The sequence below is a fragment of the Rattus rattus genome, chromosome 1 (genome assembly GCF_011064425.1).
Source record: "Rattus rattus isolate New Zealand chromosome 1, Rrattus_CSIRO_v1, whole genome shotgun sequence".
NCBI lineage: Eukaryota > Metazoa > Chordata > Mammalia > Rodentia > Muridae > Rattus > Rattus rattus.
Genome location: NC_046154.1, coordinates 65,060,525 through 65,132,613, shown reverse-complemented (window position 1 = coordinate 65,132,613; position 72,089 = coordinate 65,060,525). Strand labels below are relative to the sequence as shown.

At 43.9% G+C, this 72,089-nt stretch overlaps 1 protein-coding gene and 2 pseudogenes across 2 annotated transcripts; 2 read left to right on the top strand and 1 right to left on the bottom strand.

The window, feature by feature from the left end:
• The first annotated feature begins 12,032 nt into the window (after nucleotides 1–12,032).
• On the top strand, nucleotides 12,033–65,217 carry Mtap (methylthioadenosine phosphorylase). The gene is made up of 8 exons (XM_032902124.1): nucleotides 12,033–12,204; nucleotides 23,205–23,291; nucleotides 26,793–26,851; nucleotides 39,023–39,190; nucleotides 54,158–54,260; nucleotides 55,035–55,274; nucleotides 58,895–59,017; nucleotides 61,355–65,217. The coding sequence occupies exons 1-8, from the start codon at nucleotides 12,172–12,174 to the stop codon at nucleotides 61,391–61,393; spliced, it is 852 nt and encodes a 283-aa protein (XP_032758015.1). The 5' UTR covers nucleotides 12,033–12,171; the 3' UTR covers nucleotides 61,394–65,217.
• Nucleotides 49,871–53,851, top strand: LOC116900361 (annotated as a pseudogene). Its single transcript, XR_004387929.1, has one exon. The product of XR_004387929.1 is annotated as a 60S ribosomal protein L23a-like (transcript).
• Nucleotides 63,910–64,033, bottom strand: LOC116890558 (annotated as a pseudogene).
• Nucleotides 65,218–72,089: the final 6,872 nt, after the last annotated feature.

Here is a 72,089-nt window from a genome sequence, read left to right as displayed (position 1 = left end):
TTTGCCAGAATTTTATTGAGTATTTTTGCGTCGATATTCATAAGGGAAATTGGTCTGAAGTTCTCTTTCTTCATTGGGTCTTTGTGTGGTTTAGGTATAAGAGTAATTGTGGCTTGCAGGCCGACAGGAACCAGATGTTGATCTCTCCTGAGAGACACACGCAGAATACAGCAAATACATAGGCGAATGCCAGCAGCAAACCACTGAACTGAGAATGGGACTCCTGTTGAACGAATCAGAGAAAGGACTGAAAGAGCTTGAAGGGGCTTGAGACCCCATATGAACAACAATGCCAAGCAACCAGAGCTTCCAGGGACTAAGGCACTACCCAAGACTTTATACATGGACTGACCCTGGGCTCCAACCTCATAGGTAGCAATGGATAGCCTAGTAAGAGTACCAGTGGCAGGGGAAGCCCTTGGTCCTGCCAAGACTGAACCCCCAGTGAATGTGATTGTTGGGGGGAGGGCAGTAATGGGGGGAGGATGGGGAGGGGAACACCCATAGAGAAGGGGATGGGAAGGGGTTAGGGGGATGTTGGCCCGGAAACCAGGAAAGGGAATAACAATCGAAATGTAAATAAGAAATACCCAATTTAATAAAGATGAGGAAAAAAAAGAATGAAAATGTTGCTAATAAATTATGCTATGTCAAACAAGAAAAAAAAAAAGAAAAAAAAGAACCTTTGCAAACGAGTGTCACTTTAGGTTCATGGTCCCTAGTTTAAAGTTACACAACCATGCTGGGCATCTACCACTCCCTCCCTCCCTGCCCCCCTTAACTAATTATGTATACCCTATCTCCTACTTGGCTTAGAAAATGTGGCCACCAGAACTGGTCTCCCTGAGGTTCTCCACAACTGCTCTTGATATTCTAAATGGAGTTTGTAGTCTTATCTCCTTTCTTGTAGCCTCCAGTCTCTGTCTTTAGTATAAGACAATGATCTCTGAAAGTGCTTCTGACCCCTTTTCCCTGTGGTTCTCTGGGTTCTCATCCCATCAGCCATACTTTCCTGTTGATGTCCTACAACCTTTCCTCCATAGTTTATTCCTTCCTGCATACAGTACTGAAACTTTCAGATCGTTGAATGGAGAAAATCCCATCCCACCGCCTCTGTCTTCTAGTCATGACCCAGTACCTTCTTTCTTTTTAGTACAACCATGAAGAAAGGATTCTGGGTGTATGCAGGGGTCTTGGAGAGACGGCTGCACAGTTAAAGGTATTGACTGCTTTTCTAAAGGACCCAGGTTTGGTTCCAAGCACCCACATAGTGGCTAACAATGCTCTGTAACTCCAGCCCCACGAGTGGAAAACACTCATGTGCATAAAAATAAAAAGAATACAGATGTTTGGGTGTAGTAGCCTTCCTATATACCAAAGACAAAAAGATTGAGAAGGAAAGCGGGAAAGCAATGCCTGTCACGGCAGCATCGAATGAATAAACAGCTTGGAATAAGCCAAACCTTGGAAGTTAAAGACCTCTAAAATGTAAAATTAAAACACCAAAGAAATATATTGAAGAAAACACCACAAGAAGGAGAGACCTCCCATTTCCATCCATGGATTGGCAGGATTGATATTATGAAAATCAGAGAGCCAAGCAGGCTTGAACAATAAAATGACACTACAGAGGCACAGTAGTAAAATCAGCATTACAGTGGCACAAAGCCAGCCATGTTGATCAGTGGGCTAGAACTGAGGGCCCAGGTACAGGTACACGCATCTACAGCCACCTGATTTTATTTTTATCTTCATAAAAATACTAAAAGCATATATAAGAGAGAAGATGGCATCTTTAACAAATGGTGTTAAGAAAACTATCTACATATAGAAAAACGAAACTTGATCATTCTTTCTTAGCCTTATACAGACCAATTCCACATAGATTAAAGATTGCAAAGTCAGACTGGAAACTTCTAGAAGGACAAGTAGAAGGTTCAGGTCACAATATAGACTCAGGAAAGGACTTTCTGAATGAAAATCCAGTTGACCCAGATATAAGACCAACAATCAACAAGTTGAATTTTATGACATTAAAAAGCTTCTTCTATACTACAAAGGAAACTTTTAAGGCAGCCTACATAAAGCGGGTGGAGGTGGAAGGGAGGATCTTTGCCAACTATGCATGGTATGCACCAGCCAGTGTCTACTAGGAACTCCAAACAACCCAATTAAACTCTATGGAGTGTACACACGCGCACACACACACACACACACACACACACACACACACACAAAACTAAAGAATATTTTTAAAGATGTTCTCACCCTTAACCATCATGGACACACAAATTAAAACTACTCTGAGATTTTATCTTACCCCAGTCAGAATGACTAAAATTACAAAAATACTAAAAAGGATATGGGAAATGGGGAATGTCGTGCACTTTGGCAGACAGGATGGAAATGAGTGTAGTCATTCCTCAGAAAACTAGAAATAAGATTCAAATATACCGTTGGACATCTGGCCAAAAGACTGTTTCCTACTACAGAGACTCATGCTCATCCATGTCTGTAGCTGCTTTATTCACAGTAGCTAGGACGTGGAAACAGCCTAGATAGATGCCTAGCACCTGATGAATGGGAAATAATGACATGGTGCACTTATATACATTCATATACAAATGGATTTATCTATTAAAATCTACTTATAGGCAATGGCTTTTTATTTGGCTATAACGAGAAAATGAAATTTTGAAGTAAATGGGTGGAGGGGGAAAACATGATTCTAAGTGAGATAACACAGCTTTCAAAAGGACAGATACCCCATGTCCTCACTCAAAGGTGAGTCTGACCGTGGAGCCTTTAGATTTGTTGTTTGATTTGAAGCGCACGTAGAATCTAGGGAACCAGAACAAGACCATGGGCAGAAAGGGGAAAGAAAGATCTTAATGGAGTGGAAGAAAAATACTAGGGAAGGAGGTTTTAGTGGAGAGAGGGTAGGGCAAAGGATGGAGTGGAGAAAGGATAATACTTAGGATGCTTGGAAAGCCATGCGGAAGCCTAAAGTAATATATATGTATTCATATAAAGAGTTTAATTACAGTTACACTAATTGGGGGTTATATTCATCCAAGAACCATAGGTTGCCAAATGAAAAGTCAACACCAGGTTTATTTATTTATACCTCCCCTTGAGTTGTTCGTCAGAGGTATACCAAAGATCCTTAAAACAGTGCAAACTATTGTCACTGTTCTCGATTGCCCACCAGAACTTGATAGCAGGACTCTATTGCTGAGAACTCTGCACACATTGGTCACAGGACACAGAAAAGTCAAGTTGCTGTTGACCAGGAAGTTTCTTCCATGCCAACTGGCTTTCATGTTAACCACGTTCTACATAAGCTGTTGGAAGGTAAGGGGTTGTCCTCAATAGACTTACCCAGGTGCGAACCCTGTGAAATGCAATAATGACTGGTGACAGACTATGCCCACGAGTGCAAAATTAGCAAATTGTTATGGTAACTAAAAAAAACCCTTTCTGGTTGAATTTAAAGCCTAGATGAGGAAATATATATATGGTATTACAAGTCTGGCCAAGAACCTATGTTCAGGAAGCTCATAAGCCCCAGGGGAGAACTAATTATTAACATTCTTCTAAACGGTCATAGTATCAAAATGCCTTCTTAATTGTGTCTCTCTACTCATGGAGTTTCTTTGTGCAGGTGAATGAAACAAAAAGAACGAAAGACAAAGGAAGACTTGCCTGCTCCTACGTGTGGTGGAGGAGACAGTTCTCTATAGATAAAAAGGAGAGCACAGCTAGAGGCAGACAAATCCTGAGTGAGCATGGCCAGACCAAGCTGGGATATAGAGAGAGAGAGAGAGAGAGAGAGAGAGAGAGAGAGAAGCAGCAGACCAAGGGGCAAGAGACAATAGGGCCAAGAGAGGACCATATGGCCCAAATAGCTGGATTATATAGGGAAGAACAGCTGGTGGAGAGCTGCCCAGCCTCTGGGCTAGAGAGGTCAGGGTAGGGCATGGTGTATGCCAGCTAGGAGGACCCTGTAATAGGTAGGAACTGAAGCATGCTGGGAGAGCCTTGCAGGCACTGTCAGATAGGCACCTAAGTTAGCCATTTCCCCTGGATTTGAGACCTATCACAGTGGATGCTGGTTAACATAGAAATTCCCAAGTAGTTAAATTGGATGAGAGTCAGTGGAGTGTTCAACCATAACTGGACATCGATATCAAGTCCTTTCCCAGAGGCCCAGAGACCATTACAGAAAAGGGTAAGAAAGAATTAAAGAGCCAGAGGTCAGGAAAGACCAGAACAAACAGTGTTTTCTGGACATGACAGGATGACTGCAATCATGATCACTATTTGGTTATATAGGTCGGAGATTTGAGGCCAGGACTCTGCACGCGAGGACTACATGAGTGGCCCCACCCATGTCACACAAGGATGTCTGGGATCTTCCCAGATTCTTATCAGCTAGAGAGCTCTACTTCACATGCCTCACAGTGACTTTGTCATTTATCTCAACTTCAAGACAAACACTCCTCCTTCTCTCTTCCTGACCTGAATACGTATGCTTCACTACCATCGCCCCCTTCGATCTCCTTATTGTTTCCATATGGCCAAACTCTAAAGTCATGTTAATGGCTTTGGTGTTTTGGTTATCCTATATTTCTTGTTGATTTTCTGGATCTGAACATTGTTTTTAAAATCCTAAGGATGAAGGTTCCTGCCTACAGAGAACAGAGCTTGACCAAGATGCAAGGGTCTAGTAATTTCCTGAATTCTCCAATGCAGGGGGCACTCTCAGGGCCTCCCCTCTGTGCTCCCCACCCCTCTCCCATGCAGCCAGGTCTCCCAGTGCCCTCAGGATCCACACTGCACACCAGGATTATCCATATCTCTCAGGTTTGCCATGCAACCCATGGCCCTCAGTCTTTCCAGGATCCCCACCACCTTCCAACAGTGACACATGCACAACGTGTATAGCAAGAAGCAGCACCCGCTCAAAGAACATTTGAGAAAGTCTAGGCCCCCATAGGATTTCTACTAGCACTTGGGAAATGAAGGCAGGATGACCAAGATCACCATCATCTATACAAACAACAAAGCCAAATGTTAATTTTAAAATGGCGAGATGCTATAGAAAGATCAGTCACGAGGAATGAGAAATATTCTAATGGCACCCACATCGTTAGAATTGTTATTTTGTCCCAGATAGCTGGAAGCTTCAGGTAACTGAGATGCTTCAGCTGGAAAATCTTGCAGGTTTAACAACTCCAGAGGTGGAGGCTATAACCCATCAAACACCTACCCCTGGGTCAGAGGCTGAGGTTTACAATATGGAGGCAAAGCTGACGGAGTTGACTAAAGAGACACATCTCACACGTCTTATGAATAGTAATTATTCATATGATGACTTTGAACTCCTGATCTTCCTGTCTCTCTGTCTCCTAAGTGCTAGAATCTCAGGTCACCTTTATACTGGACCTTTTTTACAGCACCTGTGTAAAACATACACCTGAGGGTATGTTTTATATCACTGTGTGTGTGTGTGTGTGTGTGTGTGTGTGTGTGTGTACATCACTGTTTTCAATGAATTAGGGTCTTACTAAAAAAATTTTGTGGGAAAGCTAATAATTAACAATAATTATAAATAGTTAACAATGCTTTCCAGGTATTCTATAGTCCTGGATTGGTTTGAGAACACCAAAAATAGTATCTAACTTAGTCATGTGCCAGCCCAGGGTGTCCAGGCACAGCTGTGCACCAGACAAGGCAAGTGGTTCAGACAGGAACTTCGTTGGCATGAATGCTGGAGAAATAGCCTTCTCTAGAGATGGTTTTTAGTGAAGCGGCTCCTTAATATTGGGAGTAACAAAAACTATATAAACCTTGAGGACACAGTAGGGAGTTTGGGGGTGAGTGTACATCATTGGGTGGGAATGCTTCCTTTACGTGAAGAGGAATTCCAGGTTCTGATAGGGAGACAGGAAGTTTTACCTGTAGTCTGGTCACCAGGCTACATGACTACTTCAAGGATGGCAGAGGTGGGATCCTAAGGCTTGCCTGTGCTGGGACATGCAGACCCAGAGCAAGGAGGAAGACAGTCCTGTTCTTGTCAGCCTCAGGACAAGACTTTTCAGGGTTTGGACATGACTTCACTCTTGCTCCTGACTGGCCCCCCAAGTTGCACAGCTTTCTGACCCCACAGACATGTTTAAGGAAGTAAAGTGTCATCGCTTCTCCCCTACAGGGGACTGTAGAACACTGAAGACTGTTGTTTCGGACCTGAGTTTACAGCTGCTTGTGTCAAAGCTGAAGTACCTTGTTGGCTAGCAGCTGGAAGCTGGGGGAACATGTATAAAATACTAAAACAAAATTATGTAAGTCAGGGCTCAGGGGTAGTCTCAGTAGGTAGGAGCACGTGATATGCAAGCATTAGGACCCAACTTTGAATTCCCGACACATACTACATATGGTTATATGTGTTTTTATGTCACTTATAGGGCATGGCTATATGTCTTAGCATTACTGGGTGAACACAGGCAGACCCTGGGAGGTCACTGGCCAGCCAGTCTAGCCTAGCCAAAATGGCAACCTTCCAACTCAAGGAAAGACCCTGGATCAGGCAATAAGACAGAAAGTGCTAGAGGATGGCACCTACCACCCTCTTCTGGCCTTTGTATATATGTGCACAGGAACACTGGCATACTCACACGCATGCTCTACACATATACTACACATAAAAAGGGTAAGTCTCTGCATATCTGTATAGTTCTATAAATCAGAACTGTTGGCTGTATTCAGTTGCACATGTCATTAATCCTAGCCCTGGAGAGGCAGAGGCAAGTGGATCTCTGTGAGTTACAGGCCAGACTGCCCTACATAGTGACTTTCAAGACAGACAGAGCTACATAAATAGAGAGACTAACTCAAGCGACAAACAAAAGGCATTGTTATGGTGTGGCTTGGGTACTTGCTTAGAATTATAAAATATTTTATTATTTATAAAAATAAGTCTATAGGTTAACAGAGGGGAAATGCAACAAGAACAAAATAGTGGTAGAACAGTTATTAATTATGCTCCTAGGTTTATTCTTGGAAGTCCTTGTCTCATAGTATTTTCCATAATAGCCCAAAAGGAAAACCACTTACTATTTAATTTTCTGTCTCTCTTTTATTACAGACTTACTAAGAAAAAAATAATAAATCAAAAACTTAGACCTAGGGCAAAGCTGTTAGCACCAGCCTTTTCACATTACCATGCTGAAGCAGGAGCCAACCTTCCCAAGGCCTAGCACATCCACATGCTCTGAGTAGCAGGAGTACTCATCTGTTTTCTACATATCTTCAAGTACTGAATTCATTTTCTAACCTTAAGTCACTCTAGAAATCACAATTAAAAAGTATTTTGTCACGGGTGAAACTTGAACGTTAGAGACCATAAACGCACAACTACGCGGTCATTCCCTCAGTTATTGCCAGCACCTTTGAGTCTCACAGGCCACTAGATTTCTGCCTCTTAACAGGCGAGGTTTGCCAACTCCTTGCTCAAGGGATAAAACTTCCTTTATTGTCTCTTATTGGTAAATTGTTCAACAATTGAGGTTATAGATTATTATTGTCACAGGAGCTGGTTAAAGGAGCTGGCTGTGAAAACCCAGTGACCTGAGTGCAATCCATAGAACCCAATAAAAGTAGGAAAGAAATGACTTCACGGAATTGTTTTCTAACACACACACACACACACACACACACACACACACACACACACACACCAAATAATAAATAGAATAAAATTTGATATCCCGTTCTTTCTCCAGTCACAGATGTGCACTGCATCTGTCCATAGGAAAGGGTTCCATAGGATACAGATTTACTGCCTTGTCCAAAAATATATACCCAATTTTGTATTTCACTGTTTTAGCATTCTCCTTCTGCTCATTCTTTCAGCTTATTATATTGTGCTATTTCTCTTACCACTCAGTTAAACATATGTCTGACAAGGTTCGACTGGATTTGTTAGAATATTGTGGTTTGGTTCCTTTTCTCTTTTTGAGACAGAGTCCTGTGAGGAAACCCTGGTCTGGAATTCACTATGTAACCAGGCTGGCCTCAGACTCAGAGATCTGCCTGCCTCTGCTGCCTCCCAAATGATGGGACTCAGGGCACGCATCACCATGCTTTGCTCAGGATATTATGTTTCTAAACTTTCTAAACACCCATTTTGACATGTCCTTCTAAAGTAAATTATTGGATCTAACAAGATAGCTCAGTGGATAGAGGGCTTTGTATGCAGAACAAATGAATTAGATTCCAGTTCCCATGTGCAGCAGGAAAAAACAAAACTGCTCCTATGAACTGTTTTCTGACCTCCACATACACAGCTAGAACTTGCAAGCACCCATAATCACAAATACATGTACACACACACACACACACACACACACACACACACACACACACACACACCCCTTTTAAAAAATAAAATAGTTTTAGAAAATAGAAAAATCAATCATCAAAAATCCTATAGCTGCCATTGTAATATCAGATCACACTGTTGTCTCTTTTCTACAATGTACACTGAGGGCACTCCTGAGTCCTCTTAGAATGACTTTTGTTGAACCACAGATCCCCATACACAGGGAACAGAGTAGGAACTGACAACTTGTAAGGGAGGGCCTCATTTCTTAGGAGAGTACAGAGCATTGCTTCGATGTTGTCTAGAAGTACACACTTCTTCCCTGAACTGTAATGTAAGCTATGTCCCCAGGAAGCCCTGAGCAGGAAGCATCCCCTGTTTAATAGGAAATGCTTGAGTGTGGCCCACACGCAACAGAAGAAAAGCTCCAAAGGGCCCTGTAGTCCACTCCAAGCTCCTCTGCCCAGGGCTCTTCTGTGTTTATAAAAACCCAACTTGTCTATGTGCCCAGCTTCCACAGCAAGGCAAGAAGAGAAAGGTCTAAATACAAAGCTTGGAGAAGATCCATCTTAGCCCTCTTCTCAGGTATGCCCAGCCCTTAGAGACTTGCCAGGGTGGGGCGATACAGGGGGAGGCTTCCATTCTTTCAGAGGAGAAAGGGAGGGGGAGAAGGATTGCGGAAGGGAGAGAATGGCAGGGGAAGGGACTTTGAGTGGGATGTAAAGTGCATGAAAAAAAGAAAAAGATCCCTCGTATCTCACTGCATTCTGCATGCTCTGCAGTGGGTCCACACTGAGCGGCAGGCTTCCAAAGGCCCAACAGATCCGTCAGCTGAGAGAGCTGTCACCCATCAAGGCTCATGACCTTTTTCTATTTTTGTAGTAGAGTGTGTGTGTGTGTGTGTGTGTGTGTCTGTGTGTCTGTGTGTCTGTGTGTGTGTACATCATACCTTTGAGCATTCATGAGAGTGCAAAGAACAATCCATAGGAATTGATTCTCATCTCTGGTAGCTTGGTCCCATTCTTCTTCCCAAGCCCCATGCTCCCACAAATAAGATTTGGACTCAAAGTATATTTACAAATACCTTGGCCATATAGCTAGGCTCTTCTCTGACTGGAACCATCGCTTAAAATAACCCAAATTTTTAAAAATTTATTTTTTGTATGTGAGTACACTGTAACTGTCTTCAGACACACCATCCGATCCCATTACAGATGGTTGTGAGCCACCATGTGGTTGCTGGGGATTGAACTCAGGACCTCAGGAAGAGCAGTGTTCTTAACCGCTGAGCCATCTCTCCAGCCCTAACCCAATCATTTTAACCTACATCCTGCCACGTGGCTGCTTACCTGTGCTCAGGCACCATGTGTCTGTCTCCTGGGCGAATCTCCCTTGCCTGTTTCTAACCCAGAATTCTCTCTGCCTCTGGCGTGTCCCATTTTCTAGTCTACCATTTCCTATAGGCCATAGGATTTTTAATTGACAGGTGACACATCCATACCAAACCCAAGATGATCCCTCTGTAGTCTCCTACCGTGTGGGCTCAGACATCAAATTCAGGCTACCAGGCTTGGCAGCAAGCTTCTTTACCCACTGAGCCACCTCGCCACCACACCCTAGCCTAATATCTCGTACTCCTTTTGACCTTATGTTTAGTTTTTAAGTTTCTGAGACAGTACGTTGCTCAGGCTGGCATCAAACTTACAATCCTCCTGCCTCTGCCTTCTGAAGGCTAAATGCCCTGCACCACCACACCCAGATTCCCACCGTATTTTATAACCTGAAATGATTGCAACTGAAGAGACATTTTTATCTTGGGAAAACTTAGACGCAGAGTGAATAATGGTGAGAAATGGGTCTACACAGCTTCAGGCAGCACCCACACCCACAGAAGATGGAGATCAGTGGAGTTGCACTGCTCTTGCCTTACTACTGACACAAACACCAGCTCTCACCTCAAAGACAGTTTGAGGGTTTGTTTTGGATCCAAGTGTGAGTGGCCAGAGCACGGAACACAAATTTAGTTTAACCCAAATATCATGTTCCAGGATGGAAACAATTTCACTAAGTTTACATAGGAAGGGAATGGAGAAAATCACACAGGAAGACACTTTGGATGCATAGGTGAGTTACAGAGTGGGGAAGTATGGAAGTAGGCGGCAGATGCTGGCTGATACTCTTGGCTTTGGGATTGATTGGTGAGAGCTAGCTTTGTACACTCCAAAAAGATTGACCCCATAGGCACAAGGACGTTAGGGCACAGAAAGGTAGGTATCAAGACAAGGCAAGATAACTTGGCTCTGGGCCTGCAACTTTCCAACTCTCCATAGTCACTGAAACCCTGACCAGTCAATCGGCCTTATGGATCATTATGTAGATACTTTTTCTTTGGGAACTTTCAGTTAACACTGTTGAAAAAAAAAAATAGCAGAATTTCCTTCCTTGATTTCTTCCCAACCACAGAATAATGTATAGCTTTTCTATATTTCAGAGACCACCCTTAAGATAGCTGTCACCCAGGGTTAGAGAGATGGCTCAGGGGTTAAGAGCACTTGTAGAGGTAAATTCGGTTTCTAGTACCTACCCATATCAGGAAGTTCACAGTTGCCTGTTGCTCCGGCTGCAGGCTGAATTCTGGACACACACACACACACACACACACACACACACACACACACACACACCTGCAATCATTTATGTGCACATACAGATAAATAATGAAATTAAGAAAAAAAATAAGATAGCTGCTGGTCAGCATTTTGTTTGGGACAGCTTGTACCATCAAAGGCTACAATGATCATCCAAGTAGAGAAGAGATAGTGTGAGTAGAAAAGGGATAGGGCCTCTCAGAGCGAGTATCCAGGGGAAACATCACTGGGGTCAGAGTGGGTCCTGCTGGTATCGCATCATGGAGACACAGGTCCTGAATCTGAATCCTGCCGTACTGTATGCTGCCCCGGCATAGAAAGTTGTTATAATTTTTGCTTGTTTTATTGGAGTGAGGATTGAAGCTAGGACCTCCTTGGATGCCAGATAAACACTCTAGTGTTGACCTAAATAGCAAGCCCTCTTTTTATTTTTGAGATAGACTCTCAATATTGCTCAAGATGGTCGTGAACTCACTCTGTAGCCAAGTAAAGACTTTGACCTTGCCATACTGCTGCTCAGGATTCATGAGTGATTGGGATTACAAATCTGCACCACTAGCCATTGTGTAAAGGATTTTAAAAATGCCCCTTGCCTGGTAGCACGGGGCTGGGTGTTGGGGAGGATCCTGCCTCCTTAATAGCTTCCCGCCAAACTGCTACTAAATAAACCAGTTTGTAAATCAGAGCTCTGGGGGCGGGAATCTCAAGCTAGCACTCTTCAGTATCCCTCCGCCCTCCCCAAAGCCCTGGAATGCGGCAGAGCCTGATTTCACAGCCCTGGCCACCGAGGCAGGAAATTCACTGCAGAGCTGGCAGTATTGCGCGACCTCACGAAGTTCTTGTGAAACAGTTAAAAGACAAAGTGCCAAACAACTTCTACTTTGACCACTGACGCGCCCTCAGACCGCACAGACCAGCAGAAGCCGGGAGAAGCCGAAAAGTCTGCAAAAGGGGCGGGAGGCGGGAACCTGATTTGAGGAGGAGGGTGCCAGGAGGGCAGCCAATCCCGCGCTCCCTGGGAGGAAGAGGAGGAGCCAGAGCCCACGGGCCCCCTGCACCGCTCACTCTCGCGCGGTGCCAGCCCCGCAGTCTCCCCTTGGTCCAGCGCTGCGGCCCGCCGTGGACTTCCCCGGTGCAGACATGGCCTCGGGCTCCGCCTGCACGGCAGTGAAGGTGAGACACCCTACAAGCTGCGATTGGGCTAATTCTGCTTGGCTCCCTCTCGTCCCTCCGCAGGGGCCGCGCCTCCGGGCTGTGTCCCCAGCCTGAGAGCCCCCCCACCCAAGGTTCAGCCGGGAGGTACAGGGGCGCGGCACCCATCGCCAGTGCACCCCGATGTCCCCAGCCTTTGAACTCATCTGCATTCCGGGCCCGGGCGGTGGTAACCGGGGCTCTGATGGGGAGTGGGGTGATGAAGGGGGACACTGCGCCCCGCTGCCACCCTCTTTCAGTACCACTCCCCCCTGGAGATGCTCCAGGCGGGAGCTGATGTGTGTCCCAGCTCGTGCAACTGCTATGCCGGTTCCTCTAGCCTTACGGGACTTGAGCTTCCGCTCTTGACTCGGCCCACGTGGGAGAGCTAGCACTTGCTCTTTTGCACGCTTCGCTTTTGCTTTTTTTCCCCCACCAAACTTAGATTTCCTTTTGCTTTGTTTTACCTCCGCAGCGCAGAGCTGTGGGAGTTCAGAGACTTTTTCCAATACTGAAAACGGAGTGCGGACCGCTCCCAGCCTGGAGGCCTCAGTCTTTAAACTGCTTTGCAACCTTGAAAGTTAGAGCTATTTTCTTAGGCCTCAGGTCCCCAGAGATCTAGACACTAGGGACTCTTGTGTGCTGGGAACAGCTGGCCAGAGGAGAGCATGAGTTCAGAGAGTTGGAGTGAGCCTCCCTCCCATGGGTCTTTTAAACACATCCTGATTGATGGGTAGAGAGTGGAATAACAGAGCACAGGAAAAACTAGTGGCTAAGTCCTTTCTAGCCTGTTTATTATTAGCCAAGAACGCAGTTAATTTGATTCACTTTGGGAATTTCTAACCCGCGTGATGCAGGAAGTACAGTTCTCTTCAGGCATCCTTTTTGATTCCCTGCAGTGCTGTTTGATTCCCTTGCGAGAGGCCCATCTCTGCATTTAGCCTGCAGCCTGCCTGGGCTTTGTATCCTGGGGCCTTGCAGGGCTTCAGGAACCAACCAGGATGAGAGCAGGGGGTGAGGTGGCTGCACTAAGACATACTGGCCAACTTTTTTTTCCCCCCGATTTCGAGAAGGAATATTTACATTTATACAAAGCCACGGGTCTGTGGGGATTTTACCATATTGTAGGCTGGAAGGGCTAGAAATATGGTGTCTGTATTGAGTATAATTCAGTTCTTAGGGGTGGAGATAATTCCAAATGTCCATGGGTCACATGCACCTTTCTCTTAACAGCATATTTTACATGGGGCCAGATGTAAATATTTGTTCTTAACTGAAAAGGGTGTACCTTGGCATGTAAAATCCAAGAAATTTCACTGAGGTAGAGCCTATGGTTTGAAGATAGACCTATTAGTCATCTTTGTCCCACAATGTGAGTAAAACCAAAATGGCTAATATTTCAGACTTAATCAGCCCAGTCAGGATGATGTTATACGTGCGAAGACCAGCATAGCTCAACAGAAAGAATTTGCTTTAATTCACATTCTGGCCAGCACACAGTTTCCCTGTAAAATGGACTGGCCCACTTAGGAGCAGAAAGAGCTATGTAAATATTGAATGATATGTATTTTTTTTTATCTTGGCATGCTTTTGAAGTAAAACTTAAGAGATATAAATGGTGCTAGGAATGCCTGCCGAGTTCTCTCCTTGAGATTACAACAGCTGACAGCATTGCTAATAAGAATTCATGATGTCAGCACCATATTCCATAAACTGCTAAGGCAGCATCCCAAATAGAAATTATGAAGGGTCAGTATCCAGAGCAAAATAACCTATAAAAAGGATATCTTAGGGCTAGAGTGAAGCAGCTTAGTCTCTGGAGTGCTTGCTGCCCAAGCGTGAGAACATGACTTTGAACCCTCAACACCCATGCCAGGGAGCTGCGTCAGAGTCAACAGTCCTGTCAGTAAAGAGGCAGATACAGGTAGACTCTTGGGGCTGAGTACTAGCCAGCCTAACTAAATTGGTGAGCTCTTGATTCAGTGAGAATGCTTTTCCCATTGAAAGACAGGTTAAGTTTAACTGAGGAAGACACCCCTGGCCTTTGCGCACACATATGTGTGCGCACACAAACTACATTTTATCTGTGCATCAGGTAATAGAGGTAGATTGTTCATTTGAGGTCATAAGACCATGTAGATTCTTTCTTACAGATGTGAAGCTGAAGCCCTCCCTGACAGATGTCAAGTGTCCCATATAGGTCCTAGATAATAACAGACTTAAAGCGTAGCATTCCCAGCAAATAGATATTTCTTCGACCTGAAACAGTTTCTGTTACTTTACTGTGTGAGTGAAGAGGTCATCCTACCTTAGGAAATAGAGAGCTAGAATTATGGAAAACCACTGGGCATTCTCCAAGAATGGGTGTAGGAGGTACATTTGTGTCTGGCAGGTGGCATGTGGCCTGACTCACTGCACCATTCCCATCTGTTACTGAGAAGCAACCGTTTTATTATATACCTCAATGAGAATATTTCCACACTGGACCTGAGAGGCCTGGTCTCCTATTCCAGTGCTACCAGCTTCCATCAGCAGTGAGCCATAGGGTCCCCTGCTGGAAGACCAGTGTTGATCACACCTACTTTGAGATGTTGTTAGATTTAACTACAGTAACAATTTGCACACCCAGCTCAGTTCTTGCTCTGTTAATGCTAACTTTGGTACCTTCCTTTGTAAATGGAAATATTGCCAGGGCATCGAGTTTAAATTCAATACCTTTGGTTTAAGAGATATGATAGACCATTCAGATGAAAAGCATCCAGTTTTGCACGGGCAGTATGATGTTCATTATCTCAACGTAATCTCTCTGTCTCCTGGCAGAATCCTACCCAAAAATACTTATTGGGAACCTACCTTATTGGGAGTACACAGTTGAGTGAAACAATGTGGCTGTTTTCTTTAAGTTTGTCTTGTATTAGGGCTGGAAGACTGACTAGTTTGCAGGAGCTCATCGGCATCATGGGAGAGGACAGACAGAAAAGCCCTTTAGGCAGTGATTTTTAAGCTCTGTTACCAGTCTGGTTGTTTGAAGAGATGGGGTAGTCGGAGGTGATGAAGTCATGGTTGTAGAGTATCCTTGATGGCAGTAGCACCTTTGTAAAAGGCATCAGGCCCTGAGAGCCCTATGCTTCTGTCCTATAAGAGACCCTCTGTGAACCAAAGAGCTCTCCCAGACACTAAATCGGCCATAATCTTGAGTTTCTCAAGGGCCAGCAGATTGTGAGAAATATGTTAGTAAGTCTGATTTTATTATAGCCACTTAGGCACATGGATGACAAGCTAATAGTTGAAGTAATGACAAAGAACCTGAGATTACAGTGGACAGCGAGGACCGAGGAAAGTCTGGGGAAGAATTGAGCATAAAGGCCTTGAAATGGAAACGTCTGTGCTCGTGATCATGAGAACTAGTTGGGTGTAGGCCTTCAGGATGTAAGCCACAATAAAAAATTTGCTAGTACCCGGAGGCAGAGTTTTGAGCCAAACTTAAACTATGTAGAACACATAGTGAGTTCTAGGTCAACTGTGGCTGTACAGTAAGACCCTATCTAAAAAAAAAAAAAAAAAAATGCATTTGATTCTAAACACTTTGGAAGCCATGTAAGGATTCTGAACAGGGAGGTAGTGTCTGATTTTTATTTTTAAGTGATTTCTTGGCTGTTCTGTACAGAATTGCCTGTACTGGGCAAAGCACAACATCTGGCCAGAAGCCATGGCACTTGTGCCAGTCTGGGCCGGTAGCCAGAGAAGTAGTGAGGAGAGATAGGATGTGGGAACAGAGCAAGAGGGAAAGGGTGCTTCCTCTGTCTGGCTTCCAACCCTAAAGGTACTGAGGAGCCCTTTCCAAAATTGAGGTAGGAGGGGTCTCTCTACTACAGTAGAGGAAGAGCTGCAGAGCGTCCAGGGTCAAAGGGTAGAAGATAAATGGAGACATAACGTTCCTGCCCATGAAGCCCATGGATGGAGGCAGCAGGAGGCAGAGGCCATGAGTTAATAGGAGGGCATTGTCCAGGGACTTCAGAGAAATGTTGTCCAGGTTTAACCAGGGGCTAGCAGCGTGCTTGATCATACAGAAGGCAGAGCAACTCTTTGCCCTCTAGAGAGGGAGGGGGATTTGAAGAGCTGCTTCAGTGATCTAAGTTATACCCCTGGCCAGTGTCTCCTCTGGGAGATAAGAAAATTATGTTACTCATGCTTAGATGGACAGGGTCCCTCTGGAGGTCAGTAGTAGACTTCAAACAGTGGCAGTAAGGGAGACAGCAAGCCCGAGTGTCCCAGTTTGGAAGATGGCTTTTAAAACTCTTCTGGACCATCTTGAAAATGACTGCAACTGTTCTGTGGGATCAGCCTGAGCTTTGCAGTACACAAAATATATCCTTAGGCTCTCCCCAACAACGTGCCAACAGTACCTCCTCCCTCCTGTGACAAACAGATGTATTACATACTCTCAGACACCCCAGAAATATGAAAGTTATTTCCTATTTGGTTAAAGACCCCTGGGCCATTGCCTGAGGGACTGCCTGGTAAGGAGAGATAGGAACCCCCATTTGTATATCTGCCTGCAGAGAAAGGCAGGGAAATAGGGACCTGAGTTGCCTTGGGGAACTTAATTACCCTGTGTGTTTTGCTAGGGGTGGCAGGGTATGGAACAGAAACCGATATCATGTAGGAGTCCATTTGATTTTCATGCTGCTTCTAAATGCATGAATTAAAAGTCTGACCCACATAGAAAAAAAAAAATGAGGAAACAAGCAGCTAACATGAATATCCCTATGTGAGGATCCTGAGATCCTTACCTGGATCTTGGGTAGGAAGAAGTCATTGGTTTGACTCTGTCTCTTCTAGAGACCTTCGCTTACTTGTCTCCCAGCCCTCAACACTTGCCCTTCTCCCTCTTCCTGTTCTCAGAACCCTCAGGATTCCATGGAGGGCTCACGCAGATAGTCCAGGATAGCCCCCTATCTCATCCTAATTTACTTACATGGAATAATATTTATAGGTTTGGGGGTTGGAATTTAAACAGCTTTTTTGAGGAGCCTCTTGAATATCCCCTGAAAACCCACATGCTAAAGGTCATGGCCTGTTACGCTGTGGGGAGATGGACCCTATAGGAGGTCAGCTTTGTTCTGGAAGTTTCTTCGTGGTCATGTGAGGCGTGCCATTAGCATTGGCTTTGGGACAACAGGCCCGTTTTGTTTCCTTGCCGCTGTGATTTGGGCAGCTTCCCTTGCCTCTCCTGTCCTTCGCACCTCAGTATTCTGCCTCGCCATAGGGCCCAAGTGACCACGGACTAAAACTTAGAGGCAAACCTTTGCTCCTTATGGTTGGTTTTTCCCACATACTTTGTCTCCCCGTGACAGAAAGCCGGGTGAATGGCAAAGGAAGGGTCATTATGCAGCCTGACATATTCAGCTAGCCCACCTTTTAGAAGTTTGTGTTTTAAGCAGAGCAACACACTGGAACCAACCACCAAGCTTCAGATAAAATGTAGGCCTTGCCCCATTAATCAGATCCTCTGCGAGTTTGGGGTCTCGGCATGTGGGGGCTGCTGATATCCATCAGCCAAGTAGCAAAGGAGGAACTTAGGCCACATCCTGCCCACAAGCAAAAGAGACCTTGAAGGAATATGGTGAGTTTTGAGGAAAATGCTCCTCAGAAACCAAATAGTTGGTTTCAAGTGTGAAATGTACTAACTTTAGGGCGCCCAGAGGCTGTCCTGATCTTCCAGGCTCTCCAGACTTCTCTGACTTTTGTGACTGTGCTAGGTTGCTAGGATGTCCTTAGCAGAGCTCAGTAGGCTAGAGAACCTGTCCAACCAACAGTATCTCACGACACTGGAAGCTGGTTGTCCCAGATAAGCAGTGTCACCAAGAATGTTGGTTTCTTCTGTGGTAACCCTCCTTGCTGTTTGGATTTTGGGTAGCCATGTTTTCTATATATTTTGACCAAAAAAAAGAAAAATCCTCAAAGAGAACACTTGATGTTTGAGCCAAGATGAGTTGCACCCCAGGAATATGGATACAAGTGGCCCCAAAGAAAATGCTCCAGTGTATCTATCAGTGGTTTCATAAAGTCTGTTTTGTTATAGGATAAATTCAAATACCTTAGTGGGAACTGAGATTAGACAACTTAGAACAGAGCAGGGAGTCTCTCAGATTCCATCTGATGACCATCCGAGCTTCCAGTTGCTAGAACGTAGTGGTCTGCTAAACCAGAAGATTCTAGAAGGTTTCACCTCCTGGTCACTAGGATGTTAGATGAGATGTGGGTGAGCAAGAGAACCAGAGGTATGGCCTAAGATTTGACTCTGGATCTGCCACAATCCAGGAGCTCTAATCAGTCCATCAGCCTTGTAGAGTCTTTAAGCTGGGAGTGGCCTCTTTTCTGGGAGCTTCAGTTCTCATGGTCTTCCTTCTGGGTTTATCTGTCTGTGTCACATTGTCTTTTGGTAAGCGCACTAGTATTTTTTTTTTTTTTTTTTTTAGGTTCAGCCCTGTCTCCAAACACTTTCAAGTACTGAGCATCAAAACATCCATATTTAGGTTTGGACCAGGGCACAGTTTGGCCCATGGCACTCCCTGTGGAGAAAGCTTACTTACTCTCTTAGTTAGGGTTTTACTGCTGTGAACAGACATCATGACCAAGGCAACTCTTATAAAGACAACATTTAATTAGGGCTAGTTTACAGGTTCAGAGGTTCCGTCCATTATCATCAAGACAGGAGCATGGCAGCATGTAGGCAGGCTCATGGCCAGCCTTTGCTTCTTTACTCTCTTTCTCTCAGCCTTTCTCTGCCTCGATTACCCTCTCAACTCTCCTCCCCATGCCCTGAATAAACTCTATTCTATACTATACCATCGTGTGACTGGTCCCTCAAGAGGAAAGGATACCTCAGCATGGGCCCTCAGAGGCACCCCCTTCCCTCATACCTCACCACATATCAGCAAAACATATCACCTCTCTATTGTTTTATAAAACTCAGCACACAATGACACACCTGGTCTTAGTTAGGGTTTTATTGCTGTAAACGGACACCATGATCAATGTAAGTTTTATAAGGGACAACATTTAATTGGGGCTGGCTTACAGGTTCAGAGGTTCAGTCCATTATCATCAAGGCAGGAGCATGGCAGCATCCAAGCAGGCATGGTGCAGGAGGATCTGAGTTCTACATCTTCACCCAAAGGAAGCCAGGAACAGACTGAGCATCCTCAGGCAGCTAGGAGGAGGGTCTCCAAGCCTACCCCACAGTGACACACTTCCCCTAACAAGGCCACACCTTCTAATAGTGGCACTCCGTGGGCCAAGCATATGTAAACCATCACATACCTACTCCAACAGGGCCACACCTTCTAATAGTGTCACTCCCTGGGCCAAGCATATGCAAACCATCACAAACCCTGTCTCCAAATACACTAAAGTACTGAGCATCACGACGTCCATATATGGATTTAGACTAGGGCACGGTTTGGGCCATAGGCATTCCCTGTGGAGAAAGCTCACTTTGGGGGTATGTTGTCAGAAACAGAGCTCCTGTGATATCGTCCGTTTAGTTCATTTTGCAGGTTTTGTACAGACGTCCATGGCTCAAGCATTTGGCCTCTTGGTCCCCATAAGTCTGGACTTTCTGGTTTTAGTGGATCCTGTAAGACTACACACATAGGTGGTAAGTGGAGCTCAAGGACTAAAATCCCAGATAGGGATTGGGGCAGACCCCACCCTAGCTGTCTTTCCTCAAAAGCCACTCATCTTCCTGACATGAGTTCATATTCGCTTTTCTGTCTTTGGTGTTTTCAGAGTACATCTGGGAGGCAAGGCATACAGGACTCAGAAGGATGGTTCCTGAGACCAGCTGAGGTAGATGAAGGTTTTGAGGTACCAGAGGAAGTGTGTGGAGTACCTGGAGACAGACGGATAGATAACATCTCCTATTTCAGGGAGAGTAGCTGTAAGGTACAGTGTCGCAGGCATTCTTTGTGAAGTGACTGGTGGGAAACTGAGGAGAATTTCAAGCAATTAAACATGTCCCTCTTTCAGAAACCTTTTTGTGTGTGTAGTGAAGACTTCATGGATGTACAGTTGTACAGAGTTGGCCCATCAGTTCTGTCTCAGCCCTTGAACCCATTTTTAGTCATTCTAGAGTCACCTGGATTTGGGATCTGGCAAGGCGTTACTGCACTGCCTCCTGAGTGAGGATGATGGCTATGTCAGTGACATCCTCGACCACAGTTCTGAACCATGGATCCCCACCCCTCTGGGGGCTGCATATCAGATATTTACGTTAAGATTTCTAACAATAGCAAAGCTACAGTTATGAAGTAGCAATGAAATAATTTTATGGTTGGGGTCACCACAAGTCAGGAACTGTATTAAAGGGTCACAGCATTAGGACGGTTGAGAACCACTGCCTTAGATGCTCACCCAGCTACCCAGTTGTCCTGTATAGTCTGTTTCTGTAGTGTGCACTGTCACCTTGAGCAAAAGCTTGTCCCGACCAAGTATAGTCTCTTATCAAAGTATCAGAGACAGTGACTCTTTTCTTGTTGACTTTAAGCTCCTGGAAGACCCCAGAGGATTGTGGGAGTTGGCACATGGTGCACAAGCTGGAAAACAGCGGTGCCTCAAGAAACAAGGATGCTGCTCTTGTTTGTAAAGCAGGAATAATAACACAGGGCCTGTGTGAGAGAGGGTCTGAAAATCAGATAGGGTGAGGCCCATGAAGCATTCAGCTGTAGTTCTTGGGTGCTTCATCCAGTTGTAGTTCACATGTACAACCAGCAGGTGGTGATGTTGGCCACATATTGACACTGCAGGCCTCCACCCTCCAGGCCCCCGTGTACAGTATTCAGTCCTCGCCCTGGTTTCCTGTAGCAGGTGTAGGTTTGGGTGTAGGGGCAGGTTTCCATTAACAATGAGATCCAGCCGGATAGCTGGGTGGGCTTTGCTTTCCTGTCCAGTACTGTCCACTCCTGGCTGAGGGCTGAGCTACCTAATGCATGCCGATCACGTGTCCCTGGGAGGGTTTGGACGACACTAAAGCCAGGAAATAAGAGAGTAGAAGTTTCAGGAGCTTGCCTGTTCCAATCGCTGCTTTCATCCATCCTGTGTTAGCTTGCTGCACTCTGAGAGCGATTCCAAAACAAAGTAAGACCTGTTCTGTATCCAAGCCTGAAAGTTCAGTGCTGATTCAAAATCTGAGATGCTGCGGTGGCCTAGGGGACATCTTGAAATGATTGAGCAAGGTGGTCAGAAATAAAAAGTTTGAAGTTTTTTATTTGTTTGATTTTGGCTTTTATTTCATGCCTTGTAGCTCAGGCTGGCCACAGGCTCCCTATATATCAGAAGACAGCCTTGAACTTCTGATCCTCCTGCCTCCAACATAGCAGCCAAATTCCCAATGAGTCAGGTGATGGTTGTCTCATGTGCTGCTCTTTTCTTTTGTCCAGTGTGAGGATATGAGCCGGACAATCTACTAGCCCAGATACGTAAAAGATACAATGGTGAAGCCAGGCCAGCAGAAGTGCTGCTAGGATTTTGTAAAACAGAATGATTTGATATATTTGTTGATCTTAAGCGTATCGAGCAAATAACTGTTGTTATTTGAAAACACCAATGTTGATTGGTCAGTCTTTCCCATTTAGTTACCATAAAATACATCTGCTGTAATTTCAGTAATGTACCACAAGGTGGCACCAATGTCAACTGTTTTAGCCACCAGGAAATGTAAATACGCCATTCTACAGCAAAATCTCACAAATTCTTTGTTTTGGAGCTGTACTCTCCCGAGTCAGAAACGTTTCTTTTACTTTGTAAAAATTTTATTCAGTGACAAAATACGTTGACACCTTTTCATGGTAAAAAGTGCGGGGGTCATTTTCTATGAGGTTTCTCCCAAAGTCCCATGTTGTGGCCTGCCGTTGACCTGTTAAGTCCTATCTCCTTTAGGGAGTCAACACACGAGGAGGTTTCATAATGATAATGTTACTTAATTGTTTAATGTTAAGACTTCGATATCTGTCTTTGTAATTGCTCTTGTTTGTCTCTTAGACTTTGCTAGATCAACTTAATTTCTTTCAGAGATTCATTTGTTTTTATTTTACGTGCACTGGTGTCTTATCTGCCCGTGCCTGTACACCATATACGCACATTGCCCTCAGCAGCCAAGGGAAGTGTCGGATCTCCTAGGACTTGGGTACAGACTGTTGAGAGACGACGTGTGGTTGTTGGGAATGTTCTAAACTCCAACTCCAGATCAACTCAAAGGATCAGGTTTCTTTCCCCACTTTTTCTAAGAACATGGGTTTCCAGGGAGTCTCAGGAAACTGAGGGAGAAAAAAAATATGCTTGAACTTAAGAGTTAAAACTACTTGGAATAAATATTTGAATTAGACAATGTATGGAATACCGTCTGCTGTATATGAATAGCACTTTGATTTAGTTAGTATATATACATCAGTGAGAGCTTGTGACGTCACTCATCTTTAACCTGCAATCCCTTCCAGATGGTTATAGTGGCATCAAAAGAAAATTTCTTATTTTATATCATGGTATATTTAAAAAGCCCATTATCAAAAAAGTAGGCCTAAGTTTTTATATCAAGCTATCTTTACTCCATAGTAAATGTGGCAGAGAAGCAACTTTGATCAGAAAACTCTTCTTACAATTTTGGGCTCAATTTCTAACCTAAAAGTCATATTCTGCTTATTTGCGCGATTCAATGGGGAATAAAAGTAGTGCAGTCCAGAACATCGGCCTGTGTTGGCTGTGTCAAGAATAGAGAAGACCCGCAGGTTTTATTGCTTTGTGTGGGTTTCTTTGCTCTGATTCTGTTTAGTAAAAGGCTTTTACGTGGTTGCTGTTTTCAGAATCGCTTCCCCTTTGGGATGGGTGGGAACAGGAAAGGGCCTGTAAATAGGGTAAGTATCTTTGCTTGATGTGAAGCATGACCAGATATGACAGTTTCTTTCCTCTCCTTTCTCCCCTAGATTGGAATAATTGGTGGAACAGGCTTGGATGACCCTGAAATTTTAGAAGGAAGAACAGAAAAATATGTGGATACTCCATTTGGCAAGGTTAACGTCCAGCTGGCGAAGGGCCGGCTTTGGCATCGCTTATTACTGGCTACTAAACCTTCCTCTCCCTCCTCTGGTCCAGTCTTTCCCGCTTACCCTCCTCCCAGACACACGCACACGCACACGCACACACACGCACGTCCAATCCTTCTCTCCTTCACAGAGAAGAGGAGGAGCCCCCGCGGTCCTCCACCAGCCCTGGCACGTCAGGCTGAAGCAAGGTTAGGTGCATCCTCCTCCATGAGGCTGAACAAGGCAGCCCAGTTGGAGGAAATGGATCCACAGGCAGGCAGTGTAGTCAGACAGTCCAAGCTCCCCCTTTGGAGTCCCACGTGAAGCCTCAGCTGCACAACTGCTCATGTGTACAGAGGGCCCGGGGCCATCCCATTCTTCCTCTCTGGTTGGCACTTCAGTGTCCATGTGCCCAGGTTAGATTCTGTAGGTTTTCTTGTGCTGTCCTTGACCTCTCTAGCTCCCTGACTCCTCCTTCCCCCTCTTTCACAGGATCCGCCAATCTCCATTCAGTGTTTTGTCTCTGGGTCTCTACATCAGCTTCCCACAGTTGCTGCATTAAGCCCCTCTGGCAACATTCATGCTAGATCCCTGTCTGCAAATAGAGCAAAATATAAATAATACTGTCAGGACTGGGCTCCTTCTCATGACGTGGGTCTCAGGCTGGGCCAGTCATTGATTGTCCCTTCCCTTAGATTTTACTCCATCCCTTGCCCCTGCATATCCTGTAGGCAGGACAAGTTGTGAGTCTAAGGTTTTGTGACCGGTTTCGTGTCCCAGTCCCTCCATTGGCAGCCTTGCCTGGGTACAGGAGGTGGCTTGTTGAAGTTCCATATCCCCCATTGCTAGGAGTCTTAGCTGGGGTCACCCTCATAGATTCTGGGGAGTTTCCATTGCCCAAGGTTTCCAGCATGTCCCAGAGATGCCCCCAGCCCCAGTCCAGTTGCCTCTCCCTGTCACCTCCCCTTCATTCTCTCTCCACATGGTCTCCCTTCTTCGCTCCCCAGCTCCTCCCCTTCACAGTCCACTCCTGTCCTCCCACTGTGCCTGATCTATTCCTCCTTTCAGTGAGATTCAAATGTAACCCCTTGGGCTGTCCTTACCACTTACATGGAATGTAGCATGGTTGTCCTGTGCTTTATGACTAATACCCACTTACAAGTGAGTGCGTACCACGTCTGTCTTTCTGAATCTGGGTTACCTCACTAGAGTCCCAAGTTCCATCCATTTGCCTGCAAATCTCATGTTGTCTTTGTTTTTAATAGCTGAATAACACTCCATTTTGTAAATGTACCACATTTTCTTTATGCATTCTTCAGTTGAGAGATCTCTGGTTTGTTTCCAGTTTCTGGCTATTAAAAATAAAGCCGCTGTGAGCAGAGTGGAGCCAGGGTCCCTGTGGCGTGGTGAAGCATCTTTGGGTGTACGCCCAGTAGTGCTCTAGCTGGGTCCTCAGGTAAATCTCTAACTAGTTTTCTGAGAAACCACCAAATTGATTCCCACCAGTACTCCCACCAGCAATGGAGGCCAGAGCATCCTTGCTCCACATCCTCTCCAGCATGTGAGGTTTTGATCTTTGCTCCCCTGACAGGTATTAGATTGAATCTCAGAGTCATTTTGAGTCTCATTTCCCTGATGAGTAAGGGCATCGAACATGTCTTTAAGTGCTTCTTTGCCATGAGAGAGTCCTCTCCTGAGAATTCTGATCAGCTCTGTACCCCCATTTTTTTAATTGGCTTATTTGGTTTGTTGGTATCTAGTTTCTTGAGTTCTTTATATATTTTAGATATCAGTCCTCTGTCAAGTGGTGGGGTTGGTGAAGATCTTTCCCTATTCTGTAGGCTGCCATTTTGACTGTCTTTGAAATAAGACCTGGTAATTCTTTGGATTTCCTTGGTGTCTGCTGTTATGCACCCCTCCACCCACATTCCTTCTGGTTTTGTTAATTGGTATATTCTCTCCCTGCCTTTTAATCAGTTTGGCTACGGGTTTGTCTATTTTGTTGATTTTGTCAAAGAACCAACTCCTTTGTCTTGTTCTCGTCATTTCTCTTGTACTGAGTTCAGCCCACAGTTTGATCATCTCCTGCAGTCTACTCCTCTTGAGCGTTGGCTTCTTTCGTCCCAGAGCTTTCATGTTTGCGAGTACGAGACCTCACTGAATCCTTTATGAGGCCACTTAGTGCTGTGAACTTTCCTCTTAGCACCGCTTTCATTCACATGGGTATGTTGCCCGTTCACTTTCATTGAATTCTAGAAGGTTTTTAATTTCTTTATTTCTTTGACCCAGTGCTCACTGAGGAGAGACTCCTTCCGTTTCCATGAGTTTGTAGGCTTTCTGTTATTGTTGAAGTCCAGCTTTAGTCCATGGTGGTCTGATGGATGCAGGGGTTACTTCACTTTTTTTGTGTCTGTTGAGACATGCTTTGTGACTGAGTATATAATCAATATTGGAGAGTGTTCCATGGGGTGCTAAGAAGAAGGTATGCTCTTTTGTATTTATTTGGGTGAAATGTTCTAGGCAGGGGATTAGGGACAAGAGGTATCACTCTGGTACTGTCAGGCCTCTGAGAATGTACTGGCTTTATTTTTAAATCGAGAGCAACTGTCGGTTTTGTTTGGACAGCCTACAAGGCCAAAGTCCTCATGCTAGATTTCCTCAGCTACAGGAGACTGATGTCATGGCTTTTGAACACACGTGTAACTTCTTGGTTTACACTTCTAAAAGTCGAGATGTTCATTTTCCATTCAAATTTGTTTCTAATTAAAGCCCAGGTCACACTACGGTAATTTGCCAGACAGGCTGGTGACTTACTGGATGATGAGTCTGTATGACTTGACATTTTCTGGCCCAGATGAGCCAGATAATACTGTCCCACCAAGCCTGTGTGAGTAGGGCATCCACATTCTTAATTCCACATTGCCTCTTCCAGGGACTGGCATTCTTCTGACCTCTGAAAAGAGCTGCATCCCAGCCGTGCCCGCCTTTTCAGCTGAGTTCCTCACCTGACCTGGGTTCTTCCAAGTCCTCTCTCATCTTGTTCTTAGCCTGGGCTTTCTTCATGACCTTGGTTCTCCAGTTTTTCCCTGTGACACTTCAACACATCTCACGGCCGTCTCAGGCCTGGACATCACAAGCAGGCAGTTCTGTCACTGAGTTCTTGGTGTTCCCCACAGTGTTTCCTTAATCCCTAAACCCTTGACTGCCACAACTGTTCTTGAGTCATCCGAATGCCACTGACGCGTGTAAAGCTCCCTCGGCCCTTGCTGCCCCTCAGAGCCTGCTGAGTCCCAGCTAGCAGAGAGCTCCGTCAGTATTTCTTGATAATAATGTCACTCATTAAGAATCTAAACTCCTTTCCCTATGCTTTATCTTCAAACTCCAGGTTCCCACCAATCTGTTGTGGTTTCACGATCCTAACTTTTAAGAACCGTTTACATGTTTTAAAATTGCTAAGCCATAACTCTTTTCTTTTCATCCCACGTGCAGCCATCTGATGCCTTAATTTTGGGGAAGATAAAGAACGTCGACTGTGTGCTTCTTGCCAGGTAAAGTATCTTAAGTTGGTTCTTGGTTTTGGTTTATTTGGAAACATTACTACTTTGGGAGAATTTAAATTTAACTTAAAGTCTGGGAACAGGTAATAATGTACGTGTGACTTACATGTCTGTGGAGCCGGGACTCTGTTTACTCATGAAGAGGTTCAGATTGCAAATATGTAGGAGATCAGAGATCTCCTTCTCCACTTCAGGTTGTAAACCAGTCGGTTGACTGACACTGAAGCTTCAGTTACTGTCCTAACGACAAAACAATTTCCTTTGATGGTTTCCTTTCCTCCAATGATCAGATAATAAGATGCTTTGTCCAGGGCAGATCCCCGTGCAGGAGTGGGTGTATTTCTGTATGGAGGAGGTTTCGGGTCCCTGAACTGATGTGGGCTACTTGTGCTTGTCTACTCGCTCCCTGAGCAGGGCTTGCGGGGTGCACCGCTGCACAGAGAGCACCGTCATCAGGAACTTCCCTACCACATGTGGCCTGAAAGCAGATTCTCTCAGGCATGTCAACAGGTGGTGCCTTCTAGAAGGGTTACATGGCCTAGTGGTGGGGAACAAGTCTCAGGCCAACCCACACTTAGATGTATGGATTATATGTAAGACATGAACGAGGCCTTTCAAAGCTTCATCCACAGCAGTGAAGTGGAAGGTCCATGGTGGCCACTAAAACTAAAATGAGGTTGTTAATTGTCCCCTCATGGATTTCCTTGGTCTGTAGTCATTGCTAGAGAATTGCCTAATGATTTTCAAGCTCGGGGAAGAAATGGTTGTTTAAATTACACATCTTCAAATAGGCATGTAAATAGATTTAAGTGTACTTTCCAACACCGAGTAGATATGTGAGTTATAAACAAACCTTTCAAACATTGAACAAAGACAGGCTTGTGTGTTACTCGCTTCCAGTGTATTGCTATCTTATCGGAGGTAAAGAAATGAACCCTTAACAAAGCTACTTCAGAGACCTCACCGCCTGGCCAGGTGGGCACTCCTGAGGCTGCATAGCGGAAGAGACCACCAACACTGCCCACCCCTGCCCACATCCCTGGCCCAAGAGGAAACTGTATAAGGCCTCTGGGCTCCCGTGGGGGAGGGCCCAGGAGCGGCAGGATCCCTGCCTGAGACACCACAGGAACCTGAAGGAAACAGACCGGATAAACAGTTCTCTGCACCCAAATCCTGTGGGAGGGAGAGCTAAACCTTCAGAGAGGCAGACACGCCTGCGAAACCAGAAGAGACTGCTCTACGCACACACATCTCAGACGCCAGAGGAAAACACCAAAGGCCATCTGGAACCCTGGTGCACGGAGGCTCCTGGAAGAGGCGGCGCAGATCTTCCTGGTCGCTGCCGCCGCAGAGAGCCCGTGGGCAGCACCCTGCGAGCGAACTTGATCCTCGGGACCACAGGTAAGACCAACTTTTCTGCTGCAAGTGACCTGCCTGGTGAACTCAAGCCACAGGCCCACAGGAACAGCTGAAGACCTGTAGAGAAGAAAAACTACACGCCCGAAAGCAGAACACTCTGTCCCCATAACTGGCTGAAAGAAAACAGTAAAACAGGTCTACAGCACTCCTGACACACAGGCTTATAGGACAGTCTAGCCACTGTCAGATAGCAGAACAAAGTAACGCTAGAGATAATCTGATGGCGAAAGGCAAGCGCAGGAACCCAAGCAACAGAAACCAAGACTACATGGCATCATCGGAGCCCAATTCTCCCACCAAAACAAACATGGAATATCCAAACACACCAGAAAAGCAAGATCTAGTTTCAAAATCATATTTGATCATGATGCTGGAGGACTTCAAGAAAGACGTGAAGAACTCCCTTAGAGAGACACAGGAAAACATAAATAAACAAGTAGAAGATTACAGAGAGGAATCGCAAAAATGCCTGAAAGAATTCCAGGAAAACATAAATAAACAAGTAGAAGCCCATAGAGAGGAGTCACAAAAATCCCTGAAAGAATTCCAGGAAAACACAATCAAACAGTTGAAGGAATTAAAAATGAAAATAGAAGCAATCAAGAAAGAACACATGGGTAGAGCACTTGCCTAGGAAGTGCAAGGCCCTGGGTTCGGTCCCCAGCTTCGAAAAATAGAAACAAAAAAAAAAAAAAAAAAGAACACATGGAAACAACCCTGGATATTGAAAACCAAAAGAAGAGACAAGGAGCTGTAGATACAAGCTTCACCAACAGAATACAAGAGATGGAAGAGAGAATCTCAGGAGCAGAAGATTCCATAGAAGTCATTGACTCAACTGTCAAGGATAATGTAAAGCGGAAAAAGCTACTGGTCCAAAACATACAGGAAATCCAGGACTCAATGAGAAGATCTAAGGATAATAGGTATAGAAGAGAGTGAAGACTCCCAGCTCAAAGGACCAGTAAATATCTTCAACAAAATCATAGAAAAAAAAACTTCCTAACCTAAAAAAAGAGATACCCATAGGCATACAAGAAGCCTACAGAACTCCAAATAGATTGGACCAGAAAAGAAACACCTCCGTCACATAATAGTCAAAACACCAAACGCACAAAATAAAGAAAAAGAATATTAAAAGCAGTAAGGGAAAAAGGTCAAGTAACATATAAAGGCAGATCTATCAGAATCACACCAGACTTCTCGCCAGAAACTATGAAGGCCAGAAGATCCTGGACTGATGTCATACAGACCCTAAGAGAACACAAATGCCAGCCCAGGCTACTGTATCCTGCAAAACTCTCAATTAACATAGATGGAGAAACCAAGATATTCCATGACAAAACCAAATTTACACAATATCTTTCTACAAATCCAGCACTACAAAGGATAATAAATGGTAAAAGCCCAACATAAGGAGGCAAGCTATACCCTAGAAGAAGCAAGAAACTAATCGTCTTGGCAACAAAGCAAGAGAAGAAAAGCACACAAACATAACCTCACATCCAAATATGAATATAACGGAAGCAATAATCACTATTCATAATATCTCTCAACATCAATGGCCTCAACTCCCCAATAAAAAGACATAGATTAACAAACTGGATACAACGAGGACCCTGCATTCTGCTGCCTACAGGGAACACACCTCAGAGACAAAGACAGACACTACCTCAGAGTGAAAGGCTGGAAAACAACTTTCCAAGCAAATGGTCGGAAGAAGCAAGCTGGAGTAGCCATTCTAATATCAGATAAAATCAATTTTCAACTAAAAGTCATCAAAAAAGATAAGGAAGGACACTTCATATTCATCAAAGGAAAAATCCACCAAGATGAACTCTCAATCCTAAATATCAATGCCCCAAACACAAGGGCACCTACATACTTAAAAGAAACCTTACTAAAGCTCAAAACACACATTGTACCTCACACAATAATAGTGGGAGATTTCAACACCCCACTCTCATCAATGGACAGATCATGGAAACAGAAATTAAACAGAGACGTAGACAGACTAAGAGAAGTCATGAGCCAAATGGACTTAACGGATATTTATAGAACATTCTATCCTAAAGCAAAAGGATATACCTTCTTCTCAGCTCCTCATGGTACTTTCTCCAATTGACCATATAATTGGTCAAAAAACGGGCCTCAACAGGTACAGAAAGATAGAAATAATCCCACGCGTGCTATCAGACCACCACGGCCTAAAATTGGTCTTCAATAACAATCAAGGAAGAATGCCCACATATACTTGGAAATTGAACAATGCTCTACTCAATGATAACCTGGTCAAGGAAAAAATAAAGAAAGAAATTAAAAACTTTTTAGAATTTAATGAAAATGAAGGTACAACATACCCAAACTTATGGGACACGATGAAAGCTGTGCTAAGAGGAAAACTCATAGCGCTGAGTGCCTGCAGAAAGAAACAGGAAAGAGCATATGTCAGCAGCTTGACAGCACACCTAAAAGCTCTAGAACAAAAAGAAGCAAATACACCCAGGAGGAGTAGAAGGCAGGAAATAATCAAACTCAGAACTGAAATCAACCAAGTAGAAACAAAAAGGACCATAGAAAGAATCAACAGAACCAAAAGTTGGTTCTTTGAGAAAATCAACAAGATAGATAAACCCCTAGCCAGACTAACGAGAGGACACAGAGAGTGTGTCCAAATTAACAAAATCAGAAATGAAAAGGGAGACATAACTACAGATTCAGAGGAAATTCAAAAAATCATCAGATCTTACTATAAAAACCTATATTCAACAAAACTTGAAAATCTGCAGGAAATGGACAATTTCCTAGACAGATACCAGGTACCGAAATTAAATCAGGAACAGATAAACCAGTTAAACAACCCCATAACTCCTAAGGAAATAGAAGCAGTCATTAAAGGTCTCCCAACCAAAAAGAGCCCAGGTCCAGACGGGTTTAGTGCAGAATTCTATCAAACTTTCATAGAAGACCTCATACCAATATTATCCAAACTATTCCACAAAATCGAAACAGATGGATCACTACCGAATACCTTCTACGAAGCCACAATTACTCTTATACCTAAAACACACAAAGACACAACAAAGAAAGAGAACTTCAGACCAATTTCCCTTATGAATATCGACGCAAAAATACTCAATAAAATCCTGGCAAACCCAATCCAGGAGCACAACAAAACAATCATCCTCCATGATCAAGTAGGCTTCATCCCAGGCATGCAGGGATGGTTTAATATACGGAAAACCATCAACGTGCTCCATTATATAAACAAACTGAAAGAACAAAACCACATGATCATTTCATTAGATGCTGAGAAAGCATTTGACAAAATTCAACACCCCTTCATGATAAAAGTCCTGGAAAGAATAGGAATTCAAGGCCCATACCTAAACATAGTAAAAGCCATATACAGCAAACCAGTTGCTAACATTAAACTAAATGGAGAGAAACTTGAAGCAATCCCACTAAAATCAGGGACTAGACAAGGCTGCCCACTCTCTCCCTACTTATTCAATATAATTCTTGAAGTTCTAGCCAGAGCAATCAGACAACAAAAGGAGGTCAAGGGGATACAGATTGGAAAAGAAGAAGTCAAAATATCACTATTTGCAGATGATATGATAGTATATTTGAGTGATCCCAAAAGTTCCACCAGAGAACTACTAAAGCTGATAAACAACTTCAGCAAAGTGGCTGGGTATAAAATTAACTCAAATAAATCAGTTGCCTTCCTCTATACAAAAGAGAAACAAGCCGAGAAAGAAATTAGGGAAACGACACCCTTCATAATAGACCCAAATATTATAAAGTACCTCGGTGTGACTTTAACCAAGCAAGTAAAAGATCTGTACAATAAGAACTTGAAGACACTGAAGAAAGAAATTGAAGAAGACCTCAGAAGATGGAAAGATCTCCCATGCTCATGGATTGGCAGGATTAATATAGTAAAAATGGCCATTTTACCAAAAGCGATCTACAGATTCAATGCAATCCCCATCAAAATACCAACCCAATTCTTCAAAGAGTTAGACAGAACAATTTGCAAATTCATCTGGAATAACAAAAAACCCAGGATAGCTAAAGCTATCCTCAACAATAAAAAGACTTCAGGGGGAATCACTATCGCTGAACTCAAGCAGTATTACGAGACAATAGTGATAAAAACTGCATGGTATTGGTACAGAGACAGACAGATAGACCAATGGAATAGAATTGAAGACCCAGAAATGAACCCCACACCTATGGTCACTTGATTTTTTGACAAAGGGCCAAAACCATCCAATGGAAAAAGATAGCATTTTCAGCAAATGGTGCTGGTTCAACTGGAGGTCAGCATGTAGAAGAATGCAGATCGATCCATGCTTATCACCCTGTACAAAGCTTAAGTCCAAGTGGATCAAGGACCTCCACATCAAACCAGACACACTCAAACTAATAGAAGAAAAACTAGGAAGCATCTGGAACACATGGGCACTGGAAAAAATTTCCTAAACAAAACACCAATGGCTTATGCTCTAAGATCAAGAATCGACAAATGGGATCTCATAAAACTGCAAAGCTTCTGTAAGGTAAAGGACACTGTCGTTAGGACAAAACGGCAACCAACAGATTGGGAAAAGATCTTTACCAATCCTACAACAGATAGAGGCCTTATATCCAAAATATACAAAGAACTCAAGAAGTTAGACCGCAGGGAAACAAATAACCCTATTAAAAAATGGGGTTCCGAGCTAAACAAAGAATTCACAGCTGAGGAATGCCGAATGGCTGAGAAACACCTAAAGAAATGTTCAACATCTTTAGTCATAAGGGAAATGCAAATCAAAACAACCCTGAGATTTCACCTCACACCAGTGAGAATGGCAAAGATCAAAAACTCAGGTGACAGCAGATGCTGGCGAGGATGTGGAGAAAGAGGAACACTCCTCCATTGTTGGTGGGATTGCAGACTGGTACAACCATTCTGGAAATCAGTCTGGAGGTTCCTCAGAAAATTGGACATTGAGCTGCCTGAGGATCCAGCTATACCTCTCTTGGGCATACACCCAAAAGATGCCCCAACATATAAAAAAGACACGTGCTCTACTATGTTCATTGCAGCCTTATTTATAATAGCCAGAAGCTGGAAAGAACCCAGATGCCTTTCAACAGAGGAATGGATACAGAAAATGTGGTACATCTACACAATGGAATATTACTCAGCTATCAAAAACAACGACTTTATGAAATTCGTAGGCAAATGGTTGGAACTGGAAAATATCATCCTGAGTGAGCTGACCCAATCACAGAAAGACATACATGGTATGCACTCATTGATAAGTGGCTATTAGCCCAAATGCTTGAATTACCGTAGATGCCTAGAACAAATGAAACTCAAGATGGATGATCAAAATGTGAATGCTTCACTCCTTCTTTAAAAGGGGAACAAGAATACCCTTGGCAGGGAAGAGAGAGGCAAAGATTAAAACAGAGACTGAAGGAACACCCATTCAGAGCCTGCCCCACATGTGGCCCATACATATACAGCCACCCAATTAGACAAGATGGATGAAGCAAATAAGTGCAGACCGATAGGAGCCGGATGTAGATCGCTCCTGAGAGACACAGCCAGAATACAGCAAATACAGAGGCGAATGCCAGCAGCAAACCACTGAACTGAGAATAGGACCCCATCAATCAGAGAAAGAACTGGAAGAGCTTGAAGGGGCTCGAGACCCCATATGTACAACAATGCCAAGCAACCAGAGCTTCCAGGGACTAAGCTACTACCTAAAGACTATACATGGACTGACCCTGGACTCTGACCTCATAGGTAGCAATGAATAGCCTAGTAAGAGCACCAGTGGAAGGGAAGCCCTGGGTCCTGCTAAGACTGAACCCCAGTGAACTAGACTGTTGGGGGAGGGGGTAATGGGGGAGGGTGGGGAGGGAACACCCATAAGGAAGGGGAGGGGAGGGGGATGTTTGCCCGTGAACCGGGAAAGGGAATCAACCTCGCACTGAGTATAAGTAATTTTCAATTTAATAAAAAAAAAAAAAAAAGCAAAGCTACTTCAGTGGGACATCACATGTGTTAGTTTTTCAAGAGGCCCAGATAGTCTAGACATGTTTATAAAACATTGCGCATAAGAACATAAAAATGCCATGTAACCAATGTGAGTTTGAGGATTAATTTTAATTTACCCTTATACACATGAGCGTCTTGCTGGCATGTATGTCTGTATGAGGGTGTTGGATCCTCTGGAACAGGTATTACAGACAGTTGTGATCTGCCATGTGGGTGTTGGGAATTGAACTTGGGTCCTCTGGAAGAGCGGCCAGTCCTCTTAACCACTGAGCCATCTCTCCAGCCCCTAAAATTAACTTTAAAAATTGAGCCATTTACAGCTGTTGACCCGAGTATCCTAAATGGGCATGGATTCTCAGGCTCATGTCTGTGTGTTTCAGGTGCTCAAATAATTTTAACCAAACGCATCATATGTTTGTCCAACAGAGTAATCTTTACATGACGGGTGCTACTGAGGAAGGCAGGCGAGGGCATTGCCCTTGGGGCAGATTGTATTGTAGAGGTGGGCATCAAGGAGACACAGGGGGAACATTAGTGTAGTAGTCGTATGCAGTGAGATGGGTACATATACTTCTCCGTCTTGGTGCTGAGATCTAAAGAGGGTCAGAGTCTGGGCAAGAATAATTATGGAAGCAAAGAAGGCCAGTGAGCGTGGAGTAAGATAAACATGAAGTGGTTCCTCCCAGTTCCAGTAGCTAGGACTCTGAGGTCAAGGAGTTGGTTCCTCTGGGGAGGGTTGTGGGGAATCTCATAGTGGGGAATCTCGTAGCCTTTTTGGATATGTTTAGTGACAATTCCTTTTTTTTTGTTTGTTTTGTTTTGGGTCTTTTTGTTTGGTTGGTTTGGTTTTTCTGAGAACGAGTTCCTTTGTTGCCCTAGAGCTCTTTCTGTAAAACAAGCTGACTTCAACACAAAGATCCACCTGCCTTTGCCTCCTGGGTGCGGGAGTCAGGGCGTGAGCATTGCTGTAACCACCGCCAGGAGTAATAATTCTTTACGGGACCTGTCATAGGTGCAAATACATAGCATCTTAATGAAATGGCATTTAGCCTGTAAACCCTTTGAAAAAGTAATGCCTACTTGATGTGTAGCTACTAAAAAAGATGTCAGGATATTATGTTTGGAAAACCAATGCACCAACTTTAAGGAAATTGGAAACTGAGATGGCTTGCCCTAACAGAAGAATGCTCTATGTTAAACTATAGCTTTGGACCCAGGTCTACCTGAAAAACAATTATATATAAAACATATTTTATGTTTTATAAAATGTCTGTATATGCAAACATTTTTGGATAAATATTTATTGAATTTTTTTATATACAGAAAGATTCTAAAAAAAATCTTTAACTAAAATATTGGTCCCTTTTCTATAATTATTTTTAAGCCCTTTTTGCCCACTGTTTCCAGCACATACAGTGCTGCATTTGGTGTCCATGACTTGTTCACCATTTCTCATTTTTGTTACCAACTGAAAAACGTTTGTTGCCATTTTTAAAAGAAAAGCTGTGGGCCTCCGGAGCCTGTGGTTTAAATCAGTATACTTTTAGAAAGTCGCGCTTTCTCTCTCTCAGTGCTTACTACTTCTTGAGGAAAGCCCTGGCTCTCTGGAGCACCGTCAAGTCTCAGTGGAACAACAGATTTTCGCCATTAAAAATTGACGGTATATTGAACAATATTGATAAATTACTCAAAATAAGGTTTTTTTTTAAATTCTTAAGTCTCATATTAAAAAACAAAACATTCCGTTTCACATTTTAAAAAGCAGTGCAACTGTTGCAAACGATGCTGCCCGGCTGACAGGCACATTAGGTCTTGCCTCGGCTACACCTCAGCTCACTCAGTTCTGCTTCTGACTGCAGTGTCAGAACGGCAGTGAGCGATGACCGTGCAGTTTCCGGTGTGTTCCCCAGTCAGGCCCTCTGCTTGGCCAGACTAAGATGGCTCCCCCTGACACACTGACCCCCTATCACCAGGCTAGCTCCTGTCTGGGGGCCGGCTCCATTAATTCTAGGTTCCTTGAGAAAGCAGATGCCTTGAAGGCAACAATGAGCATTCCCAGGCCTCTGCCCTGCTGTTTTTATTGCCTTCACAGGAGAACACCGCTACCCTCATCACCAAGCAACCCTTAGTGACAGACATGTTCTAGGCAGCACCAACCCAAACCCGATGCCCTCTGAGCCCCTCTGGCCTTTGGCTGAGATAAACTGCTGGAGTAAGATCTAAGTTCCTAAGTTTACCTGCTGTTGCAGTAGTTGTAATTCCTTCTGAGGCCCTGTACAATAGATAGATAGATAGATAGATAGATAGATAGATAGATAGATAGATAGATAGATAGATAGATAGATAATCTCCAGATAACTTTTAAGAGGGGAAGGATTAAAAATGGATTCATTTCTGCTTTTCTCTTCTTTTTATTTAGACAAGTGTCTTTCTCTGTAGCGTAGACTGACCTTACACCCATAGCAGTCTTCCTGCCTTAGCCTCCAAGTAGTAGGATTACAAGTGCCACAGAGCACATCCAACTAAACGTGTGCTTTGTAAGATGACTCCACATGGGGTCACTAATGGAGCAGTGGTGAAATTCTTCTGACTTCCCAACAGGTTCTACCTCGAAAGCAAGCTATTTTATAGATTGTTTCTTTTTTCCTTGTATTGATGTTAGATGTAAGGGACTCAACACAGGGTAACTTCTGGATACTAAGCACATAAGGCCATTGCACCATATCCCTAGCAGCAGACAGAGACATTTCTAATTGTAGAAGAAACTAGGAATTAACTAGCAACGCGCCTCATAATTTGGTTATGTAAGTGCAAAGCTGGTTCATCAAATCCCTATTCTAGCCCTCGGCCCAATGCATTTCAACTACGGCATCGTCTGCCTCCTTCTTAATGTTCATTAAACACTTACACAGGTAATGTCCAGCCGCAACATCCGGGTGGTCCCTTATCTCAGAAGCCTCTCCTCTCCTCCAGCGATGGAGCCCTTACAGCTTTCCCCCACCTCCATCCCTCCCCTTTCCTCATCCCTTTCATCCTTTCACCCTCGGTGGCTTCTGGTGTCCCCTCTTGGCCACCAACAGGGGACTTTAACAGTTACAAAGATAGGATCACCTTCCAGTGCATCAGGCCCACACAAGGCACTCTCTTAGGGCAGTGGTCCACGTCTTGGCCACTGCTCAGCTCTTTGGGAGTGGACTTTCTGTCTTCCTACGCTAAGATGATGTCCTCGGGAGCCTGAGGCACCCCCCTTGCCCCCAACCCCCCGCAGCTGCCTTACTCACTCTCTTCTCTTCCACCTTAAATGAATCCACGAGTTTTCTATGGCTGTCAGGAAAAGGCTAACTTCTTCTCTTCCACAGGGAATCCACTTATGTTGCACCTTCAGATCAGTGAGGACTTTTTCTATCCATGTTGTTAAACCACTATGCCTTCCACTGTCTCAGAGCCCAAAGATGAGGCTTTGAGAGATAATTCTTTTGCGGACTCCAACACTACAAAAGTAATGGGTTTCCTTCCTTGGCTTTTCTAATTTTCTTCGTTTGCTTGGAGGTGACGGTACTGTGACATCATCACAAAAACTTCAAGCTATGGCCCATCTCACCATCCGACCCTGACAAAGCTCTGTGAAGGTGACTTTAGGAATGCCTTGGGTTCTAAGTTCTTCCTTCAGTGGAGCCAGTCTGCGTTTCTTTCCCATTGTACAGCCGCACCACCTTGACCTTCTTTCAAGTTGTCAACTGTCAGGGATAATCCTTTTGACAAGTTCTAGTTCACCATCCTCTGCCATGATTTCTGTGATGCCTCCTGTATTTACAGAACTAGGTGGAGGTCTTAGAGAATTCCAAGAGTTTACCACCTTTCATATATCCTAGTCTGTTGCTTTTTCCTTTATGCTTTCTGCCTTGATACCATGGCCAAGAAATCTTGGCTTCCAATTGGTTGGCACAAAAGGGAGGGCTGCGCACACAGAAGTCATAGACTTATTTCAGACTCTTCCCTAAGTACATCCATCAGGAGTGTCCCATGTTCCTCTTAACAACATGTGCCAACACTACTAGCAAAAGTGTTCATTCTTTTCTAAAGGGGCATAGTAAACCCCAGCTTAGTAAAACAAGAGGTTTCTCTGCTGGAATTCCTCCTACTCTTGAGAGTTCTAACTTTACTGTAATACATTTATGTTCATTCTACTATAAACTAAATTAATTATATTTTAAAAATCCATTACAAGGAGCTGGGGAACGGAAAAGCACGTGTTGCTTTCCCAGGACCCATACTCTGTTCGCTGCATCTACAAGTTTTTCTCTTAAAACAAACAAACAAACCTGACTCCAAGTATAGTCACAGCCTGGGGTCCATGTCAAGGTTAGATCTACAGTTCAAGGATGGACGTTGGTGGTGCTCACCTTTAATCCCAACACTGAGGAGGCAGGGGCAGGTGGGTTTCTAAGTTCCAGGACAGAAACGACAAACTGATTCCGTTTACCCCGGAACAGTAGTCATGAAAGAGCTGATCTTCACCCAGAAGAGCAGGACATGATAGATTGACATTTCACGGTTTACTCAATGAGGCGGAAGGGTTTCGAGGTATCCACCAGGAACAGTTTTGCTCTCTTTCTTTGTAACGGTTAAAGCTCCCTGCTCTGAGGGGTGATCCATACTCCCATCTCCTTTCTTAGACACGGCAGACATCACACCATCATGCCTTCAAAAGTCAACTACCAGGCGAACATCTGGGCCTTGAAGGAAGAGGGCTGTACACATGTCATTGTGACCACAGCTTGCGGGTCCTTGAGAGAGGAGATCCAGCCTGGTGACATGGTCATCATCGATCAGTTCATTGACAGGTGAGTGCTAGTCTTCAGCTCCGAGGGAGGGTGTGTGGGAAACATGGGGAGAGGGGGAAAGCAGGACACAGGATCACTTTAAGCTTTCATCATAGGTTTTGGTTTTATTTTTAACTGACATGTAATTATATATAACGAATGTAATTGCTTTATGTGGACATCACATGGTGGTGTGTGTGTGTGTGTGTGTGTGTGTGTGTGTGTGTGTGTGTGTGTTCACCTATCACTTTACGTACACACCTCACAATGTTTGGGTGCAAACATTGATTTTCACTGTATAATAGATACACCACATCACTGTGCCACACAGGAGATTTCATTAAAAAAAAACAAAAAAACCTACTCCTTCTGCTCAACTCAAACTTAATGTCCCTTGGCCAATATCTCCTAAGCTTCTGGTAAACGCCATTTTCTCCTCAGCTTTTGAGTCTGTTTTAGATTGAGCGTGAGTTCATGCCTTGTCTTCCAGCGTCTCACTCACTTCACCTCATAAAATTCCTCCAGGTTTGTTCGTTTTACTGTAAAGACTGTTCGTCTGTTTCATGGTTGACTGATTTCTGTTGTCAATATGTCACACTTTCTGAATCCGTGAACAGGCATCGGGGTTGATTCTCTAGTCAAGATGAAGCTGGCTGTGCAGGGGGGCAGCCTGGGGTGTGCTGGCTTGGATACTTCAGGTCCTGGGGTTTTCGATTTCGTTGAGGAACCTGGGCTCATTTTCATAGTAGTGGCTGGCCTGATTTACATCCCCACCAACAGTCTTAAGGGCGTGTTGACATCCGCAGCGTTACTAACCTTCGTTGCCTGTTTTCCATTCCGAAGATGGGATCTCACTATACATTTGGTTGATGGTTCCCGGATGGCTAAGGATGTTAAATTTTTTTCTTGTGTTTATTAGTTGTTTCTACTTCTGAGAAGTATCTATGTAGTATCATTTCCTCATTTATTAATTGGATTGTTTGTTATTTTGATTCTTTTTAGTTTAGTTCTTTGTGTATTTTGTTTTTTAATTCTTTGTCAGATGGATAGCTGTCACAGACTTTCTCCCAATTCGTAAGCACTTTCTGGTAGTATGGTGTGTTCCTCATGTGCTTTTTTAGCTTGAGTCAAAAACCCTTTGCTGTTATTTTCTGAGCTGCCGGAGTCCTGTGTAAAGAAATCCTTTCCTTACCCAGACCTCTTTCGCAATGTGCTTTTCCTCCAGCAGGGTCAGGGTTGCGGCAGGTCTGACGCTAAGGAGTTCAATCCGTTTCGGATTGACTTTGTGTATGTGCAGAATGAGAGAGGGCAATCTTTTATCCCGTTCAGTCTTCTGCCTATCTACATCTGAATATCCCCTTTTCCCTACACTGCTATTAGAAATTTCCTTTTCCCACCGTGGTTCGGGCCCCTCACTGGGAATCCAATGGCTGGATTTACACTGATCTTCGTTGCACTCTACTTCTGACCTCCTTCTTTCTGCTCTTCTCATTTCTCTAAGACACTGGTGTTCAGTTAGGTTATTTACTTGAGATCTCTCTGAACTTTTAATACTGTCATTCATGACTACAACCCCCTTTTGGAACTCTCTGCTGCACCCCACGAGTTCTAGTGAAGCCGTGTAGGAAATTCTCAACTCCTTCCACGGTCACTGCACTGACCCATTCATTGGTTAATGAAGATACATTGTTCCGTGTCTGTGTGTAACGTTTCTGTGTTTTCTCTTGTTGGCCTCTAATATTTGTTCCATTATGAGCTGATGAGATACAAAGAATTATTTCACTTTCTGTGGCTTGAAATGTGTGGTTTCTTGGGGAGACAGTGCCATGAGCTGAGAAGAATGTGCTGTCCTCAGCTGTGAACTAGAATGGATGTCCTGGAGTCCCTATAAAGTCTGTTTCATCTGTAGTGTAATTAGCTCTGAAGTCTTGTTATTGGTATGTCTTAGGGGGTTAGGAACCTGGAATATGTCCGGTGATGACACTCTCCACACCATCTGCTATTCGTGTGTCTGGACCTTTCTGTCCTTTTTGACCAGTGAGTGCACTGTGAATTTTAGTACACCCAATACCTGATGTATATGTATTCAGTCATATTTTCTTCATAGATTGTTTCCATTGTCGGTGAGCTTCCGGTAATACCATTTTATCCTCTGCTCCTGCATGTACATTTTAGATCGTATGTGTGAGTCCTGCTGCTGCCTTTCTGTGTCCAGCTGAATTCACTTCACGAGATTCCTCCAGGCTCATCTTGTCACACCTGACTGTTGTCTTTCTTATCTGTTTGCGTTTGTTGCCCACTGGGAAAGGCGTGTCCGCTGGTTAGCGAGAGTTCTCTGTGAGCGGGTCTTTGTGCTGCGCTCAGCATCTACTTCCATTCAGTGGAAAGAAACCAAACATTTGAAGGAGATAAAGCAAAGGTACACTGCCCGGCAGTGGTGGCACTCACTTTTATCCCAGCAGTCTGGAAGCCAGCCAGGTGGATCTGTGAATTTGAAGGCCAGTCAGGTCTACAGAGACAGCCAGGGCTATGCAGAGAAACCCTGTCACTAGAAACAAAACCACAAGACATTCATAGATACAAATGTGGTGAAAGAAAGAACAATAGAGCATACTAGGAAGGTAGAATTTAGTAAGATGAAAGAAAGTATAAGGGAAAGAGAGTAGTGGGACACACCTTTAATACCAGCAGACGGGAGGCTAGCCCGTGAGTGCTACTAGAAAGTTGAGAGTAACCAGGGCTACATAGTGAAACCCTGTCTCAAAAAACGTCAGCATTTTGGGGAAGGTTGGGCACACAGTAAAAGAAATAGAAGGAAAAAGTCATATACTCCTCCTTGCTGAAGATGAGGGGATCTTTCCAGGTTTGGAGGTGAAAGGGAAGTGGGTACTTCTTAGATCCAGTCCAGCAAGTCAGATTGGGGTGGGGGTTACGGAGGCTGGGCCTGTTCTACCTTGCCCACCCGCAGGAGCTAAGAAGTGACTGAGTTGTGGCCGTTAAGGAATCAGAGCTCTTCATGCCAGTGACCTTGGTATGTGACCCCTAGGAGGTAGACTGCAGTCCTTCTGGCTTTGCACAGTGAGAGCTGCTCAGACAGTTGCCTGTCATGTTCAAGGTACCCTTGTCAGTGTTCCTGTGTATGACAAACCAGTGCCCATAAACCTCCCAGAGCTTCCATGCATGAGGATAATGACCAAACCGAGGCCTCCTGCGCTGGGCAGGCAAGTGGTCACAGATATTAAGTGCTGTGCCAGCCCTGGCCACACTAGTCCCTGCCTTCGTCCACCCATGAGTCTACACAGTTCATCTCCTGCCTCGGAGATCCAACACTGGTTTTGAAAAGAAGTTCTTTCCATTTCCCTGTGCGATGCAGATGATCACAGCAGGGCAACATGAAGTCTTAACTTACATGGCATATATATTAGCAATTGAAATTCTAGATATTAAGCTTGTATGTCCACAAACTTACGCAGGTCACTGCCAGTTTCCTGGGCCTATAATACAAGGGTTGGCTACCTGCTAGGTCAGTAAAAAAGGAAAGAGTATAGGAACTTGTATAAAATGCTCCCGACAGTAAAGTAAGACAGCAGCCCCCACTCAGGGTGTCTCCCATTGCAGCACCTATAAGTTTGCTGGGAATTGCTGAGGACCCTCCAGTGACACCTAGCTGTGCAGAGCACAGGCGGCCTGCCTTTACCCTGTACTCCTGAAGGTGCCTTGGAGCTTCCATGGTCTTCCTTTCTTTTGGAAGACCCTCCCTTCTTCCTACCAGGCAGGCACCAACTCAGACACAGCCCAGGCCTAGATCCAGGACTTAAGTTGCACCAATACCTACCCCATCTATGAACTGCTGGAGTGTGTTGGTCCTGCAGATCCAAAGCATACAGGTTCTCCACGACAGTGCAACAGCAGGATATCCAAGAGGAGTGCCAGTGAGGACCTAGTATTGATGGTGTAGCAGAAACCAGAGGCCTGGAACCAGACCAGTGACTCATTGCAATAAACATTTGCAAGTAAAAATGTGTGGACAGAGGGGTGTTCAGTGGGACACATCATAATGCACTACAGCGTCCCTGACAACGTTTTTTTATTCTCTCTTCTTGTGGGGATGGGAGATGAGTGAGATTGGGGTACATGATATGAAATATACAAAGAATCAATAAAAAGCTAATAAATAAATGAGTAAATGAGGAATACCTAAAGCATCTCCTCTAATCCTGCAAGGTACCTGGATTGTTTGCACAACCAAAGGGCACTCTGGCTTGCACGCTGTTCTGCTTTCCCCAGCACAGTTGCACTTGGGACTCCCCTTTGACTCTGCAGGTGGAAATGTTGTATGTGAGGATGGGAAAAGATTGTTGGAAAAGAGTGACCTCATTTTCTGCAGAGAACTGCTAACTTGTCGGTCTCTTCCAAGGCTGTGTGTTTTATTATTAGAGCAGAAATAGAATGCTTCGGAGGGTGAGTCACCAATCAGTGTCACCCCTCATTCTTTTTTTTTTTTTTTTTTTAATTAACTTGAGTCTTTCTTATTTACATTTCAAATGTTATTCCCTTTCCCAGTTTCTGGGCAAACATCCCCCTATTCCCTCCCCCTCCCCTTCTTTATGGGTGTTCCCCTCCCGTCCTCCCCATTGCCCTCCCCCAACAATCACGTTCACTGGGGTTCAGTCTTAGTGAGGACCCAGGGCTTCCCCTTCCACTGGTGATCTTACTAGGATATTCATTTGCTACCTATGAGGTTGGAGTCCAGGGTCAGTCCATGTATAGTCTTTAGGTAGTGGCTTAGTCCCTGGAAGCTCTAGTTGCTTGGCATTATTGTACATATGGGGTCTCGAGCCCCTTCAAGTTCTTCCAGTTCTTTCTCTGATTCCTTCAACGGGGGTCCCGTTCTCAGTTCAGTGGTTTGCTGGTGGCATTCGCCTCTGTATTTGCTGTATTCTGGCTGTGTCTCTCAGGAGCGATCTACATCCGGCTCCTGTCAGCCTGCACTTCTTTGCTTCATCCATCTTGTCTAATTGGTCACCCCTCATTCTTATACCCGTGCCCTTTAAAGCATACGTGGCACAACGCTTGTGAGGTGTTCGTCATAAACCAGAGACTGAACACGCACTCGTACCATTCATATTCAGAATGCACATAAATCTTAGTGTCCCCAATCCATCTCCATGGTGTCAGCTCCTTACTGCCTTCAGTTTGACGAGTCCATTTCTTCTGCCTTGTAGAAAGTCCCCATTGTCAGAACCACAAGTGGTTAGACCATCGAAAACAGAATCTGATTCAAACTGGGCCTTGGTTTTTTTTTTTTGGTAGTGGTGGTGGTGGTGGTAGTGGTAGTGGTTTGTTGTTGTTGTTTTAACACACCAGAGCATTTAACTGTATCCAGTTCCCTTCAACCCATCAAAGATATTTGATTATATTAGCCTTTCTAACAGGATGGAGTCAGGTGTCTCCACTAATGACCTCCCATGGCTTCTGGTGTGATTTTTGCCTGCCAGACCCCTTGTTCGTCCATCCTGGTATTGGCTGTCTTGTTTTTAACATCTGATTCTGCTCTGAGCACACCCAGCTTCTCATCTGTATTCTGTCCTATGTGATGAATTTTGAGGGAGTCAATCAAGAACACCAGAGGCTTTGTGTACAGTATTGGTAGCCTGTCTTGTGGAGTGTCACATCCAGTCAGTGCCACCAGGCCAGCAATCTTCTTCAGCATACCCACCATGTCCTTTTCTTTTTTCCTGATGCTCATTAACAGTCCCTTTGAAAGGGAAAGGACTTGGGTCTTCCCCTTGGTCCAAGAGAATCTTGTTAGGCATTTTTATTTTAAAAGGACCTTATAGGGCATCCAAGATTTATAATTTGAGGTTTGTCTCCCTTACTGCATGACCTCCTGTGCTGCACTATGGCCTGCCTGGACACCACTGGCATGCCACTTGGGGAAGGCAGAATGAAGTCTGTAACTGGAGTCTGCAGCCTGTCTTCCTTCACCAGACCGGAAGGGGAAACAGCAAAATCTGAAACAAATTCTACAGTTCCTTGTCTCAGGCACGACGGTGTTCCATTGGGAGTCAGGAATGGGTACCAGCAGTATGCCTTTCTCCTCCAGGCTTCTGAGAGCCAAGCAGAAAAGAAAGACAGAGCTCTGGACAAGTGGAATCCTGTCTGATTAGGAGCGAGAGCCAAGTGTACCAGAAGGGCTGTAAGGAAAATAACGTTCCTCAGGAGTCTTAGGCGTGGCCCTTTAGTTGTAGGCCTTCCCCACAGTGATCCTTAATGAAGCAGCTCTCTGAGATGGACCTTGCTTGTTCATACTGGTTTATTTGATGGTGGATGTAAATGCATACCCTTTATTTGGGGTGAGTTAAGGGTTATATATCTTTTGTAGAAGAGGAATACCCAGGAAGGGAAGGGAACCTCATTGGCTGAAGACTCCGGGCTATCTAGATACCTCATTAGAGTGGAAAACTCCAGGTGTTATGCCCATGGTCCTCAGTTAGGTGTAGTGGTTAAGTGTTCCAGAACAGGGAGCAGCTCCACGCCTACTGGCCTCAGATCTCTGAGATTTTCCAGGTCTGAGCTCACTCAAGCTTGTCAGTTATTTTTATTTGGGGTTTGGGGCGTGTGTGTGTATGCATGTGCTTTTTTTGTTTGTTTTGACCTTTACTTTATCTGCATTTATTTTATGCTGGATTTATTCCCATGCCATGAGTTTTTGTTTCTTCAGTTTCTTCTGGGATATCTTTTTCTTCTATGCAACCTCCTCTTCTGGCTTTGGAACAATTGTTTCTTCTCAGTGAGGATCATCTCTGTGACAAGGAGAGCTCATGTGTGGGTTAATCCAGCCATGAGCTCTGTAGGTTCATTGGTACATCCTTGTTCACCTGGATCTGTTCAATAACTGGACAGCCTACATCCAAACCCTAAGTTCAGCATTACTTTCTGAATCTTTAAACTTGTGCAGCAAAAATTAGGCACTCTCTGGAATGGAAATGGGACACATTGCTTCTTTAAAGTGACGTCCTTCAGATACTTGGTGGCTTTCCAGTTACACATACCCTTGCTGGCCTGGGCAGTTTCCCGGGTGTTCTGAAAGCAAACACAAAGATTTGAACCTCATGATTTGCATGATTTTGTGGGGTTTTCTCGGTCAAGAGAATATCGAACCATCTTCACAGGTCACCTCTGGCCACTTACAGGAAGAGGCCTTGCCAGTTCTTATGACTGACTGGTAAAACGGTCCTGTGTGCCCTACCCTCCTTTGGGTTGGTACATTTTTCTTTCATCCTGCCTACCTGTGGGGGTAGGCAGTTGACACACAGGAGTTGATGTAGCTTCCGTCCTGACTCTGGCTTTGCTCTGTGGATAAAGATAGATCAGCTGTTCTCGGAGCTCCAGTTGGACTTTTGGGTGGTGTTTCTTCCTGGAACTTCTTGTGTGCCTTGATCCCAGCATCTTCAGATCTCCAGTATCACTTACAGTGCAAGCAGCACGTATAGGAAACCCCCAGCTGCTTACTAAGGGGTCTGCAGTAACTTCCTCACCAAATGGCAACAGTTCTTTTTACAAACGTCTTTGAAGATGCAGTGGCCTCTGAACTGCACAGGCTCTATGATGAGTGTCTCGTGAAGTTAGACACTTGGGACAGAGGCCTCCTCCCTGCTGCGGCTTGGCAAGGGCCTTGCCTAAACAGGCCAGATTCTAAGAGGAGGCTTAGACGAATTTAGAAGCATAGTTGTTCGGATTGCCTAGCCTTTCTCCCATTGCTTATCAGCTTTGTAGCTTATGGTTACTCTTTAAGGGTTGGTTGTCGAGTGTTGCATAGGGCGTCTTCTCCCAAGGGCCTCTGCTGGCTTCTCCCCAATGCTGAGGCACTCCATTGTCTTTTCCTAAGTTTCTGGGCACACGTGGTTCCTCCATTTTCTGTTAGATACTGTCTTCATTAAGGCTCCTATTGCTATGATGAGAACACCACGACTGAAAGGCAAGTCGTAGAGGAAAAGGTTTATTTAGATTACACATCCAGATCATAATTCATCTTTGGAGGAGATCGGGGCAGGAATTCAAGCAGGCCTGGAACCTGGAGGCGGAAGCTGATGCAGGCTCATGGAGGGGTGCTGCTTACTGGCTTGCTTCCCATGGCTTGCTCAGCCTGCTTTCTTACAGAACCCAGGACCACATGCCCAGGGATCACACCACCTATCATGAACTGGACCCTCCCCTCAATTAGTGAGGGGAGAAATTGAGAGGTTGCTTTACAACTGGATCTCCTGGATGCATTTTCCCAACCGTGGCCCCTTCCTCTCTGATGACTCTAACTTATGTCAAGTTGACACACAAAGCCAGCCAGTACAGATTCTATTTCAGATCCTGTTGCTGGGTAGAAGAAACGTAAAACAGTCATGCCCTTCCAGAGGTTGAGGGCCCAGGGGCAGGAACTTCCAGCAATTTCTCCATGTATCCTTTCTTTCTGTGCCATCAATATTTGCTGTATCACTGAAGTCATTGATTGGACAGGAAGAAAGGATATATGTGAAAATTGTGGATGTAGGTCCTTATTTTATTTTAAGCTTAAAACAAAATTCACAGAAACAGTAACTTCTGTGACTCAAAATACCAGGTAAAACAATGCCTGTCCTCCAGTGTCCTCCTCTGTTAATGTAAGAGTTCTGCCTGCGGGTATTGGGTTCAGATGTGCTCCTTCTCAAGCTTGGTTTGGGTTTTTGGTTTGTTCCCAGCTTATCCTCTTGCAGGATAAATAGGAGATCTGGGTTTTCTCTAGCTCTGTGGTCTGACTCATCAGGAAAGTCCCGCAGTAAATACATGAGCTGATACATTATGCCTATTTATTTCACCCTCTAAGAGACACAGCCCTGCTTTGGGCTTCCCCTGTGATGTCATCGTTTGAGGCTGTAGTCTTGTAGGGGTGTTCTCTGGTGTCCACACAGGTCTCCTTTCATCTTGAGTGTGTGTAGGGTCTAACGATCAGAAACGGACTCCTGAGCGTGATGACTTGCACCTGGGACCTCACCCCTGAGGAGGCCACCGCAGGGACATTGCTTGAGGACAGTTAGGATAGCCAGATTACATAGTGACAGCACCCTGTCTGAAACCGAAAAGGAAGGCACAGAGACTCATGATGAAGAGTTTCCCAGGGGCCTTTGCCTTGCTCTGTCCCACTCCTCTCAGAGGCAAGTTGTACGGCTTCTCGTGTATCTCCTCCCTCCTCCGAGCACGTCATCTTCAGTTTTATAAGGAAGCAGATACTGCTGGGCACACACTCACTGCGTGCCTCTGCCCTCCCTCCCATCCGTAACTTGTGTCGGAGTTCTCCTTTCCTATCTAGCTGTGCTTAAAGCGAAGTCAATAACCCCCAAGAAGTAGCTTCTTAGATTCTGCTCTGGGATCTAGTTCCGTCACAGCTCTTCATGGTATTACCACATTCCTGTTGTAACAACCGAGCTCTAGAGCTGGGTGCCTCTGTGACCATTCCCCCACGTATGTTTGAGGAGACCTAGGTACAGAGATGCTATTACATAACTAGCAAATGGATCCAAACTCGGGTGGCTCAAGCCTGTCTCCTCAGCCGCCCCTCACCCACGTGCTTGCAGCTCTCCCACCCCAGTGAGGTAGCTCAGATTCTGTAACTGTCTCCTGGCTCTGCTGCTTTGTAAACACTGCTGGTCCTCAGGGATCCTTGCTGGAGCCACCTGTCACTCTTCTGTCTCTGAGTCTCTACATCACAGCATCTTGTTATGTGCGCATGCTCAGACCCCACCCTCCCTCCCTGCAAGCTTTCTGGACAGTGCTCCCCTTCAACGCTTGACAGCCCCTTTAGCTGCTTTCTATAGCTTCATTTTGTAAGTCATAAACCAAGATACGACTGCAGGTAATCCTACGGGGCTGTCCTCGGGGCTTTGGAAAGCAGAAGCTTAACCAGGGGAAATGACGTTCGATTAGCTACTCTCATAGACTGACTCAGCCCTTACTGTAATTTGGTGTCAATTGTTCCAACTTGTGGATCTGGGTTTCATGAACTCCTGCCGCTTTTCTAGGGATGGTTTCTTCTATAAGTTCATATTTCTAGAGCCCTAAATCTTGGTTTGTTTCTCTCTTTCCAGAGGAATGTGAATGACTGTGTTGCGATGGACAGGGAGACAAGTTACCGATGAATAATTGAGGAGTGAAAATGTCACATTCTGCTCTTAGGACCTGGCGATTTCTTAAATATAACTATTGCTGTTTGAAATGGGCATTTTGAGGGGTCATCTGACTCATTAGTGAAATTTAAAATGCTAAAGCCTTTCCAGCCAACTCCCCCCCCACCCCCCCCGTTTACAATTTGCAATGCTAAGCATAAAGGCACACAGTGGTACTTTTTCCTGCATGTAGTTGACCTACATGTGGCTATTGTTTCTTGGGTGAACAGATAAAACCACTTACATCGCCCTGGAGCAAGTTGGGACAGTTAGGAACCAATAACAGCATTGGTAAATGCTATTGTATTTTATGGGTATGAACTTTGCCTGTGTGTGTTTGCATGCACTGCATCTGTACATGTCTGGTGCCCTCAGTGGTCAGAAGAGTGTGTTAGATCTCCTAGGACTGGAGTCGTAGGTGGTTGTGAGCCACCGTGTGGGTGCTAGAAATCAAACTCAGGTCTTCTGTAACCAACAAGTGCCGTTGCTGAGCCATCTCTTCAACCCCCACTCCAGCCCCAAGAACAGAGAATGTTTGTTCTTATGTTGCCTGGTGTACTGCTAGCAAGATCTCATAACAGATTATAAGGAGGAACAGTGAAGCCCTCTTCATTGAACACTCTCATCACTGAGGTTTAAACATCCATTGGGTTTTTTCTTTGTTTTTGTTTTGTTTTGTTTTCTGTTCCTGTTGTTGTTACAATTGGTAAGCAATTGGGAGTTCGCCTGCTATTGGAATGATCCTAACGAGCTGGGAGAAACTCTTCCACAGAAACCATCCTTGTGAGCAAAGCCGTGTTGCCTTGTGTGCAGTTCACTGACTGTTGCACCCTCATGCCAGGGCTTGCTAGGGACAGAGGCCGCATTTGGAAGCTACCTCAGAAGTTGTGATGTTTTTGTTTCCTGGAGAATTAGTGTTTCCAGCATGTTTTTAGCTTCACATTTCTTCAAAGGAGAGTACTATTGACGTAACACCTAATTCAAAGGCCCCTACTTAAGAAACAAGCTACTGGTTGGTTTTCCTGCTGTGCTGTATCTGAAAGAGCCCAGGGTTGTCTCTCTGACTGCATCGAAGTCATTTCTCCTAGCAGTTCGAGCTTATGTGTCTCCTTCACGCTTTCAAAGAGATGTTTCAGTGCCTGAGCCGGTCAGATTTAACTGCCACCTTAACACAATTTGGAATCATCTAGAAAGAGAGTCTCAATGAGGAATTACTAAGGCCAGGTAGGCCTGTGGGTGTGTCTGTGGGTCGATGTCTTGATTGTTAAGTAATGTCAGGAGAGCTAGTCAATTGTGGGCAGCACCCATTCCCCAGGCAGAGGTCCTGAGCTGTAGGGGAGGAGTCTGTCTGCCGTACTATGTGGATGTAATATGATCACCTTTCTCAAGCTTCTCTCACTATAACTCCCCCACAGAGAGGGACTCTAGCCTGGAATTGTGAGCTAAAACCCTTTCTCTCCTAAGTTGCTTTTTGTCAGAGTATTTTGTCACAGCAGCAGAAAGGAAGCTAGGAGAGCATCTACCCCTGCTTGACAACATCAAGCAGTTTTAGAGATTTCCATGTGCCTGTGAAAATGCCAGACTCCCATGTTGGCAGAGGAGAGTACAGAAGTGGATGCTCCGTGTGCAGCAGTGGTCAGTGCCAGCCCTTGTGTTTTATTATTTCATTCCACCCTCCCTTAGCCCATGTGGGGTAAGTAAGTGGTTTTGTCTCTCCTGCCCCTACTTTTAAGTATGGGAAGACCTGAGGTGCAGAGATCAGATTGACTTTCCCAGAAGCAAGCAGCTGGTGAGTAGTAAACAGCCTGCTAGTGTTCCCTGAAGTCCGTGCTTAATTAGGAGGCAAGGTCAATCTCTCCACTTTGGTAGAGGAAGCAGACCTTCAGCAGTAGTCCTTTATTACTATAGAAGCCATAACTGGGTTGATCATATATCAAACTCTAGAAACAAGTGTATGCACACCCTACCGATGCTATAACAGATTGATTACAAACTTAACAGCTAACCAAAAAATCTGTCATCTTGGCATTATTTGGTTAGTAGTTTAACCTGGGTCTCACTGGGCCCTTTTAAAAGCTGTTGGCAAGGCTGTGACATTTCTCAGCTATGGTTGTAAACCCCTTGCTCTGTCGAATTCCTTTAGTGTGGGCAGTTCCTCAGTTTACAATCCATATATGGGTGTATTCTATATATAAGCAGTTTAGCTTTTGATCATTAGCCATTTCACTGAGCACAGTGACACTGATGCTACAAGTAGGTGTATCTTCATGGGGGAGAAAAGCGTTGATTTTAATGCTACTTTTCCCCTCTTCCCTGGGGTGGAGTTTTCTGGGTCCTCAGCCTGCAGTTGATTCTCAGGTTCTCTACTATGTTACCAGGGCGCCTTGATTGACTGACTTCTCTTGCTGCTTCTATAAATGAAGGATGAGCACTAATTTTGTAAATTTTTGTTTTGTGTTTTGAGATAAGAGTCTCACTATGTAGCTCTGGCAGCCCTGGAACTCTCTATGTAGACCAGGCTGGCCTGAAATCACAGAGTTCTACTTGCCTCTGCCTTCTGAGTACTAGAACCAAAGTCATATGGCTCCAGGCCCAGCAAGTACAGTACTATCTTTTATTAGAAAACGGGAGAATGAAAAACATACAGAATTTGCTGTAACTCTGTAACTTGTAATTAGATACCTTCATTTAATAAGAAAAATGTAAGCCGGGCTGTGGTGGCACATGCCTTAACTCCCAGCTCTTGAGTTCAAGGCCAACCTGGTCTATAGAGTGAGTTCCAGGACAGCCAAGGGTACTCAGAGAAACCCTGTCTTGAAGAACCAAAAAAGGAAAATGTAAGTCATTCCATTTGAAGGAAGTAATTGAGACCAGTCAACAGGTATCAAGTAACATAACAAGATGTGGTGTGCCTGCCACAGGCAGAGATGTGAGGGGACAGAGAAGCAGTGAACACGTTGACATAGGTATGGATGCCTGTTGCCATGGCTACTTGAAGTCTCAGTATCCCTGCTTTACAATCCTAGTTGCAAGGATTGCTACAACTTGACTCATCAAAACTAAAACCAGGCAGATGTGAAGGTGATAACGAGGCATCCTTTTGTTACTCAGTCTTCCAGGGGAAACCCTGTTGATGTAGGCTAGAGTTGTCATGTGACCTATCCTCTAACCTCAGCTGGATAGATAAACTGACTTCTTGAGGCGTGTGAAAAAGTCAAGAATCATAGAGCTTGCTTTCTTTCACAGCAGTGAAGCTGCTTCATCTCAAAGAGAGATGACTTCGATGCAAGCGGAGTCGCTAGGGATGATAAGCCCAAGGAATAGTTCATTTGGAACGGTACCAAATTACTCCAGCTGTGTAAATGGAACCACCAAAAATAGTTTTTCATTCTGCCCCACTGCCACCGCTGGAAAAAGACCAGATTTCCTGCTTTCAGCTTTCCTGTGTCCCATCCTTGCCTCATCAACCCTCAGCAGGAAAAGACAGAGGCTAGGGGGTTTCCCGGAGTTACTCAGTAGTTCAACTTTAGAAAAATCAATACACACAAAAAAGTAGTTGGTAGCTTTTTCTGAAAGTTTCCAAGAAGTTGAGTGAACTGGCAGCGTGTTAGTTCATTTTAGCCTGTCTTTTATGAATTCCAAAAACAGAATTTAGGGACCCCCCCCCAAAAAAAAAAAAAACAACTTGAAATAAAAGGAAAACCTTGAGAACTAGTTAAAGCTGGTAAAAGCAAACTGAGCAAGAGACAGGTTGGTTACCAGTGGAGCAGGGCAAGCAGGATGACCTGGAAAAGCGTGAGTGGGATTGAAGCGGCAGATATTTTCAGATCTCACAGTCAAATGTGGGTAAGAACTTTGTATGGACCTGAAGCAAAGCAACTGTTCAAAAAGTTGAGTTTGGGGGTGGAACGGTGTTTGGTTGGTTGGTTTTTCAGATTTTTAGGGAGACCTGGGTGTAGTCTGATTTAAAAAGGACAGTGTACGCCCTTTTCGCCAAGATGGCGCCGAAAGCAAAGAAGGAAGCTCCTGCCCCTCCCAAAGCGGAAGCCAAAGCGAAGGCCTTGAAAGCTAAGAAGGCGGTGCTGAAAGGTGTCCACAGCCACAAAAAGAAGATCCGAACGTCAGCCACCAGCAGCCCGGGACCCTGCGGCTCCGGAGGCAGCCAGAATATCCTGGAAAGAGTGCACCCAGGAGAAACAAGCTTGACCACTATGCTATCATCAAATTCCCACTGACCACCGAGTCGGCCATGAAGAAAATAGAGGACAACAACACGCTTGTGTTCATTGGATGTTAAGGCCAACAAGACCCAGATCAAACAGGCCGTGAAGAAACACATCAATTCACATTGATGTGGCCAAAGTCAATACTCTGATACGGCCTGACGGAGAGAAGAAGGCGTATGTTCGCTTGGTTCCTTATTATGATGCTCTAGATGTTGCCAACAAGATTGGGCTCATCTAAAGTGAGTCCAGATGGTTAATTCTAAATATATACTTTTTTTTCCACCATTAAAAAAAAAAAAAGGACAGCGTACAATTATGAAAAGGGTAGCGAATAAATGAGTCTGGTACAGTTTGGGGGGAACTAGTGTGAGTCCGGGAAATGGCACACTGAGCCTACTCGTGTGTGTACATCTAATAAAATGTTCCAGATTGACTTCAGTGCGTCATTACCTGCCATCCCTGAGGTCCTAACTTGATTTGAGCTATACTTTTAACAGCAGTCTCCGTGGGTGCACCTTCCTGGTTAGGTTTAACAGAAGTAAAACCTTACCACTTTATCTTTCTAGGACATCCCTGAGGTCTCAGACCTTCTATGATGGAAGCCATTGCAGTGCCAGAGGAGTGTGCCATATCCCAATGGCTGAACCATTTTGCCCCAAAACAAGAGAGGTTAGTAGTCCCCCTTATAGTTATATCAGAATGGAACGCTATCTGCAGGTAAATCAGTTGATTGACGAGGCACCCCTCTTCTTCCCTCAGCTTTGGTTTGGAAAAGCAGTGCTTCATTTCCCCTTGCTAAGAATACCTCCATTCTTAGTTATTTTAAGCACAATCTTTTCACCTGCTGAGCCATCTCTCCAGCCCCAGAACTGTTTCTGATGCAACTAATGTTTCTAAAAAACCTTGCAGTAAGGAAGCCCAGGTAGATTGATCTCTGGACAGAAAAAGAAAAAAAATCAGGAAAGTTATTCTTCTTTCACCATATGTCTTTGGAGGAGCAACAAGCTTTATAGAAAAAAACAAAAAACAAAAAAGACTTTCTTCCAAAAGGCCACAGAGTCCATGTCAAAGAGCAGTGACTGAGCAGCTGCATTTTGGAAGGTGGCACTGGGCCAGACCGTTGATCTGTGCATGATAAGTGACTCCTTAGCTGAGCGAGTGTGATCAGTCAAGACCTCAATCCAGATCAAAGCCCCGGAATAGCCTTCCCAAGTTCTCATCAGTGAATGGAATTCAAATACATAAACCAAAGTCTGGTGTGTTTTCTCTAAAAGCTATGAGCTATGCCTGCAGTGGACCCGGATGTGTGAGTACAGGGTTAGATGGCCTCTTTCAGTGATCCCTAAGGACATGGTAGCAAAAGTCTACTCTAGGCAGTTGGTTTGCTAAAGCAGAAAGGTAAATCTTGGACTGTCTGTGTGACTCATGCTCTTCCTTTTCCAGGTCCTCATAGAAATGGCTAAGAAGCTTGGACTCCGGTGCCATTCAAAGGGGACGATAGTCACAATTGAGGGGCCTCGGTTTAGCTCCCGGGCAGAAAGCTTTATATTCCGTACTTGGGGCGCAGATGTTATCAATATGACCACTGTTCCAGAGGTGGTGCTTGCTAAGGAGGCCGGATTGTGCTACGCAAGCATTGCCATGGCAACCGATTATGATTGCTGGAAGGAGCATGAAGAAGCAGTAAGTGGGGAGTCTCTTCTGATCACGTGAGGTGTGGGCATCAGCCATCAAGAGAATGTCTCGTCCGTCTTCTTTGGATGTGTCTCAGGGCCTTTGTACATCGTCTTTAGGTTTACACTAGTCGTTGTTAGACATTTTCTGTAGTTCCTATTGAAATATAAGGTCTTCCACAGAGGGTCAGGGCACGCTCATCTGAGAATTGACAGTGCAGGCACTCCATAGTAGGCATGTAGATGTATGGAGCATCATTGAGACCTGAGCCTTCCTTTAAAGAGAACGATGTGCTTCGTGTGTGGTCTCTTTGTGCTGTTGCTATTTATGTTTGTTTTCATGGAGGAAGAAAGCCTTGCAAGAAACCCCTGAGCCCCTAAGCTGTTCATCAACTGCAGCCACTGTCTCAGCGCCTGTTTCACCAGCTAGTTATATGTAATAGGGTGTCATCTAGTCATATCATCTGTCTGCCCATGTGTATGTACTTGCTGGGCAACACAAATGGATCCTGATCCTTTGGTTTTAGTAAATCTTTATTGATTTAGTCTGTCTACAGCTGATAGCAGGGTGTTGCTCTGTGTTTATCTGTAGGAGAGTTTTGAGGCCAACTGTATCTGGCCTGGTAGTTTAAGAGCTCCTCCCAGCTTCATGATCTAGAGAAGCTGTTTTCAATTAATGGGAAGCGTTAGCTCCTGTCACTTCCTGGCAGCACGTTGCATCGGGCCAGATTTTCTACTCAGTCTCAAGCCAGCTGCCTCTACAGAGGGAGCGGTGGCTGTTATGCCATATGGGTGCTGGAAAAAGCAGATGGCTAACTTCTGTCGGTGGGAAGGCATAGATTGACAAGGAATGTTAAATGCTACAAGAAAGACGCACATAAACATGGCATCCACTCAAACAGCCATTTGTGTCATTGTGCTTTAAACAAATGACAGCCTGACATGGTTCTAGAGTGGCCCAAACCCACCTCAGTTAACTTATGACACTCAACAAGTTATTTAATTTGTTTCCTCGGAAAGGAAGCCAAGACATGTTGCAGAGGAATGACTCTGCTTTGCACATGTTTGTCTTGTTTGTTTGTTTTTGTCCTTGTAACCAAAGCACCTGACAGAACAGACTGTGGGAAAGCCACCTTGTGGGAAAGCCACCATAGCAGCTCCTGTGTCAAACCCAGGAAACAAAGAGAGCTAGACTGAACAAGAATGGGGCAGTAACCTCCCAAGGCCATTGCCCCAGTTACTGCAACAACCATCAAGCCCAACCTCCTAATACTGGTTCTAATCTGTGGGTTTGAACCCCATTTGGGGTTCAAATGCCCCTGTCACAGATGTTGCCTAAAGACCGTTGAAAACACAGATATTTGTATTACAATTCACAGTGGTAGCAAATTACAGTTACAAAGTAGCTTAGAAAAGCAAAGTTACTTTGTGGTTGGCATCCTATACTAAAGTGTCACAGCATTAGGAAGGTTGAGAACCACTGTCCTAAAGGTTCCCCTGCCTGACTGAGGAGCAGGCGCTCAAACATGAGCCTCTGGCGTACATTGCAGATTCAAGTCATGAAAGAGAGGTAGGACTGCTCACATTGTGCAGGAGGGGGAGTCAGGAAACAGAGCTCTAGGCCCAGGTATAACCTTCGGAAGTTCACCCCAACTAGCATACTTTTGTCAGCTATAACTTGCCTCTTACAGAATCAACGGTCTCCCAAAATGTCACTCCCCAGTGGGGAAGAAGTGTTCAAAACATGAGCTTGTGGGAGGCAGGCAAGAGTCAGACGGCAAGTGGTTAGGAGTCACTCTAGACCTGACTCATGAGATCACTGCTACCAGTAACTCCATGGAGCGGGTGTGCCAAGAAGTGAACCTTGGAGGTTTGAGCTCGACCTTGAAGTGAGGGTTCAGTTGTTGCTGTGAGTCACAGGGTCAATAGGAAGGGCATTGTGGATGGAACCCAACGAGAGAAGCAGAGGGAAAGTTCAGAGCCACAGGGAAAGTATATGGACATGAGTAAAAACAAGAAGGTGAGTCTCTGGCTGCCATGAATGCCTGCCTGTGATACCTCAGCGTGCGTGCCGCCCTTAGCTGAGCTTCCACTGTGGTGCTTGTACTTCCTCACCATGCCTTGGTGTTTGCAGAAGCCACCTGGATGAGGAGACACGAAGATATAGTCCTCGTGTCCTTAGATCTTAGCTGTCTTCTATGCAGGATAAAGCAGGGCAGGGATCTGAGTCTGAGTCAACTTTCCCACATGAACCGGTTCATTCCTGCACACAAGTAGATAATAACATGAGTACATAGGAGACCAACCATTCCCTTTAATCATATACCAATGTATGCCCAGTCAGGTTTCATCTGTACCTCCATAATTTTAATCCAGAAACATTGCAGGAGGTTGCTAAGTGAAGATTATAATTGTGTTATAGTTATTTAATATGCTCAAGAAAAATTCTAGTTCCTAGTTAATGTCACACATGACATGCATAAGTGACTCCTGGGGGCATGCACATACACACAGACACAGACACCAGTTTCTGAAGATCCAGTTTAGCGCCCAGTTTATACTGGGTAAGCATTCTGCCCCTAAGCTTTATCCCCAGTCCTAGAAGTAGTTTTTTTGTCCTGTATAGGAACTTAAGGTGTCAGTCCAGTTGGCACACACCCAAACAGCAGCACTTGGGGGACAGAGGCAGGAGAGTCAGGAGTTTAAAAGAAGCTTATGCACATAGTGAGGGACTGCTTCACATAAAAAGGAATGAGGAACAGGAGAGGGGAGGAACCAAGGCCCTTGTCCTGTCGAGTCTCCCATACTGTAGGTTCCTACAAACTACATCTTACACATGTGTCCCTCTGTCTTATGTGTTGGATGCTGGATCTTGACACAGAAGGGCAATTAAGCATCATAAAGGTGATTTCTGACTGGAACACAGAGTGAGTTGGGATTTTTGTTCTGAGGTGGTTTGTCTGGGTTTGTTCGTTTCTTTAGGCTCTTGGGTGTAGTTTATGGTGTTAACCACCAGTCCACTTACTATGAGCATAACAATAACATTTTCTCCTTTTTTTCTTAAAAAAATGCCTTTAGAATACTTGGTTCTTGTTTAGTTGAATTTGGATGAACAGACTGGCTGCACAGGTTTCTTTTAGTCTGTTCAGGCAGCTATGAGAAAATCCCATTAAAAGTAGCTTCCACACCAAAAAGAAGGCCTTGTTTTTATAGTTCTATGAGTTGAAAAGAATCTCCGATCAAGACTGACTGGTATGTCTGGTGAGAACCCATTTCAGTCATATCTTTTGCTAAACCTCACATGACATATAATTCATGCCTTAGTTGCTTTTAAGTTGCCGTGATAAGAACCAGTCAGTGGAACTGTTTGGGAAGGATTAGGAAATTGTAATCTTGCTGGAGGTGTGAGGTACTGAGGTCACTCCACTGCTCCAGCGCCATGCCTACCTGCCTGCTCCCATACTCCCTGCCCTCTGAACTGTAAGCCTCTTGTAAACACTTCTATAAGGTGTCTTGAGATGAATTTAGAAGGGAGGCAAACATCTTAACACCAGAGCAAGGCTGGGACACAGGTAAGTGTTCTGTGAAGCATGGTGTATGCTAGTAAAATCTGTGCTCATCTTTCTCCAGGTGTCAGTGGATGGGGTTTTAAAGACCATGAAAGAAAATGCCAATAAAGCCAAAAGTTTACTCCTAACTACTATACCTCAGATAGGGTCGATGGAATGGTCAGAAACGCTCCGTAACCTAAAGGTGAGTGTCCTTATGTCTAAGCAGACTGTTCTATGCTTTTTACTATAATGTGTCGTTCACTTTCAGTTTGGTTCATCTCCTCATGCATTTCATGCAGGCCAGTATTTCTTTTTTTTTTTTTTTTTTTTTTTTTTTCCTAGTGTCCCTGAGTTGTCCTTACATCTTGGTTCAGGAGGCTGGTGAGCTTCTTCCTCTGTGTGCTTCCTATATGCTCGGCTTTTTTTCTCTTTGGTAGATTGATGCAGGCTATAGGCAGGCCTCTATAGCCAGGATATCAATGACAAAGTGGAGGGAAATATCTGCTTTAGGCCAATAGAACATTAAATTAAGACAATTATTAACGATACATAAATGACAAGTTGCAGATTGGTAGACTATCAACTCTAGTATTTATTCTAAGGGTATAATTTAAACTGGCTGTAAGCTTAGAGAGCGCCATTTTTAATGGACATTTTGTGACCTGATTAACTAGGGTGAGTACGGAAGCTCACAGTCATTCCCCGCTAGCTTTTTCTTATACCTAAAGAGAGAGTACCTCCAGGTGTCCTAGAGCTTATCTCTGCTCCCGGATCCTTTGACAATCACTCAGAGAGGATGTCACAGGTTGATTGATACCTGAATTAGCTCCTTCCACAGGAATAAGCCACAAGTTTAGCATAGGGAAATCACTGTGAAATAGTAAATGATTTCTACTGTTTTCTGTCTTGCGTGGAACACCACAGCACAGCCAATGTAGAGCCACCCGGGAGTTGGAGAGTAGCACCTGCAAGCTGATTTAAACAGGCTACTGCACCATGTGTCTCAGCCTGTAGGACTGGGAAGGCCAGGAATGTTGTAATGTCTTCCCTGAGAGGAGACACTCTCGCTGGTTTCAGCACTAGACGCCTAGATGATAAACGTTTACTTAATGAGTGCATAATTTTCCTCTTAAGAAGGGAGCAGTAGCATCAAAGGTTCAAAAGGACCTTGTGAATATTCTAGTTCTAGAGGGCAGGAGAAGGGGACAAGAGATAAATATCTACCAATTAGAAAACCGTGGTTTGAGCGAAACAGTTTCAAACAGATGTATTCAGGCCCCTCAGAAGTTCGTTTGTTGGAACCATGACTCACTGCGGCATGAGTCTCAAGTTGGTTTCAGACTCATGAGATACAATACAGATGCAAACTTTGGGTTTTTCCAAAAGTTTGTGAAGTTTCACGAAGTTCCTTGAAAGACATGGTGAGATGGTACAAATCAGTGATCCTCTTGAAGCTGATGTTGTGTGGTCATATAAATACTTAAAAGTGGATTATTTAATGTAGCATCCATCAGATTTCAAACGAAATAAAGAATTGAAGGTTGAAGAATTGTCTTCTAGACAAACCTGAGCACCGTGACCTCAGCTCTGGAATAATAAGGTACATGGGGCTGACAATTTTTACTCTGAATCATCTAGGTGCTGAAATGTATATAATGAAATGTGTAGCATTCATTCACTCACTAGTTCACTTCACTAATACCCATCAGCCCACTGCGTCAAGCTCCAGGTTACTGGCTCCAAGTACCCAGCCGCAGTGGGTGGCAGCACATGCCTTTAATGCTAGCAGTTGGGGTTAGATCTGGTCTACTGAGTGAATTTCAGGTCAGCTGGGGTGGCATGGTAAGATCTTGTCTCCAAAAACAAAATATAGGGCAGTACCCAAAGACCCCCTGTGATGGTGAAGGTCCCATTGTGTTGCTGATTGAGGCATATTCAAACTTCAGTGACTTTACAGTGATACAAGTTAAGGGGTAGAGGCCGCATGGACGATAAGCTGGGAGGTGGTGGTGGAACATGTGTGATTCTCACAACAGTCCCCTGAGATGAGCAATACTAACCACAGTTGTCACAGAAGGGGGGGACAAACAAGAAATCAGAGTTGCTCCTAAAATCCCACATCTAGTTTTCTTTACCTACATTTTTATTTTTTCTTACTTGCTTGTGTGTTTGTGTGTAGACATATCCGTGCCATGGTGGATGTGTGAAAGTTAGAGGGCGGTTTTTAGGATTTGCTTCTCTTTCCATCATATGGGTCTCAGTAATTGAACCCAGGTGTCAGGCTTGGTGGCAAGTAAGTACCTTTACCCCATGATCCATTTCGCCTGCCCTAATTAGTGTTTTTTACATTTTGATTAACATGGGAACTGTCTGAAGAGTTTTGATAAATGTGTCCCATGAGTCCTTCCTGTAACCCACAGCCTCTCAAGGGTTATTTTGCTTTGTTTTCATTTCTCAACTTTGTTGTTGTTCTTGTTGTCCTTGTTGCTGCTGCTGCTGCTACTGCCCCTGTCATCCCTGCTTACTTTCTTCCTTTCAGAACATGGCCCAGTCTTCTGTTTTACCACCAAGACATTAAAACAGCATGGCTGACACAAGAAGACTTTCTACTTCTATTCTTTGGGGGATTTGCTTAAACAAAAATGGGAAAGATGTGCAGCCTTCATGCCTTTGCCTGGAAAGAAAGAGAGCTACTGCTGGAGACTCAGCCAAGACCCCGACTCCTCCAGGACCCAGAAAGAAAGCAGACAGCCTGCCGAAGTGTAAGGGAACAAAGTCCGAGAGCACATCCGTCTCCTTCCTCCCTATGAAACTGACAGCAAGGAAGACTGGTGAGAACATCCTCTTCCCTACACTGCTAAGGAACCAATACGAGCTCGAGATGGGACTGTATGGTTGTAAACTGGCGCCATGTTTCTGGTACCTAGGTATTCTAGGAGTTTCTCTTGAAGTTATGGGAGATTCATTCAAAGAATCATGTGTAAAGGAGATTACCTGTCATAGTAAAATAATCAAAACTACCTGAATATCAAAAAGATTAGGCGTGCTGTGTTTCTGTTATACTTAGGCTGTGGAGCAATCAAATGGGAATCATGTTTTCTTACAAAGAAAGGATCAGTCTTTCTCTACTTTTTTTTTTTTTAAAGTATAATCAAATAGTAAAGTTGTAAAAGTTTAAACGGACTTAGAGAACTTTGAAACTCTTTTGATGGTGAAACAAAGACAACCATGTTATAAATGCACTGTGTATGTGGTTCAAGATATACAAGCCAAATAACCTTCCCCAAAATAAAGAAATAAAAAGAAGTGCTGTGTGAGGAGCTTATATCTTTGCTTAAGAAAGATTCTGAGTCACCACCCAGGTACAACGATTGTAACTGAGATAGCCAAGGCTGGTGTTTAATGCTAAAATGTACAGAAAGTCAGACTGCTTCAAGGATTAAGCTAGTGTGACGCATTACAGGGTACCGGGTATTTTTTTTAAATTACTACTTGTTTCTACTCCTTTCTTTACAGTTGACACATAATCAGTTGGCAGTGTTTGTGTTTTCAAATTACGGTTTTTACAGGTGCCCTGCAGCTCTTGTAAAGAGTCTGTAAAGTCAGTGTGCTTGTGTCTGAAATTGACTTCATGACAATAAGCTGTTGGTTGTAAGCATAAATGAACTATTTGCTCCAGTATTAATGTTGAGGCCCTGGATAAGTGCAATTGTAACTTCCGGCCCATGTTACAATGCTTCTGGCGCTGGCTGTTAGCAGTCCATGGAGACTCCATGAGTCCTGACCAAGGCTTTTGGTTGGTTTTATTCACTGCACTGCAAGCAGTTCTTTCCTTTACCCTTGGTAGTCACCGTGTAACAGGCATCGGTTTTGTTGCCTTTAGAAAATGCTGCTTTCTTCAACATGGAGAATGACTTTCTTCGGTGGCCTTTCTAGCATCGTTATGTGCAAGCTTCTTTTTCCTTAATCCTTCATTAAGATGAAATATGCATATGATAACTGACTCTGGTACAACATGACACTGTCCGTTCCATCCATTTTCCACTCTTCTGACAAATGAGATCTCATCTCATGTCCCTTCCACATGCCTTATTCATTCATTTGCTGATAGACAGGTAGACTGATTCCATCGTGTAGTTGTTCTGAGTAGTGTTCCAATAAACACGAGTTTGCAGACTTCTCAGATGACCAGATTGTACTTTTGCGTTTGTGTTGGGTCTTGGCTGTTGTTAGTATAGAAACTCTACTTTGAGAATTATTATCTAAACCATTTGTCTGGTTGTTCTTTAGATAGATTCCAGACCTCAGACCTAGTCAAAGGCATCACTTGGTCCATGGTACTTTTTTTTTTTTTTACAACTTTGTATTGGTTCTAATTGATTGAATTTCACATCATGCACACCAATCCACTCATTCCCCACCTCCCCTCATGCCCACCTTCCACCCTTGCAACCTCCCCTGCCAACAGAAAAAAAAAAATCTCGTTGTAGAAGATGTAATATGCTGCATCCCACAGTCCCACAATATACTCTTTTGTTTATGTTTCTTGGCTTGCAAATGTTCATTGCATTGAGTTCTTGGTCTGGTACAAGGCTGCTACACTACCAATACTGGAACTTCGCCGGGACTCTTCATATATCCTGTTGTTGTCTTGTGCAATGGAGATCCTGTAGTTTTGGATCTGTACGACCAACCCCTTCACTCTAGCAGTTCATCTATGGGGTACATGTTGAAGTGTACCAATTCAAAGCCATGGATCTGAGCCTGAGAGGTCTGAGCTGGTCAGCCCACCAGCCCTCCCACACTACCGGGATAAGTTCTTCCCTGTGCCAGCTGACCCATCCAATGCTCCAGCAAAAGGCTGGTCATCTTTGGCTAGCTCCCTGAGTCATCTTGGGCTCTCTCCAGCCTGGGGCTAGTGGTCGAAGGCAGGGTTCTTCTAGTCTCCAGCTTGTTCCCTACCCTGGGAGCCTGTCAAGGCCTGCACAGTACCAGACTAGTGGTCATCTCTGGCTAGCTCCCTTAGCTCCCTGTCCAGGGGACCTACTGGCACTGGATTGGTGGTGGACTCAGGTTTGTTTTTTTTTTTCAGGAGAGGTTAGATTACTAATCATTCAGATGTTCATAAGTCAGAACACTGAGCAAAGCAATAGCTTCTCCTCCACCTACTGACTCACACGTGCACAACAGCCACACCCGCAATGCCTCTAGGAGCAGGTCCAGTGTACTTTTGTTTTAACTGTTTTTGGCTCTTTATTAATCAGCACATAAATATGCTTTGTTTCTCCTTTTCAATATGTATGTGTGGTGCTGAGTATCAAACTCAAAGCCTTGTGCATGCCATGCTAACACTGTACCATGGAGCTAGACTTGCTTGGCTTCTATTAAAATTCTTTATTGTGTAGTCTCTTTGACTTGCTTTAGAATAAAATCCTTTCTTAGTTTTTCTTTTTTTTTCCTGCCTTAGTGTATATAAAATACCTTTGTTGCTGTGAGAAAGTACCTTGACAAAAGCAACAAAAGGAAATATGAGTTTATTTTGCTTCACAGTTCAAGAGTGCAGGCAGAGGCAGCTGCTCACATTGCATACATTGCATCTACAATGAAGAAGTGGACAATGATGAATGCTTGTGCTCAGCTCACATTATCATTTTTATACAGTCCAGGGTCCCAGCATAGGGAATGGTGCCACCCATATTGGGTCCACTCAAGTTGGGTCTTCCCACTTTAGAAAACCTATTCAACATAATCCTTAACAGGCATGCCCAGAGTTCATGTCCTGGGTGACTCTAGAGCTTATCCAGAGTTGACAACTGACATTAAGCATATCATTCTCCATTCTCTTGCTCAGCTTGACACCTCCAGTACCCCCTTCTTTCCCTTGATCTAATCCACTCACTATCTGACAGCCCGTTCTCTGTACTTGCCAAGCACTTTATTCTATTGTTACACTGTTGCAATCGCCCATTTCATTTTTCATTGGCATGTGGTTGTACCCCCAGGTTCTTTACATAGTAACTAACACAGAAGAACTGTCTGTACTTCCTAAATAAGTTGGCAAGTCTGTGAGACTTCAGCCTATTCATATTTCAGCCATCTTTCCATTTCCAGCTGGAATCACTGGTACCGTAGAACCTTGTTAGTCAAGCCCAAAGTAAATAGTCCACTCTGGGTATGTTCAGGCCACCTAGAGTCTGTTACCAAGGACCATTTGTCATAATGTACAACATAAAGCAGCCTCCCAACTAGCTAGTAAACTAGAAAAATGAAAAATCTAGAAAAGAAAATGGCTTATGTGTTAGTTATTTAATAAAAATCCAGTGAGTTATTTAATGTATTGCCTGATTTAAATTTTATGCCTAGTAATATTTTTTCTGCAATAAATTCTTCTTTGTCTTTAAACTATGGTGTTCATAACTCTTTAATTATATTTCAAATTTTTGTAAAAAATAAAAATCCTACTTGCTAGAGGCCATACTTGCCTTGGGTTCTCATAGTTACTTATTAAAATGAAATTAATGTATATATACATATTTATACATGATGCATACATACACACACACTTTACAGTTATTTGTGTGTGTTCAGAGGTCAGGGAACAACTGTAACTCAGTTCTCTCCTACCATGTGGATTCTGGGCATCACACTTGGGTGGTCAGACATCAAGAGTCCTTATCCACTAACTCATCTCACTGGCCCTTTACTTGTATCTTATACTTCATTATAGTGACTAGCCCTTTGGTACAGGGAAGGTCTCTACCTTCAAACTCTCACTCTAATTCATAAACTTTACTCTTTTTTTTGTTTTTGTTTTTTTGTTTTCTTTTTCTCATGAGCCAGGTCTTGGGTCATTATTTAAGAAATAATCTTGTTTGTTTTTTTTTTTTTTTATTTGGGGAGTGTTTTATTTGGTACCTTTTGGACAACAAGCTAAAGGAAAAGGCAAACTGTTACACAACAGCTCTCAAAAGCTGCCCTGTGCAGTATACAATGAGCACTAACTTTTTTTTTCTGTCACTCTTACATATTTGAAGATAAGGAATGAGTAGGAACTCTTACTGTAGATCAGAGCTGCTCAGCAGGTCCTAAGTCTGATGGCCAACTTCAGAGGCAGTACAGGGTCTGCCTGCATCTCAATAACAATTAGGTTCATGACAAAGATGATGGTAGATATTTCAGCAGGCCCTTCACCCCAGAGTCCATCCATAGACTATTTCAGTGGAGAGGCATAGAGCCCCATAGACCTCTCATGAATTCATGATTGACTGTTGGTGGGCAGTCTTCTACAGGTTCATAGCTGCCATACCGTGACTGCCTTGACTATGCCATGCCTAGAACACAGCATTTCACAGACACTCCTTGCCTTTCAGTTTTTACCTTTTTCTGACTCCTCCAAAGATCCCTGAGTCTTGGAGACGGTGATGTGTGATATAAATGTTCAGTTTAGGACTAAGCATTGAACTGTCAATTATTTTCATCTCCTTGAGCCTGGCTCCAGTAGATCTAAACTCATGGTCAAATTGATGTCCTGGGTAAACTCAGTCAACCCAAAGCATAAAAGAAACCAGTGTTTGAAGGAGAATTACAGAATGGAGCAGAAGGTGGAGAGAGGCAGATTAGAGAGGGAGATTGGAGAGATTGGTGGGGATAGATTACAGTAACCAGCATATATGTGTATGAAATTACCAACAAATTCAAAAAGGGTTATAAAACTTTCTTAAAGATAATGATGCCCAACATTCACATGTTCCTATAAGGAAAGGACTGTTCCTTAACCAAGTGAGTGTGTTGGTAGCTTAGTGTTGCTAGAGCCCTATTTTTTTTTTCAATTTCTCTCTTGTCAACTTAGCCAAACTAAAGGATAAAGGGTAATAAGAATATACTTGTATCTGTAAAGAACAAACTGAGACTAATGCTATTTAGATTTTGAGTTGACCCCAAAGAAAAACACCATAAAATTATTCAAGTATCTTGACAGCTACTTACTGCTTTCTTCTATTTGCAGTATTATAGTTCAGAGAATCTCCCCACCCCCCACCAGAACCTTCAGTTCCCAACCACACTGGGAGCAGAGCCCAGCACTGGACCCAATCAATCGCACACAGTCCACACTCCAGGTGCAGCTCCACTCCCCAGGTATTCTGTCACATCCAGGATCACAGGTTCACAGGAAGGACAGGCTCTAGACTGGGAAGCCAGATAACACCAGAGATAACCAGAAGATGAGAGGCAAAGGTAAGAACATAAGCAACAAAAACCAATTTGACTTGGCAACATCAGAACCAGTTCTCCCACCACAGCAAGTCCTGGATACCCCAATACACCTTTAAAGCAAGATTCAGATCTAAACTCTCATTTCATGAAGACCATTGAGGAATTAAGGAAGGACAAAACTCCCTTAAAGAAATACAGGAGAACACAGTCAAACAGAACAAAACCACCCAGGATCTAAAAATGGAAATAGAATCATTAAAGAAAACTTAAAGGGAGACAGCCCTGGGGATGGAAAACCTAGGAAAGAGAACAGGAGTCACAGATGCAAGCATCACCCACAGAACACAAGAGAAGAGGGAATCTGGGGAGCAGAAAATAGAATAGAAGACATCCACACAAGAGTCAAGGAAAAAGGAAAAAGCTCACTCAAGAAATCCATGACACAATGAAAAGACCCAACCTGAGAATAATATGTATAAAAGACAATGAAGATTCCCAACTCAAAGGGCCAGCAAACATCTTCAGCAAAATTATAGAAAACTTTTCTATAACCTAAAAAAAGAAATGCCTGTTAACATACAAGAAACCTACAGAACGCCAAACAGATGGGACCAGAAAAGAAATTCCTCTCATCACATAATAATTAAAACACCAAATGCACAGAACAAAGAAAGAATATTGAAAGCAGTAAAGGAAAAATGTCAAATAACATAAAGGCAGACCTATCAGAATTACACCAGACTTCTCAACAGAGACTCTAAAAGCCAGAAGGTCCTGGGCAGATGTCATACAGACCCTAAGAGAACACAAATGCCAGCCTAGGCTATTATACCCAGGAAATGCTCAATTACCTTAGATGGAGAAACCAAGGTATTCCAAGAAAAAAACAAATTTAAACAATATCTTTCCACATATACAATGAAAAGTCCAACACAGGGAGAGAAACTACACCCAAGAAAAAGCAAGAAATTAATCTTCTCACAACTAACCCAGAAGAAGAGAAACATACAAGCATAATTCCACCTCTAACAACAAAAATGACAGGAAGCAACAATCATTGGTCCCATCTAATATCTCTCACCATCAATAGACTCGATTCCCTAATAAAAAGACATATAGACTAACAGACTGGATAGGTAAACAGATCCATCATTTTGTTGCATACAGGAAACACCCCTCAGTGTCAGACATTACCTCAAAGTAAGAGTGTGGAAAAAACGTTTCCAAGCAAATGGTCCCAAGAAACAAGCTGAAGTAACCATTCAATATCCAACAAAGTAGACTTTCAACCAAAAGTTATCAAAAAGATAGGGAAGGACACTACATACACATCAAAGGGAAAATCCACCAAGATGAACTCTCAGTTCTGAACATCTATGCCCCAAATGCAAGGGCACCCAAATTTGTAAAAGAAATGTTACTAAAGCTCAAAGCAGACACTGCACCTCACACAATAATAGTAGATTTCCACACCCCACTCTTACCAATGGACAGATCATGGAAACAGAAACTAAACTGAGACACAGTGAAACTAAAAGAAGTAATGAACCAAATGGATTTAACATATCTATAGAGCATTTCATCCTAAAAACGAAAGAATATACCTTCTTCTCAGCACCTCATGGCATCTTCTCAAAAATGAACCATATACCGGAACACAAAACAAGCCTCAGCAGATACAAGAATATTGAATTAATCCCATGTATTCTACTGGACCACCATGGACAAAGGCTGGCCTTCAATAGCAACAAAAACAGCCCACATACATGTGGAAGCCAAACAACTATCTACTCAGTGATAACTTGGTCAGGGAAGAAATAAAGAAATTAAAGACTTCTTAGAATTTAATGAAAATGAAGGCACAACATATCCAAACTTATGGGACACCATGAAAGAGCAAGGCACTTTTGTTTGTTTATGCATGTAAGGTATTTTGTTATGACAGCCCAAACACGAATTCTGCAGCCAACAAAAGAGGTGCATGTCAGTTGACAGTTAAAACTGAAGAGCCATGGAGACCGAGACCACAGTGTTAGTTTTCCTAGTTCACAGAATTCAACAAGGAACTGAAAAGGAGGCTGCGGTTTCTTTCTTTCTTTTTTTTTTTATTAACTTGAGTATGTCTTATTTACATTTTGAGTGTTCTTCCCTTTCCGGTTTCCGGCAAACATCCCCTAACCCCTCCCCTCCCCTTCTATATGGGTTTTCCCTCCCCATCCTCCCCCATTGCCACCCTTCCCCCAACAATCACGTTCACTGGGGGTTCAGTCTTAGCAGGACCCAGGGCTTCCCCTTCCACTGGTGCTCTTACTAGGATATTCATTGCTACCTATGAGGTCAGAGTCCAGGGTCAGTCCATGTATAGTCTTTAGGTGAGGCTGCGGTTTCTTAAGTATTTTGCTGCAGTGCTCTTATTTTCCTCCCCTAGAATTAAAAAAAGAAAAAAAGAAAAACATGAATAATCAAAAAGTTTGATATAATTTCATCTGGACAAAAAAAGAGAAAAGTGTGTCAGTGTTCTCAAGCTAACCTCGGTTTTATGAATAGTTCAGTCTGCAAAGCTTCATATCCAAATGTGACGATGTGTTTGTTAGTTGCCCTCTCTGTCAACCTCAAGCCCTACAAATACCAGGATTCCAAAGCTAAAGCAGTAATAGGAAGGTCAATTTCAGATACTTTTAAAATTTTAAAGAACTCCTTGGCAAATCCCAACTGTGCTGCTCAACTTGACACAGAGCCAGATATGGGGGAAGAGAGAAAGACTTCAATTGAGAAAATACCCCCATAGGACAGGCCTGGAGGCAGGTATTTGGGAGATTTTCTTGATTGCCGATTGATGTGGGAAGACCCAACCCACATGTCTTAGTTAAGCTTTTATTGCTGTGAAGAGATACCATGACCAAGGTAACTTATATTGGGACAACATTTAATTGAGGCTGGATTACAGGTTCAGAGGTTCAGTCCATTATTATCATGGAGGGAAGCAAGAGGAGCCAAGAGTTCTACATCTTGTTCTGAAGGCAAACAGGAAAGACTGGATTCCAGACAGCTAGGAGAAGGGTTCAAAGCCCACCTCCACAGTGACACACTTCCTCCAACAAGGCCATACTTCTTAATATTGCCACTCCCTGGACCAAGAGTATTCACACCACCACACCACTGAGATGGTTCATCCTGGGTGACTTGTCTAAGGTAGAGATTCTAGCCAGTATGCAGCACTCCCTTGAGCTCTTCCTTCCCTGCCTTGACTTCCCTCAGTAACGGAGTTAGTTGTAACAAGAAATAAACCCTTTTCTCCCCAAGTTGCTTTTGGTCATAGTTTTATCACAGCCATAGAAGAGTAATGGAGACACTAATTCATTATCCAATTTGTTACAATTCTTTGTTTTGGGGGAAGGGAGGCATGAACTATGGAGCACATGTGAAAGTCAGGACAACTTTCATGAATGGATTTTCTTTCTATCATGTGGATCCCAGGGATTGAACTCAGGCTGCCAGGCTGAGGCATCTTGCCAGCTCTCATGACCCTATTTCAAAAATTATCACCTCACATCTCCTATAATCCCACCTACTTCCCACTTCCCATATTAATTTGAGGAAATTTATATGTTGTGTCTCTGAGGATTTCAATGCTATCTCTAAAGGATACATTTTAGTCATAGTAACACTACCATAGAAATGTGAATAAAAATGCCTTAGTCTCAGCAAATGGTAACTATGCAAAAATCCAATTGTCTTAGAAATGCCAGTTTTACTCACTGTTTATTTGAAGCCAGATCCAAAGAAGGGCACATTCTTGTAATACCAGCTGAAGCTGGACTTGAGTTCAAAGCCAGCTTGGCCTACATATTTTGAGTTCAACTTGAACTACATGGAGAGACCCTGTCTCAAAACAATACATGACAGAAAACCCAATTTAAGGACTGGGCATGTGGATGTCGATCAACGATAATATTGCTTGAGTGGTATTCCCAAAACCCTGAATTCAATACCCAGCACCCCCTAAATCTAATTAAATCTCACAAATTTCAATTAGACGACATGTGTTTCATGATTTTATTAATCTAGATTCTTCCTTTATATCCTTGAAGTTTATGTGTTGAAAAAAAACCATAGTTTTATGAAGTCTACATTTTATTACTACATCCTTAAAATGTATTTTTACATGTTCCTCTGTTATCTTGTAATGCCCAATGGAGGCGTGATCACTCTTTTATAGGCTACTCCATTTAAACTCTTTATTATTTTGTGGGTTTTTTGTTTTTGTTTTGTTTTAAGACAGAGTCTCTTTATGTATCCCCAACTGGCATGGAACTTGCTGTATAGACCAAGCTGGCCTTAAACTCGGAGATCAGCCTACTTCTGTCTGCCTAATACTGATAGCAAAGGCCGGCTCCCCAACAGCCATCTTAAATTATTTATATGTACATACTTTAGGTACTACACTAATAAGTTCCCATGTGGAGTTTTTCCAAAGTTCTTTGGTGTTAATTATACCTCCTGATATCCCTGGAGTTGATGGCCAGTGAGGTACCATACACCCCCAAAATCACAGGCATTGCCTATGCTTTTCTGAAGAACCGGATGACAAAATTCTGTTGCTAAAGATGCTACACACTTGAGTCATAAACGACAATAGAATCGATCTAGGACTGACTAAGCCAGAAGTTTCACCCGTGGTGGCTAGCTTTCAAAAGTCAAGAGGGGCTCTGTACACTGCCAGAGGAGGAAAGAAATCATCAATCTTGTCCAGCCACGAACCCTACCAACTAGGATAATGTCTGGCCTGGCAAGGATGTGTGGCATAAACATCACAGAAGCAGCTAACTGCCCATCATGACTGGATTTAAAGCCACAAGACAAAACCATACCTAGTGAAGAGATGCCAACTCCTTTAAGTTCAGACTCCATTTTAGAGAGCTTGGCCTAAGTTTGAACTCAGGTAAACTAGCAGGCCGTTACCTAGCATTGGTTTCCTAGTTGCCACACAACAAAACCCAAGCCTAGTTACAGTCTCTAAGCTAATCCCCAACAAGACCAGCATTTCCAGGTTAAACCCC

Excerpts from the sequence above, each read along its gene's own strand:
- Mtap (XM_032902124.1), top strand. The coding sequence starts at position 12,172 with ATGGCCTCGGGCTCCGCCTGCACGGCAGTGAAG. Across the intron at positions 39,191-54,157 it reads ATCGATCAGTTCATTGACAG|GACATCCCTGAGGTCTCAGA; the intron begins GTGAGTGCTAGT and ends TTATCTTTCTAG. Across the intron at positions 55,275-58,894 it reads GGAAGGAGCATGAAGAAGCA|GTGTCAGTGGATGGGGTTTT; the intron begins GTAAGTGGGGAG and ends ATCTTTCTCCAG.